The 72,089-nt window shown below is 42.9% G+C and overlaps 2 protein-coding genes across 2 annotated transcripts; one reads left to right on the top strand and one right to left on the bottom strand.

The window, feature by feature from the left end:
- Positions 1-61,036: 61,036 nt before the first annotated feature.
- Positions 61,037-65,131, top strand: LOC123190036 (replication factor C subunit 4). The gene is made up of 7 exons (XM_044602582.1): positions 61,037-61,277; positions 61,371-61,477; positions 61,563-61,664; positions 62,490-62,685; positions 64,165-64,293; positions 64,375-64,569; positions 64,650-65,131. Exons 1-7 carry the CDS (start codon positions 61,113-61,115, stop codon positions 64,755-64,757), a joined length of 1,002 nt encoding a protein of 333 aa, XP_044458517.1. The 5' UTR covers positions 61,037-61,112; the 3' UTR covers positions 64,758-65,131.
- A 298-nt stretch (positions 65,132-65,429) lies between these two features.
- On the bottom strand, positions 65,430-71,788 carry LOC123190035 (homeobox-leucine zipper protein ROC4). The gene is made up of 9 exons (XM_044602581.1): positions 71,387-71,788; positions 71,059-71,252; positions 70,849-70,966; positions 70,061-70,729; positions 69,865-69,966; positions 69,539-69,766; positions 68,123-68,285; positions 67,662-68,032; positions 65,430-66,459 (listed from the first exon to the last, which is right to left on the bottom strand). The coding sequence occupies exons 1-9, from the start codon at positions 71,543-71,545 to the stop codon at positions 66,067-66,069; spliced, it is 2,397 nt and encodes a 798-aa protein (XP_044458516.1). The 5' UTR covers positions 71,546-71,788; the 3' UTR covers positions 65,430-66,066.
- Between the last annotated feature and the right edge of the window lie 301 nt (positions 71,789-72,089).

Here is a 72,089-nt window from a genome sequence, read left to right as displayed (position 1 = left end):
TTTTATCGCTCTCTGGTAAAAAAAATGAAAATTAATTTCGTGAGCGTAAAAGTTTCTGTTTTTTCAGCAAGATCAAACAACTATCACCCAAGAAGGTCCTAAAGGCTTTGCTTGGCACAAACACTAACTAAAACATAAAAACACAATCATAGCGGAAGCTAGATGAATTATTTATTACTAAACAGGGGCAAAAGGCAAATAACAAAAATAAAATTGGGTTGCCTCCCAACAAGCGCTCTCATTTAACGCCCCTAGCTAGGCATTGAGATTTCAATGATGCTCACATGAACAAAGAGAGCATCATAAAACATATGACAAACAAGTTTAAGTCTAACATGCTTCCTATGCATAGGGATTTCATAAGCAAATAAATTATCATGACAAGCAAAAACCACCATATGCAAGGAAGAAGAAAGAAACAATAGCAATCTCAACCTAACGAGAGGTAATTTTGTAACATGAAAATTTCTACAACCATATTTTCCTCTCTCATAATAATTACATGTAGGATCAAAATCAATTTCAACAATATAACTATCACATAAAATTTTCTCTTCATGATCCACATGCATGCAAAGTTGACACTCTTCCGAAATAGTGGGATTATCATAAAATAAAGTCATGACCTCTCCAAACCCACTTTTATCAAAAACTTCATAAGATTGAACATTATCCAAATATGTGGGATCTAAAGTTAACACTCTTCCAAACCCACTTTCAGTATTATTGCAAGCATTATTATAGATCTCATATTCATCATGGGGCTTAAATAAATTTTCAAGATCATAAGAAAAATCACTCCAATCATGATCATTGCAACAAGTAGTAGACATAGCAAAATTAGCATCCCCAAGCTTAGGGTTTTGCATATTATTAGCACAATTGACATTAATAGATTTTATAGTAACATCATTGCAATCATGCTTTTTATTCAAAGATCTATCGTGAATCACTTTATAAAGCACTTCATCACAATTTTCAGATTCACGGATTTCAAGCAAAACTTCATAAAGATAATCTAGTGCACTCAACTCACTAGCAATAGGTTTATCATAATTGGATCCTTTAAAAAGGTTAGCAAGTGGATGGGAATCCATAAACTCTTAGCAAGCAAAGATGCAAGCAAAAAGAAGGCACATGGTAACACAAGATTGAACGGAAAAAGGGCGAAGAAAAGGCACAGGTTTTCGAAAATCATTTTATAAGTGGGGGAGAGGAAAACAAGAGGTGAATGGCAAATAATTTAATGTGAGGGAGAAGAGTTTATGATGGGTACTTGGTATGTCTTGACTTGGCGTAGATCTCCCTGGCAACGGCACCAGAAATCCTTCTTGCTACCTCTTGAGCATGCGTTGGTTTTCCTTGAAGAGGAAAGGGTGATGCAGCGAAGTAGCGTAAGTATTTCCCTCAGTTTTTGAGAACCAAGGTATCAATCCAGTAGGAGACAACGCACAATTCACCTAGTACCTGCACAAACAATCAAGAACCTTGCAACCAACGCGATAAAGTGGTTGTCAATCCCTTCACGGTCACTCGCAAAAGTGAGATCTGATAAAGATAGTAAAGTAAATATTTTTGGTATTTTTGTTGTATAGATTGGAAAGTAAAAATTGCAAAATAGTAAACGAGTTACGATGTAAATAAAAGAGATGCAATATAACAAGAAAGAGACCTGGGGGCCATAGGTTTCACTAGTGGCTTCTCTCAAGGTATCATGTATTACGGTGGGTGAACAAATTAGTGCCGAGCAATTGATAGAAAAGTGCATAGTTATGAGAATATCTAGGCAATGATTATGAATATAGGCATCACGTCCGTGTCAAGTAGATCGAAACGATTCTGCATCTACTCCTATTACTCCACACATCGACCGCTATCCAGCATGCATCTAGAGTATTAAGTTCAAAAGAACAGAGTAACGGATTAAGCAAGATGACATGATGTAGAGGGATAAACTCAAGCATTATGATATAAACCCCATCTTTTTATCCTCGATGGCAACAATACAATACGTGCCTTGATGCCCCTACTGTCACTGGGAAAGGACACCGCAAGATTGAACCCAAAGCTAAGCACTTCTCGCATTGCAAGAAAGATCAATCTAGTAGGCCAAACTAAACTGATAATTCAAAGAGACTTGCAAAGATATCAAATCATGCATATAAGAATTCAGACAAGAACCAAATTTCATAGATGATCTTGTTCATAAACCCACAATTCATCGGATCTCGACAAACACACAGCAAAAGAATATTACATCGAATAGATCTCCAAGAACATCGAGGAGAACTTTGTATTGAGAATCAAAGAGAGAGAAGAAGCCATCTAGCTAATAACTATGGACCTGAAGGTCTGTGGTAAACTACTCACGCTTCATCAGAGAGGTTATGGTGTTGATGTAGAAGTCCTGCATGATCGATTCCCCCTCCGACAGATCGCCGGAAAAGGCCCCAAGATGGGATCTCATGGGTACAGAAGATTGCAGCGGTGGAAAAGTGGTTTCGTGGCTCTCTGCTATCGATCTAGGGTATAAGAGTATATATAGGCGAAAGAAGTACGTCGATGGAGCTACGTGGGGTCCATCAGGGTGGGGGCGCGCCTACCCCTTGGGTGCGCCCTCCTGCCTCATGGCCGCCTCACAGAGTTCCAGACTTCCACTCCAAGTCTCCTGGTTTGCTTTCGGTCGAAGAAAGATCATCGCGAAGGTTTCATTCCGTTTGGATTCCGTTTGGTATTCCTTTTCTGCGAAACTCTAAAATAGGCAAAAAAACAGAAACTGGCACTAGGCCTTCGGTTAATAGGTTAGTCCCAAAAATAATATAAAAAGAGCATATTGAAGCCCATTAAACATCCAAAACAGATAATATAATAGCATGGAACAATCAAAAATTATAGATATGTTGGAGACGTATCATTGTGTTCGACACTCATACTTATCGAAAAGACCTACAATTGATCCACTATACTTGTGGGTCATCAAGGCTATTTCCTGGCGCCGTTGCCGGGAAGTGAAGCGCCTTTAGTAAGTGGAATTCAGTAAGGAAACGTTTATATAGTGTGCTAAAATTTATTGTCACTTGTTACTATGGAAAACAATCCTTTGAGGGGTTTGTTCGGGGTATCTTCACCTCGTCCGGAACCACAATTAGCTACCCCTCAATTTACTGCACCTACTGAAAATATTGAATATGAAATTCCTTTGGGTATGATAGAACAACTGCTGGCTAATCCTTATGCAGGAGATGGAACTGAACATCCTGATATGCACTTGATATATGTGGAACAAATTTGTGGATTGTTTAAACTTGCAGGTTTACCCGAAGATGAGGTGATGAGAAAGGTTTTCCCTTTATCTTTGAAGGGAAAAGCATTGGCATGGTATAGGCTATGCGATGATATTGGGTCATGGAATTGGAATCGTTTGAAATTGGAGTTCCACCAAAAAAATTATCCTATGCATCTAGTTCATCATGATCGGAATTATATATATAATTTTTGGCCTCGTGAAGGAGAAAGTATCGCTCTAGCTTGGGTGAGGCTTAAGTCAATGTTATATTCATGCCCCAATCATGAGCTCTCAAGAGAAATTATTATCCAGAATTTCTATGCTCGACTTTCTCGTAATGATCAAACCATGCTTGATACTTCTTGTGCTGGTTCTTTTATGAAGAAGACTATTGAATTCTGGTGGGATATTTTGGAAAGAATTAAACGCAACTCTGAAGATTGGGAACTCGACGAAGGTACAGAGTCAGGTATTAAACTTAAGTGTGATTGTGTTAAATCTTTTATGGATACCGATGCTTTTCAAAAGTTTTGCACTAAATATGGACTTGACTCTGAGATAGTAGCCTCCTTTTGTGAATCAGTTGCTACTCATGTTGAACTCCCTAAAGATAAGTGGTTTAGGTATCAACCACCTATTAAAGAAGAAATTAAAGAACTAGTACCAGTTAAAGAAGAAACTCTGCTTTATAATGTTGATCCAGTTGTTCCTTCTAGTTATATTGAGAAACCCCTTTTTCCTGTTAGGATAAAGGAGCATGCTAAAGTTTCAACTGTGGTTAACAAAAGCTATGTTAGAACACCTAACCTTGATGAGCAAATTAAAGTAGAACCTAGCATTTCTATGGTTAAAGATCTCTTAGAAGAAGATATGGATGGGCATGTTATTTACTTCTGTGAAGAAGCTGCTAGAATTGCTAAACCTACTGGAAAAGATAAACATAGACTTGTTGTTGGCATGCCTATTATTTTAGTTAAAATAGGAGATCACTATTATCATGGTTTATGTGATATGGGTGCTAGTGTGAGTGCTATTCCTTACACTCTATATCAATAAATTATAAAGGACATAGCACCTGCTGAGTTAGAAGACATAGATGTTACTATTAAACTTGCTAATAGAGACACCATATCACCTTGTGGGATTATTAGAGATATTGAAGTCTTGTGTGGGAAAATAAAATATCCTACTGATTTTCTTGTTATTGGTACCCCGTAAGATGACTTCTTCCCCATTATCTTTGGTAGACCTTTCTTGAACACAATTAATGCTAAGATAGATTGCAAGAAACAAATTGTGGGTGTTAGCTTTGGTGATGAGTCTCATGAGTTTAAATCATCATGAAAAAGAATTGCCTAGTAAGGATGAATTAATTGGTCTTGCTTCTATTCCTATGCCACCTACTAATCCTTCAGAATAATATTTGCTAGACCATGAGAATGATTTTCATATGAATGAAAGAAATGAAATATATAAAGTTCTCTTTGAACAACATCCTCTGCTTAAACACAATTTGCGTATTGAAACTCTGGGTGGTCCTCCTCCACCTAAAGGTGATCCGGTGTTTGAATTAAAACAATTGCCATACACTTTGAAATATGCTTATCTCGATGAAAAGAAAATATATCCTGTTATTATTAGTGCTAACCTTTCAGAACATGAAGAAGAAAGATTATTGAAAGTTCTAAGGAAGCATCGGGCTGCTATTGGATATACTCTTGATGATTTAGAGGGCATTAGTCCCACTCTATGTCAGCACAAAATTAATATGGAACCTGATGCTAAACTAGTTGTTGATCACCAACGTCGGTTAAATCCGAAGATGAAAGAGGTGGTAAGAATGGAAATATTAAAACTTCTGGAAGCAGGTATAATTTATCCTATAGCTGATAGTAGATGGGTAAGTCATGTTCATTGTGTCCCTAAGAAAGGAGGTATTATTGTTGTTCCTAATGATAAGAATGAACTCATTCCACAAAGAATTATTACAGGTTATAGAATGGTAATTGATTTTAGAAAATTAAATAAAGCTACTAGAAAAGATCATTACCCTTAGCCTTTTATTGATCAAATGCTTGAAATATTATCTAAGCACAAGCACTTTTTCTTTATAGATGGATATTCTGGCTTTTCACAAATACCTGTTTCTCAACCTGATCAAGAAAAGACCACTTTTACTTGTCCATTTGGAACCTATGCTTATAGACGCATGCCTTTTGGTTTATGTAATGCACCTGCTACCTTTCAAAGATGTGTGACTGCTATATTCTCTGACTTTTGTGAAAGGATTGTTGAGGTTTTCATGGATGACTTTTCTATTTATGGGAAATCTTTTGATGATTGTTTAAGCAATCTTGAGCGAGTTTTGCAGAGATGTGAACAAACAAATCTTGTCTTGAATTGGGAGAAGTGCCACTTTATAGTTAATGAAGGCATTATCTTGGGTCATAAAATTTCTGAAAGAGGTATTGAATTGGACCAATTAAGCTAAGGTTGATGCAATTGAGAAAATGCCATGTCCTAAGGACATCAAAGGTATTCGTAGTTTCCTAGGCCATGTTGGTTTCTATAGGAGATTTATCAAAGACTTTTCTAAAATTTCTAGGCCTCTTACTAAGATTTTGCAAAGGATATCCCTTTTGTTTTTTATGATGATTGTTTAGAAGCCTTTGAAACACTCAAGAAAGCCTTAATATTTGCACCTATTGTTCAACCACCTGATTGGAACTTGCCTTTTGAAATTATGTGTGATGCTAGTGATTATGTTGTTGGTGTTGTTCTGGGACAAAGAGTTGATAAGAAATTGAATGTTATTCATTATGCTAGTAAAACTCTAGACAGTACTCAAAGAAATTATGCTACTACTAAAAAAATTCTTAGCAGTAGTCTTGTGATAATTTAGACCTTATATTGTTGATTCTGAAGTAACTGTTCACACAGACCATGTTGCTATTAAATATATTATGGAAAAGAAAGATGCTAAACCTAGACTTATTCGTTGGGTTCTCTTGTTACAAGAATTTGATTTACATACCATTGATAGAAAAGGAGTTGAAAACCCCATAGCTGATAATTTGTCTAGGCTTGAAAATGTGCTTGATGACCCACCTCCTATTGATGATAGTTTCCCTGATGAGCAGTTAGCTACAATAAATGTTGCTAATGGTACTCCTTGGTATGCTGACTATGCTAATTACATTGTTGCTAAATATTTACCACCTAGCTTTACATACCAGCAAAATAAAAAAATTCTTCTATGATTTAAGACATTACTTTTGGGATGACCCACATCTTTATAAAGAAGGAGTTGATGGTATTATTAGACGTTGTGTACCTGAGCATGAACAGGGACAAATCTTATGGAAATGTCACTCTGAGGCTTATGGAGGGCATCATGCTGGAGACAGAACTGCTCACAAGGTACTCCAATCGGGATTTTATTGGCCTACTCTCTTCAAGGATGCCCGTAAGTTTGTCTCATCTTGTGATGAATGTCAAAGAATAGGTAATATCTATAAGCGTCAAGAAATGCCTATGAATTATTCACTTGTTGTTGAGCCATTTGATGTTTGGGGATTTGATTACATGGGACCTTTTCCTTCCTCTAATGTCTATACACATATTTTGGTTATTGTTGATTATGTTACTAAATGGGTAGAAGCTATTCCAACTAGTAGTGCTGATCACAACACCTCTATTAAAATGCTTAAGGGAGTTATTTTCCCAAGGTTTGGAGTCCTTATATATTTAATGACCGGTGCTGGTTCACACTTTATTCATGGTGCCTTCCGTAAAATGCTTGCTAAGTATGATGTTAACCATAGAATTGCATCACCCTGTCATCCTCAATCTAGTGGTCAAGTTGAACTTAGCAATAGAGAAATAAAATTAATTTTGCAAAAGACTGTTAATGAAGGAAATATGCCCTAGAGGCAATAATAAAGTTATTATTTATTTCCTTATATCATGATAAATGTTTATTATTCATGCTAGAATTGTATTAACCGGAAACATAATACATGTGTGAATACATAGACAAACAGAGTGTCACTAGTATGCCTCTACTAGACTAGCTCGTTAATCAAAGATGGTTATGTTTCCTAACCATGAACAAAGAGTTGTTGTTTGATTAACAGGATCACATCATTAGGTGAATGATCTTATTGACATGACCCATTCCATTAGCTTAGCACCCGATCATTTAGTATGTTGCTATTGCTTTCTTCATGACTTATACATGTTCCTATGACTATGAGATTATGCAACTCCCGTCTGCCGGAGGAACACTTTGTGTGCTACCAAACGTCACAACGTAACTGGGTGATTATAAAGGTGCTCTACAGGTGTCTCCAAAGGTAGATGTTGGGTTGGCGTATTTCGAGATTAGGATTTGTCACTCCGATTGTCGGAGAGGTATCTCTGGGCCCTCTCGGTAATGCACATCACATAAGCCTTGCAAGCATTGCAACTAATGATTAGTTGTGAGATGATGTATTACGGAACGAGTAAAGAGACTTGCCGGTAACGAGATTGAACTAGGTATTGAGATACCGACGATCGAATCTCGGTCAAGTAACATACCGATGACAAAGGGAACAACGTATGTTGTTATGCGGTCTCACCGATAAAAGATCTTCGTAGAATATGTATGAGCCAATATGAGCATCCAGGTTCCACTATTGGTTATTGACCGGAGACGTGTCTCGGTCATGTCTACATTGTTCTCGAACCCGTAGGGTTCGCACGCTTAAGGTTTCGATGACAGTTATATTATGAGTTTATGAGTTTTGATGTACCGAAGTTTGTTCGGAGTCCTGGATGTGACCACGGACATGACGAGGAGTGTCGAAATGGTCGAGACATAAAGATTGATATATTGGAAGCCTATATTTGGATATCGGAAGTGTTCCGGGTGAAATCGGGATTTTACCGGAGTACCGGGAGGTTACCGGAACCCCCCGGGAGGTATATGGGCCTTAGTGGGCTTTAGTGGAAGAAAGGAGAGGTGGCTAGGGCTGGGCCGCGCGCCCCTCCCCCCTAGTCGGAATAGGACAAGGAGAGGGGGCCGGTGCCCCCCCCCTTCCTTCTCTCTCTCCTCTTTCCCCCCTCCCGAATCCTATTCCAACTAGGAAAGGGGGGAATCCTACTCCCTGAGGGAGTAGGACTCCTCCTGGCGCGCCCTCCCTGGCCGGCCGCACCTCCCCCTTTGATCCTTTATATACGAAGGCAGGGGGCACCCCTAGACACACAAGTTGATCCACGTGATCATATTCTTAGCCGTGTGCGGTGCCCCCCTTCCACCATAGTCCTCGATAATATTGTAGCGGTGCTTAGGCGAAGCCCTGCGACGGTAGTACATCAAGATCGTCACCACGCCATCGTGCTGACGGAACTCTTCCTCGACACTTTGCTAGATCGGAGTTCGGGGATCGTCATCGAGCTGAACGTGTGCTAAAACTCGGAGGTGCCGTAGTTTCGGTGCTTGATAGGTCGGGCCGTGAAGACGTACGACTACATCAACCACATTGTGCTAATGCTTCCGTTGTCGATCTACAAGGGTACATAGATCACACTCTCCCCTCTCGTTTCTATGCATCACCATGATCTTGCGTGTGCATAGGATTTTTTTTGAAATTACTACGAAACCCAACAGTGGCATCCGAGCCTAGGTTTTATATGTTGATGTTATATGCACGAGTAGAACACAAGTGAGTTGTGGGCGATATAAGTCATACTGCTTACCAGCATGTCATACTTTGGTTCGGCGGTATTGTTGGACGAAGCGGGCCGGACCGACATTACGCGTACGCTTACGCGAGACCGGTTCTCCTGACGTGCTTTGCACAAAGGTGGCTAGCGGGTGACAGTTTCTCCAACTTTAGTTGAACCGAGTGTGGCTACGCCCGGTCCTTGTGAAGGCTAAAACAACACCAATTTGACAAACTATCGTTATGGTTTTGATGTGTAGGTAAGATTGGTTCTTGCTTAAGCCCGTAGCAGCCACGTAAAACATGCAACAACAAAGTAGAGGACGTCTAACTTGTTTTTGCAGGGCATGTTGTGATGTGATATGGTCAAGACATGATGCTAAATTTTATTGTATGAGATGATCATGTTTTGTAACCGAGTTATCGGCAACTGGCAGGAGCCATATGGTTGTCGCTTTATTGTATGCAACGCAATCGCGCTGTAATGCTTTACTTTATCACTAAGCGGTAGCAATAGTCGTGGAAGCATAAGATTGGCGAGACGACAACGATGCTACGATGGAGATCAAGGTGTCGCGCCGATGACGATGGTGATCACGACGGTGCTTCGAAGATGGAGATCACAAGCACAAGATGATGATGGCCATATCATATCACTTATATTGATTGCATGTGATGTTTATCTTTTATGCATCTTATCTTGCTTTGATTGACGGTAGCATTATAAGATGATCTCTCACTAATTATCAAGAAGTGTTCTCCCTGAGTATGCACCGTTGCGAAAGTTCTTCGTGCTGAGACACCACGTGATGATCGGGTGTGATAGGCTCTACGTTCAAATACAACGGGTGCAAAACAGTTGCACACGCGGAATACTCAGGTTATACTAGACGAGCCAAGCATATACAGATATGGCCTCGGAACACGGAGACCGAAAGGTCGAGCGTGAATCATATAGTAGATATGATCAACATAGCGATGTTCACCAATGAAACTACTCCATCTCACGTGATGATCGGACATGGTTTAGTTGATTTGGATCACGTAATCACTTAGAGGATTAGAGGGATGTCTATCTAAGTGGGAGTTCCTTAAGTAATATGATTAATTGAACCTAAATTTATCATGAACTTAGTACCTGATAGTATCTTGCTTATTCATGTTTGATTGTAGATAGATGGCCCGTGCTGTTGTTCCGTTGAATTTTAATGTGTTCCTTGAGAAAGCAAAGTTGAAAGATGATGGTAGCAATTACACGGACTGGGTCCGTAACTTGAGGATTATCCTCATTGCTGCACAGAAGAATTACGTCCTGGAAGCACCGCTGGGTGGCAGGCCTGCTGCTGGAGCAACACCAGATGTTATGAACGTCTGGCAGAGCAAAGCTGATGACTACTTGATAGTTTGGTGTGCCATGCTTTACGGCTTAGAATCGGGACTTCAACGACGTTTTGAACGTCATGGAGCATATGAGATGTTCCAGGAGTTGAAGTTAATATTTCAAGCAAATGCCCGGATTGAGAGATATGAAGTCTCCAATAGGTTCTATAGTTGTAAGATGGAGGAGAACAGTTCTGTCAGTGAGCATATACTCAAAATGTCTGGGTATAATAATCACTTGATTCAATTGGGACTTAATCTTCCAGATGATTGCGTCATTGACAGAATTCTCCAATCACTACCACCAAGCTACAAGAGCTTCGTGATGAACTATAATATGCAAGGGATGAATAGACTATTCCCGAGCTCTTCGCAATGCTGAAAGCTGCGGAGGTAGAAATCAAGAAGGAGCATCAAGTGTTGATGGTCAACAAGACCACTAGTTTCAAGAAAAAGGGCAAAGGGAAGAAGAAGGGGAACTTCAAAAAGAACAACAAGCAAGTTGCTGCTCAAGAGAAGAAATCCAAACCTGGACCTAAGCCTGAAACTGGGTGCTTCTACTGCAAGCAGACTGGTCACTGGAAGCGGAACTGCCTCAAGTATTTGGCGGATAAGAAGGATGGCAAGGTGAATAAAGGTATATGTGATATACATGTTATTGATGTGTACCTTACTAATGCTCGCAGTAGCACCTAGGTATTTGATACTGGTTCTGTTGCTAATATTTGCAACTCGAAACAGGGACTACGGATTAAGCAAAGATTGGCTAAGGACGAGGTGACGATGCGCGTGGGAAATGGTTCCAAAGTCGATGTGATCACAGTCGGCACGCTACCTCTACATCTACCTTCGGGATTAATATTAGACCTAAATAATTGTTATTTGGTGCCAGCGTTAAGCATGAACATTATATCTGGATCTTGTTTGATGCGAGACGATTATTCATTTAAATAAGAGAATAATGGTTGTTCTATTTACATGAATAATATCTTTTATGGTCATGCACCCTTAAAGAGTGGTCTATTCTTATTAAATCTCGATAGTAGTGACACACATATTCATAGTGTTGAAACCAAAAGATGCAAAGCTGATAATGATAGTGCAACTTATTTGTGGCACTGCCGTTTAGGTCATATCGGTATAAAGCGCATGAAGAAACTCCATAATGATGGGCTTTTGGAACCACTTGATTATGAATCACTTGGTACTTGTGAACCGTGCCTTATGGGTAAGATGACAAAAACACCGTTCTCCGGTACTATGGAGAGAGCAACAGATTTGTTGGAAATCATATATACAGATGTATGTGGACCGATGAATGTTGAGGCTCGTGGCGGATATCGTTATTTTCTCACCTTCACAGATGACTTAAGCAGATATGGGTATATCTACTTAATGAAACACAAGTCTGAAATGTTTGAAAAGTTTAAAGAATTTCAGAGTGAAATTGAAAATCATCGTAACAAGAAAATAAAATTCCTATGATCTGATCGTGGAGGAGAATATTTGAGTTACGAGTTTGGGGTACATTTGAAACAATGTGGAATAGTTTCGCAACTCACGCCACCCGGAACACCACAGCGTAATGGTGTGTCCGAACGTCGTAATTGTACTTTACTAGATATGGTACGATCTATGATGTCTCTTACTGATTTACCGCTATCGTTTTGGGGATACGCTCTAGAGACGACCGCATTCACGTTAAATAGGGCACCATCAAAATCCGTTGAGACGATGCCTTATGAACTGTGGTTTGGCAAGAAACCAAAGTTGTCATTTCTGAAAGTTTGGGGCTGCGATGCTTATGTGAAAAAGCTTCAACCTGATAAGCTCGAACCCAAATCGGAGAAATGTGTCTTCATAGGATATCCAAAGGAAACTATTGGATACACCTTCTATCGCAGATCCAAAGGCAAGACTTTTGTTGCTAAATTCGGAAACTTTCTGGAGAAGGAGTTTCTCTCGAAAGAAGTGATTGGGAGGAAAGTAGAACTTGATGAGGTAACTATACCTACTCCCTTATTGGAAAGCAGTACATCACAGAAACCTGTTTCTGTGACACCTACACCAATTAGTGAGGAAGATAATGATAATGATCATGAAACTTCAGAACAAGATACTACTGAACCTCGTAGATCAACCAGAGTGAGATCCGCACCAGAGTGGTATGGTAACCCTGTTCTGGAAGTCATGCTACTAGATCATGATGAACCTACGAACTATGAAGAAGCGATGGTGAGGCCAGATTCCGCAAAATGGCTTGAAGCCATGAAATCTGAGATGGGATCCATGTATGAGAACAAAGTATGGACTTTGGTTGACTTGCCCACTGATCGGCAAGCAATTGAGAATAAATGGATCTTCAAGAAGAAGACTGACGCTGACGGTAATATTACTGTCTACAAAGCTCGACTTGTCGCAAAAGGTTTTCGACAAGTTCAAGGGATTGACTATGATGAGACCTTCTCACCCGTAGCGATGCTTAAGTCTGTCGAATCATGTTAGCAATTGCCGCATTTTATGATTATGAAATTTGGCAGATGGATGTCAAAACTGCATTCCTGAATGGATTTCTGGAAGAAGAGTTGTATATGATGCAACCAGAAGGTTTTGTCGATCCTAAGGGAGCTAACAAAGTGTGCAAGCTCCAGCGATCCATATATGGACTGGTGCAAGCCTCTCGGAGTTGGAATGAACGCTTTGATAGTGTGATCAAAGCATTTGGTTTTATACAGACTTTTGGAGAAGCCTGTATTTACAAGAAAGTGAGTGGGAGCTCTGTAGCATTTCTGATATTATATGTGGATGACATATTACTAATTGGAAATGATATAGAATTTCTGGATAGCATAAAGGGATACTTGAATAATAGTTTCTCAATGAAAGACCTCGGTGAAGCTGCTTACATATTAGGCATTAAAATCTATAGAGATAGATCAAGACGCTTAATTGGACTTTCACAAAGCACATACCTTGACAGAGTTTTTGAAGAAGTTAAAAATGGATCAAGCAAAGAAAGGGTTCTTGCCTGTGTTACAAGGTGTGAAGTTGAGTCAGACTCAATGCCCGACCACTGCAGAAGATAGAGAGAAAAATGAAAGATGTTCCCTATGCTTCAGCGATAGGCTCTATCATGTATGCAATGCTGTGTACCAGACCTGATGTGTGCCTTGCTATAAGTCTAGCAGGGAGGTACCAAAGTAATCCAGGAGTGGATCACTGGACAACGGTCAAGAACATCCTGAAATACCTGAAAAGGACTAAGGATATGTTTCTCGTTTATGGAGGTGACAAAGAGCTAATCGTAAATGGTTACGTCGATGCAAGCTTTGACACTGATCCGGACGATTCTAAATCGCAAACCGGATACGTGTTTACATTAAACAGTGGAGCTGTCAGTTGGTGCAGTTCTAAACAAAGCATCGTGGCGGGATCTACGTGTGAAGCAGAATACATAGCTGCTTCGGAAGCAGCAAATGAAGGAGTCTGGATGAAGGAGTTCATATCCGATCTAGGTGTCATACCTAGTGCATCGGGTCCAATGAAAATCTTTTGTGACAATACTGGTGCAATTGCCTTGGCAAAGGAATCCAGATTTCACAAAAGAACCAAGCACATCAAGAGACGCTTCAATTCCATCCGGGATCTAGTCCAGGTGGGAGACATAGAGATTTGCAAGATACATACGGATCTAAATGTAGCAGACCCATTGACTAAGCCTCTTCCACGGGCAAAACATGATCAACACCAAGGCTCCATGGGTGTTAGAATCATTACTGTGTAATCTAGATTATTGACTCTAGTGCAAGTGGGAGATTGAAGGAAATATTGCCCTAGAGGCAATAATAAAGTTATTATTTATTTCCTTATATCATGATAAATGTTTATTATTCATGCTAGAATTGTATTAACCGGAAACATAATACATGTGTGAATACATAGACAAAGAGAGTGTCACTAGTATGCCTCTACTAGACTAGCTCCTTAATCAAAGATGGTTATGTTTCCTAACCATGAACAAAGAGTTGTTGTTTGATTAACAGGATCACATCATCAGGTGAATGATCTGATTGATATGACCCATTCCATTAGCTTAGCACCCGATCGTTTAGTATGTTGCTATTGCTTTCTTCATGACTTATACATGTTCCTATGACTACGAGATTATGCAACTCCCGTCTGCCGGAGTAACACTTTGTGTGCTACCAAATGTCACAACGTAACTGGGTGATTATAAAGGTGCTCTACAGGTGTCTCCAAAGGTAGATGTTGGGTTGGCGTATTTCGAGATTAGGATTTGTCACTCCGATTGTCGGAGAGGTATCTCTGGGCCCTCTCGGTAATGCACATCACATAAGCCTTGCAAGCATTGCAACTAATGAGTTAGTTGTGAGATGATGTATTACAGAACGAGTAAAGAGACTTGCTGGTAATGAGATTGAACTAGGTATTGAGATACCGACGATCGAATCTCGGGCAAGTAACATACCGATGACAAAGGGAACAACATATGTTGTTATGCGGTCTGACCGATAAAAGATCTTCGTAGAATATGTAGGAGCCAATATGAGCATCCAGGTTCCGCTATTGGTTATTGACCGGAGACGTGTCTCGGTCATGTCTACATTGTTCTCGAACCCGTAGGGTCCGCACGCTTAAGATTTCAATGACAGTTGTATTATGAGTTTATGAGTTTTGATGTACCGAAGTTTGTTAGGAGTCCCGGATGTGATCACGGACATGACGAGGAGTCTCGAAATGGTCGAGACATAAAGATTGATATATTGGAAGCCTATATTTGGATATCGGAAGTGTTCCGGGCGAAATCGGGATTTTACCGGAGTACCGGGAGGTTACCGGAACCCCCCGGGAGGTATATGGGCCTTAGTGGGCTTTAGTGGAAGAGAGGAGAGGTGGCCAGGGCTGGGCCACGTGCCCCTCCCCCCCTAGTCCGAATAGGACAAGGAGAGGGGGCCGATGCCCCCCCTTCCTTCTCTCTCTCCTCTTTCCCCCCTCCCGAATCCTATTCCAACTAGGAAAGGGGGGAATCCTACTCCCGGAGGGAGTAGGACTCCTCCTGGCGCGCCCTCCCTGGCCGGCCGCACCTCCCCCTTTGATCCTTTATATACGGAGGTAGGGGGCACCCCTAGACACACAAGTTGATCCACGTGATCATATTCTTAGTTGTGTGCGGTGCCCCCTTCCACCATAGTCCTCGATAATATTGTAGCGGTGCTTAGGCGAAGCCCTGAGACGGTAGTACATCAAGATCGTCACCACGCCGTCGTGCTGATGGAACTCTTCCCCGACACTTTTCTGGATCGGAGTCTGGGGATCGTCATCGAGCTGAATGTGTGCTAAAACTCGGAGGTGCCGTAGTTTCGGTGCTTGATCGGTCGGGCCGTGAAGACGTACGACTACATCAACCACGGTGTGCTAACGCTTCCGTTATTGATCTACAAGGGTACGTAGATCACACTCTCCCCTCTCGTTGCTATGCATCACCATGATCTTGCGTGTGCATAGGAATTTTTTTGAAATTACTACGAAACCCAACAGTTAATAGGTCCAGGAATAATTGGTCTAAGAAATTAGATGATGCACTTTCGGCTTATAGAACAACTTATAAAAAATCTATGGGTATGTCTCCTTATAAAATGGTTTTTGGAAAAGCTTGTCATTTGCCTCTTGAGTTAGAACATAAAGCATATTGCACAGTTAAAGAACTCAATTATGATTTCAAACTTGCTGGTGAAAAGAGGTTATTTGATATCAGCTCCTTAGATGAATGGAGAACCCAAGCAAATGAAAATGCAAAGTTATTCAAAGAAAAAGTTAAAAGATGACATGACAAAAGAATTCAAAAGCGTGACTTTAAAGTTGGAGAATATGTTCTTTTGTAGAAATCTTGTTTTAGATTTTTTGCAGGAAAGCTCCTCTCGAAATGGGAAGGCCCATATGTCATCGAGGAGGTTTACTGGTCCATCAAAATAAATAATTCTGAAGGTACTAACCCGAAGGTTGTCAATGGATACCGAATAAAGCATTATATCTTAGGTACGCATATTAATGTTGAAAGTAATATTATCCAAACTTTGACACCGGAAGAACACATAAAAGAGTCCTTCCGGAACACTCCAGAATCGTGAAAATAAGGAGGTACGTGATACAGTAAGTAAACGGACTCCAAAAAATCTGCAAAAATATTTTTTTTATCAGTTTTGGAATATTTTAGAATTTTGGAAATAAACAAACTTCCAGGAAGTGTCCCCTGGTGGGCACAAGACACCAGGGCGCGCCAGGGTGGGTTGTGCCCACCTCGGACACCTTCCGTACTCCATTTTTCTTCCATATACTTGTCCTTCAAGCTAAAAAAAATCTATATATACTTCCCGAACCTGTTGATCACCTTATCACGAAGAAAACATCTATTCTCTTTTCTCGTTGTTTTCTATTAGATCCGAAATTATGTCCTCCCAAATCTCCGAGGGTGAGAGCTATGTTGCTGATCTCATCGCAAACCCCAAGTCCTATGGGGATGTGGAGCACTATAGCTGGACCTCCGAAGAAGAAGAAGAAGAATCGGTTCCTTCCCGGTTCAAGGATGAGAGCATGGAGGCGTTATGCAAGAGGATAATAAAACTCGAAATAGATAATTGTGAGTTGATGATGGAAAATTTTATTCTCCGTCAGAAGCTGGAGGAAGCAAAAGGGAAACCCCGCACTCTATCACCACCACCATCATCTTCTTCACCACCAAAAGAAAAATGTGTATCAGGTATGGGCACTCCCCTTGGCTTCTGCCAAGCTTGGGGAGGTGCCCCGGTATCATATCATTCCACTATCTTTTTGCTTTTACTTATGTCAGTTCGATCATTTGCTTTTAGATGAAACAAAGTTTAGTTCGATCCTTTCTTCTTTAAAAGTTTGCTTAGTGATCTATCCTTGTAATCGTGTGCGAGTTATATAATAAAGTTAGTTTGAGTTTTTGCTTTCTTTACTTTCATGGTGCAAATAAAAGAAAAGAAATAAAGAAAGAAAAAGAGGAAGGAAATAAATGAGGAAAGGAAATAAATCAATAAGATTATATACTAATCCTATGGTAGGTGATGGCACCACATAAGGAAAAGTATAGGTAGAAAATGTTATTAGAGATTGACAAACATAACATTAGTCAATGATGCAACTCATGAAAGAATTAAAAAGGGAAGAGAAGATTCATATATATATATATATATACTATCCTAGAAATCTTTTGTGATTGTGAGCCCTCATCAAAATATTATATGCCAAAATTGTTGACGCTGGACAAGGAAGACAACTTAATGGCTTATGTTTGTTTATATTCACATAGAAGTCATATTGTCATAGATCCTTTAACATGTGGTGCTTGCCCCCCTATCTTTGCTAGCCAAAAATTCTGTACTAAGTAGAGATACTACTTGTGCATCCAAAAACCCTTAAACCCAAATCTTTTAAAAGAGTCCACCATACCTACCTAGGGGTTGAGCAAGATCCCTCAAGTAAGTTGTCATCGGTGCAAAAAAGGCAATAAAAATTGCTTATAAAAGTGTGAGATCATTTAGTGTAAGAGAAAATTGAGCGTTGTACGAACTTGGATGACAAAGAATAAAAGTGACAGACTGCATAATAAAGGTTGTCATCTTAAGGGGCAATACAACGTGACATTCTCTTGCACTAAGGGATTGAGCATACAAACAAATAAGCGCATGGCAACCTCTACTTCCCTCTGCGAAGGGCCTATCTTTTACTTTTATGCAAAGAGTCAAAGTTTTTCTCTCTGTTCCTTTTATTTTTCTCTTTTGGCAAGCATCATGTGGTGAGGAAAGATCTAGGCACATATGTCCAGTTGAATATAAGTAGCATGAGTTATTATTGTTGACATCACCCTTGAGGTGAGTATGTTGGGAAGCAAAATCATAAGCCCCTATCTTTCTATGTGTCTGGTTGAAACGTTTTGCTCATGGGTACGAGGTGAGTGTTAGCAATCATAGAAGACTATATGATGGTTCGGTATGTGGACTTGCCTAAAGGCTCCGACACGTGACCCTTCCTGAAAAGATGATGACTTGTAGTTGCAAAGTTAACTGAGAACATAGTTTGTTGGTTTCTAATAGAGCTTTTGCTTTATACTTCGATTATGTGGTGAACTGTTACTTATTCATAGGAAGTATATGATGCAAGTTCCATGATAAAACTCCTATGTTAAATGTTGTTGCTGTTATAATAATCAACATGATGCTTCTATGTCCGTATTTTGTTTTTATTGACAACTCTCTCTCAAAGCATGTGGACATGTTTTTCGATTTCGGTTTTCGCTTGAGGACAAGCGAGGTCTAAGCTTGGGGGAGTTGATACGTCCATTTTGCATCATGTTTTCTTACCGTTATTTATAATGTTTTTATCCATAATAATGCTTTTTGAAGTAATTCTAATGCCTTTTCTCTCATAATTTACAAGGAACACACCAAGAGGGAGAATTCCGGCAGCTGGAAATCTGGACCTGGAAAAGCTACGTCAGGCCACCTATTCTGCACAACTCCAAATGATTTGAAACTTTACAGAGATTTTTATGGATTATTTGAGAAATACTGGAGACAATAAACACCAGAGGGGGGCCACCATGTGGGCACAACCCACCTGGGCGCGCCAGGCCCCCCAGGCGCGCCTTGGTGGGTTGTGGCCTCCTCGCCCACCTCCAGTGCCCATCTTCTGGTATATATGTGGTTTTGACCTAGAAAAAATAAGGAGAGGACTTTCGGGATGAAGCGCCGCCGCCTCGAGGCGAAACTTGGGCATGAGCACTTTTGCCCTCCGGGGAAGCGATTCTGCCAGGGAACTTCCCTCCCGGAGGGGGAAATCATTGCCATCATCATCACCAACAACTCTCCCATCTTGGGGAGGGCAATATCCATCAAGATCTTCAACATCACCATCTCCTCTCAAACCCTAGTTCATCTCTTGTGTTCAATCTTGCCACCGGAACTATAGATCGGTACTTGTGGGTGACTAGTAGTGTTGATTACATCTTGTAGTTTATTACTATATGGTTTATTTGGTGGAATATTATATGTTCAGATCCATTATGCTATTTAGTACCCCTCTGATCTTGAGCATGATAATTATTTGTGAGTAGTTACTTTTGTTCTTGAGGTCACGGGAGAAATCATGTTGCAAGTAATCATGTGAACTTGATATGTGTTCGATATTTTGATAGTATGTATGTTGTAATTCCCTTAGCGGTGTCATGTGAACATCGACTACATGACACTTCACCATATTTGGGCCTAAGGGAATGCCTTGTGGAGTAGCAAATAGATGGTGGGTTGCGAGAGTGATAGAAACTTAAACCCCAGTTTATGCGCTATTCCGTAAGGGACCGATTGGATCCTAGAGTTTAATGCTATGGTTAGAATTTATTCTTAATACTTTTCTTGTAGTTGCAGATGCTTGCGGGACGGTTAATCATAAGTAGGAGGTTTGTTCAAGTAAGAACATCACCTAAGCACCAGCCCACCCACATATCAAATTATCAAAGTAGCGAACACAAATCGAACCAACATGATGAAAGTGACTAGATGAAATTCCTGTGTACCCTCAAGAACGCTTTGCTTATTATAAGAGACTGTTTTGGCATGTCCTTTGCCTCAAAAGGATTGGGCTACCTTGCTGCATACTTGTTACAATTATCGTTACTTGCTCGTTACAAATTATCTTGCTATCAAACTACTCGCTACTTATAGTTTCAGCACTTGCAGACATCACCTTACTAAAAACTACTTGGCATTTCCTTCTGCTCCTTGTTGGGTTCGACACTCTTACTAATCGAAAATAGCTACAATTGATCCCCTATACTTGTGGGTCATTAGAGGCGTCGCTATGAGGCTAATGTTCCTCCTCTTTGACTCTAGGGGAAACCCCTAGTCTAGGTCCTCCTAGTTTGGATGATGGCGGTGCAACCTGCGTCGTGTCCCTTGCTGAAGGCATCATCTTAGAGTCATGCTTGGTCAGTGAAAATGATAGTTGCTTGCTGCAGGGGTGTGGGAGGTGGTGGAGTGGGGTGGTGGTTCTCTGTTGACATGATCTAAGCTCGACCTTGCACTGGAATGGGTCTGATTTTTCATTTGAAGTCGGGTTAGCGGGGTCGTTATCCTCCTCTTTGGATCACCTAGCTCTCATATGACACTTGGATCCGTGGGGTGTTGTTGGGTGGCGACCAGGTGGCCAACATTAAAGGTTCTTCTCCTTGCTTGGTCAAATGGAGATGGAAGTTAAATACCCCTCCTTGCCGGTTGTGCTCGTGAGTTCCATGATGGTGGTTAGTGGTCGTGGTGCGTCCAAAATCAGCTTGTTGGTGTCTCATTGGTGGTTGAGCTTCTCGGGGGCTGGCAACTGTTGGGGAACGTAGCAATAATTCAAAAAAATTCCTACGTGTCACCAAGATCAATCTAGGAGATGCTAGCAACGAGAGACAGGGAGTGCATCTTCATACCCTTGAAGATCGCTAAGCAGAAGCGTTGCAAGAACGCGGTTGGTGGAGTCGTACACGCAGCGATTCAGATCACAGTCGATTCTGATCTAAACGCCGAACAACGGCGCCTCCGCGTTCAACACACGTACAGCCCGGGGACGTCTCCTCCTTCTTGATCCATCAAGGGGAGAGGAGTAGTTGAGGGAGAACTCCAACAACACAACGGCGTGGTGGTGATGGAGCTCGTGGTTCTCCGACAGAGCTTCGCCAAGCGTGACGGAGGAGGAGGAGGTGTTGGAGAGAGGGAGGGTTGCGCCATGGGAAGGGTGTGGAAGCCCTCCCACCCCCTCACTATTTATAGGGGAAGGGAAGAGGCCCCCCCCAGATCCCATCTACAAAGGGGGGCAAGGGGGGTAACTTGCCCCCCAAGCATGCGAGAGGCGCCCCCACCCCTAGGGTTTCCAACCCTAGGCGCCTTGGGCCCCTTGGGAGAGCACTAGCCCACCAGGGGCTGGTTCCCTCCCTTGTTCAACCCACTAGGCCCACCGGGGCAGGTGGCCCCACCCGATGGACCCTCGGACACCTTCCGGTGGTCCCGGTACAATACCGATAACCCTCGAAACCATTCTGGTGACTAAAACTGTACTTCCCATACATAAATCTTCACCTCCGGACCATTCCGGAACTCCTCGTGACGTCCGAGATCTCATCAGGGACTCCGAACAACCTTTGGTAACCACATACTATTTCCCATAACAACTCTAGCGTCACCGAACCTTAAGTGTGTAGACCCTACGGGTTTGGGAACCATGCAGACATGACCGAAACATGTCTCCGGCCAATAACCAACAACGGGATCTGGATACCCATGTTGGATCGGACATGTTCCACGATGATCTCATCGGATGAACCATGATGTCGGGGATTCAATCAATCCCGTATACAATTCCCTTTGTCCATCGGTATGTTACTTGGCCGAGATTCGATCGTCTGTATCTCTATACCTCATTCAATCTCGTTACTGGCAAGTCTCTTTACTCATTCCATAACACATGATCCCGTGGCTAACTCCTTAGTCACATTGAGCTCGTTATGAGGATGCATTACCGAGTGGGCCTAGAGATACCTCTATGTCATATGGAGTGACAAATCCCAGTCTCGATTCATGCCAACCCAACAGATACTTTCGGAGATACCTGTAGTGCACCTTTATAGCCACCCAGTTATGTTGTGATGTTTGGTACACCCAAAGCATTCCTACGGTATCTGAGAGTTGCACAATCTCATGGTCTAAGGAAATGATACTTGACATTTGAAAAGCTTTAGCAAACGAACTACATGATCTTGTGCTACGCTTAGGATTGGGTCTTGTCCATCACATCATTCTCCTAATGATGTGATCCCGTTATCAATGACATCCAATGTCCATGGTCAGGAAACCATGACCATCTATTGATCAACAAGCTAGTAAACTAGAGGCTTACTAGGGACATATTACGATCTATGTATTCACACATGTATTACGGTTTCCGGTTAATACAATTATAGCATGAACAATAGACAATTATCATGAACACGGAAATATAATAATAACCACTTTATTATTGCCTCTAGGGCATATTTCCAACAGTCTTCCACTTGCACTAGAGTCAATAATCTAGTTACATTATGATGAATCGAACACCCATAGAGTTCTGGTGTTGATCATGTTTTGCTCACGGAAGAGGTTTAGTCAACGGATCTGGGACATTCAGACCTGTATGCACTTTACAAATATCTATGTCTCCATCCTGAATATATTCACGAATCGAGTTGAAGCGACGCTTGACATGCCTGGTCTTCTTGTGAAACCTGGGCTCCTTGGCAAGGGCAATAGCTCCAGCGTTGTCACAGAAGAGAGTCATCGGACCTGGCGCATTGGGAATAACTCCTAGGTCGGTGATGAACTCCTTCATCCAGACTGCTTCCTGTGCTGCCTCTGAGGCTGCTATGTACTCCGCTTCACATGTAGATCCCGCCGCAATGCTTTGCTTGCAACTGCACCAGCTGACTGCCCCACCATTCAAAATGTACATGTATCCGGTTTGTGACTTGGAGTCATCCAGATCTGTGTCGAAGCTAGCATCGACGTAACCCTTTACGACGAGCTCTTCGTCACCTCCATAAACGAGAAACATATCCTTAGTCCTTTTCAGGTACTTTAGGATATTCTTGACGGCTGTCCAGTGTTCCATGCCGGGATTACTTTGGTACCTCCCTACCAAACTTACGGCAAGGTTCACATCAGGTCTGGTACACGACATGGCTTATATAATAGACCCTATGGCTGAGGCATAGGGGATGACACTCATCTTTTCTCTATCTTCTGTTGAGGTCGGGTATTGTGCCATGCTCAATTTCACACCTTGCAATACAGGCAAGAACCCCTTCTTGGACTGATCCATATTGAACTTCTTCAATATCTTGTCAAGGTATGTGCTTTGTGAAAGACCAATGAGGTGTCTCGATCTATCTCTACAGATCTTGATTCCTAATATGTAAGTAGCTTCTCCAAGGTCCTTCATTGAAAAACACTTATTCAAGTAGGCCTTTATGCTTTCCAAAAGTTCTATATCATTTCCCATCAATAGTATGTCATCCACATATAATATGAGAAATGCTACAGAGCTCCCACTCACTTTCTTGTAAACATAGGCTTCTCCATAAGTCTGTGTAAACCCAAACGCTTTGATCATCTCATCAAAGCGAATTTTCCAACTCCGAGATGCTTGCACCAGCCCATAGATTGAGCGCTGGAGCTTGCATACCTTGTCAGCATTCTTAGGATTGACAAAACCTTCTGGCTGCATCATATACAATTCTTCCTTAAGGAAACCATTAAGGAATGTCGTTTTGACGTCCATTTGCCATATATCATAATCATAGAATGCGGCAATTGCTAACATGATTCGGATGGACTTCAGCTTCGCTACAGGTGAGAAGGTCTCATCATAGTCAACCCCTTGAACTTGTCGATAACCCTTAGCGACAAGCCGAGCCTTATAGATGGTCACATTACCATCTGTGTCGGTCTTCTTCTTAAAGATCCATTTATTGTCTATGGCTTGCCGATCATCGGGCAAGTCTACCAAAGCCCATACTTCGTTTTCATACATGGATCCTATCTCGGATTTCATGGCTTCAAGCCATTTGTTGGAGTATAGGCCCACCATCGCTTCTTCATAGTTTGAAGGTTCGCTGTTGTCTAACAACATGATTTCCAGGACAAGGTTGTCGTACCACTCTGGTGCGGAACGTGTCCTCGTGGACCTACGAAGTTCAATAGCTTGATCCGAAGACTCATGATCAGCATCATTATCTTCCTCTCTAGTCGGTGCAGGCACCACAGAAACATCTTCCTGAGCTGCGCTACTCTCCGGTTCAAGAGGCAGTACCTCATCAAGTTCTACTTTCCTCCCACTTACTTCTTTTGAGAGAAACTCTTTCTCTAGAAAGGATCCATTCTTGGCAACAAAGATCTTGCCTTCAGATCTGAGGTAGAAGGTATACCCGATAGTTTCCTTAGGGTATCCTTTGAAGACGCATTTTTCTGACTTGGGTTTGAGCTTTTCAGGTTGAAGTTTCTTGACATAAGCATCGCATCCCCAAACTTTCAGAAACGATAGCTTAGGTTTCTTTCCAAACCATAATTCATACGGTGTCGTCTCAACGGATTTCGACGGAGCCCTATTTAAAGTGAATGTGGCAGTCTCTAAAGCATAACCCCAAAATGATAGCGGTAGATCGGTAAGAGACATCACAGATCGCACCATATCCAGTAGAGTGCGATTATGACGTTTGAACACACCAATTCGCGTGTTCCAGGCGGCATGAGTTGTGAAACAATTCCACATTTCCTTAAGTGCATGCCAAACTCGTGACTCAAGTATTCTCCTCCATGATCTGATCGTAAGAACTTTATTTTCCTGTCATGTTGATTCTCTACCTCACTCTGAAATTCCTTGAACTTTTCAAAGGTCTCGGACTTGTGTTTCATTAAGTAGACATACCCATATCTACTTAAGCCATCAGTGAGGGTGAGAACATAATGATAGCCACCGCGAGCCTCAACACTCATTGGACCGCACACATCAGTATGTATGATTTCCAATAAGTTAGTTGCTCGCTCCATTGTTCTGGAGAACAGAGTCTTGGTCATTTTTCCCATGAGGCATGGTTCGCACGTGTTAAATGATTCATAATAAAGAGACTCCAAAAGTCCATCTACATGGAGTTTCTTCATGCGTTTGACACCAATGTGACCAAGGCGGCAGTGCCATGATAACCCACAAGTATAGGGGATCGCAACAGCTTTCGAGGGTAGAGTATTCAACCCAAATTTATTGATTCGACACAAGGGGAGCCAAAGAATATTCTCAAGTATTAGCAACTGAGTTGTCAATTCAACCACACCTGGAAACTTAGTATCTGCAGCAAAGTGTTTAGTAGCAAAGTAATATGATAGTGATGGTAACGGTAACAAAGAGTAATCAAAGCAAAGTAATGTTTTTGGTATTTTGTAGTGATTGTAACAATAGCAACGGGAAAGTAAATAATCGTAAACCAGTATATGGAAAGCTCGTAGGCATTGGATCAATGATGGATAATTATGCGAATGCGGTTCATCATGTAACAGTCATAACATAGGGTGACACGGAACTAGCTCCAATTCGTCAATGAAATGTAGGCATGTATTCCGAATATAGTCATACGTGCTTATGGAAAATAACTTGCATGACATCTTTTGTCCTACCCTCCCGTGGCAGCGGGGTCCTAATGGAAACTAAGGGATATTGAAGTCTCCTTTTAATAGAGAACCGGAACAAAGCATTAGCACATAGTGAATACATGAACTCCTCAAACTACGGTCATCACCGGTAAGTATCCCGATTATTGTCACTTCGGGGTTAACGGATCATAACACATAATAGGTGACTATAGACTTGCAAGATAGGATCTAGAACTCTCATATATTGATGAAAACATAATAGGTTCAGATCTGAAATCATGGCACTCGGGCCCCAGTGACAAGCATTAAGCATAGCAAAGTCATAGCAACATTAATCTCAGAACATAGTGGATACTAGGGATCAAACCCTAACAAAACTAACTCGATTACATGGTGAATCTCATCCAACCCATCACCGTCCAGCAAGCCTATGATGGAATTACTCACGCACGGCGGTGAGCATCATGAAATTGGTGATGGAGGATGGTTGATGACGACGACGGCGATGAATCCCCCTCTCCGGATCCCCAAACGGACTCAAGATCAGCCCTCCCGAGAGGTTTTAGGGCTTGGCGGCGGCTCCGTATCGTAAAACGCGATGATTTCTTCTCCCTTATTTTTTTCTCCCCGAAAGCAGTTATATAGAGTTGGAGTTGAGTCGGGAGATCTCCAGGGGGCCCACGAGGTAGGGGGGCCCGCCCTAGGGGGCGCCCCCCACCCTCGTGAGAAGGGTGTGGGCCCCCTTGTCTTCATCTTTGGCGAGGATTTTTTATTGTTTATTGTAAGATATTCCATTTTCAGGTCATTCCGAGAACTTTTGTTTTCTGCACATAAAACAACATCATGGCAATTCTGCTGAAAATAGCGTCAGTCCGGGTTAGTTCCATTCAAATCATACAAGTTAGAGTCCAAAATAAGGGCAAAAGTGTTTGGAAAAGTAGATACGACGGAGACGTATCAACTCCCCCAAGCTTAAACCCTTGCTTGTCCTCAAGCAATTCAGTTGACAAACTGAAAGAAATAAAGAAAAACTTTTACAAACTTTGTTTGCTCTTGTTGTTGTAAATATGTCAAGCTAGCATTCAAGTTTTCAGCAAAGATTATAACTAACCATATTTGCAATAATCCTCAGGTCTCATGTTTACTCATATCAATAGCATAATCAACTAGCAAGCCATAATAATAAATCTCGGATGACAACACTTTCTCAAAACAATCATAATATGATATAACAAGATGGTATCTCGCTAGCCCTTTCTGAGACCGCAAAACATAAATGCAGAGCATCTTTAAAGATCAAGGATTGACTAGACATTGTAATTCATGGTAAAAGAGATCCAATCATAGTCATACCCAATATAAATTAACAGTAATGAATGCAAATGACAGCTGCGCTCTCCAGCTAGTGCTTTTTAATAAGAGGGTGATGACTCAACATAACAGTAAATAGATAGGCCCTTCGCAGAGGGAAGCAGGGATTTGTAGAGGTGCCAGAGCTCGGTTTTGAAATAGAGGTGAATAACATTTTGAGTGGTATACTTTCATTGTCAACATAACAACCAAGAGATGGTGATATCTTCCATGCTACACACATTATAGGTGGTTCCCAAACAAAATGGTAAAGTTTATACTCCCCCTCCACCAACAAACATCAATCCATGACTTGCTCGAAACAACGAGTGCCTCCAACATACATCAGGTCCCAGGGGGAGTTTTGTTTGCAATTATTTTGATTTAGTTTACATAAAGCATGGGACTGGGCATCCCGGTGACCAGCCCTTTATCTCGTGAGTGAGGAGCGGAGTCCACTCCTCTTGAGAATAACCCGCCTAACATGGAAGATACAAACAACCCTAGTTGATACCTGAGCTATTCGAGCATACAAAACAGGATAATTATTTGAAGGTTTAGATTTTGGCACATATAAATTTACTTGGAACGGTAGGTAGATACCGCATATAGGAAGGTATAGTGGACTCATCTGAAATAACTTTGGGGTTTAAGGAGTTTGGATGCACAAGCAGCATTCCCGCTTAGTACAAGTGAAGGCTAGCAAAAGACTGGGAAGCGACCAACTAGAGAACGACAACAGTCATGTACATGCATTAAAATTAATAAACATTGGATGCAAGCATGAGTAGGATATAATCCACCATGAACATAAATATCGTGAAGGCTATGTTGATTTGTTTCAACTACATGCGTGAACATGTGCCAAGTCAAGTCACTTAAATCATTTAGAGGAGGATACCACCCTATCATACCACATTATAACCACTTTAATAGCATGTTGGCATGAAAGGTAAACCATTATAACTCATAGCTAATCAAGCATGGCACAAGCAACTATGATCTCTAATTGTCATTGCAAACATGTTTATTCATGACAAGCTGAATCAAGAATGATGAACTCATCATATTTACAAAAACAAAAGAGGTCGAGTTCGTACCAGCTTTTCTCATCTCAGTCAGTCCATCATATATCATCATAATTGCCTTTCACTTGCACGACCGAACGATGTGAATAATAATAAGAGTGCACGTGCATTGGACTAAGTTGGAATCTGTGAGCATTCAATAAACAGGAGAAGACAAGGCAATATGGGCTCTTGGTTAAATCAACAATAATGCATATAAGAGCCATTTCAACAATTTAATTATGGTCTTCTCCTACTGACCCCCAAAGAAAAGAAAAGAAATAAAACTATTTACACGGGAAAGCTCCCAACAAGCAAAAGAAGAACAGGAAATATTTTTGGGTTTTCTTTTTTAATTACTACTACAAGCATGGAAAGTAAATTAATTAAAATCTACAACTAATTTTATTAAACACACAAGAAGAAAGCATAAAAGGAAATAAACTAGCATGGATGATACAATGAAAAAGTATGAGCACCGACATTTAGCAATGAGTGTGTGTGAACATAAATGTAATGTCGGTGAGAAATACATACTCCCCCAAGCTTAGGCTTTTGGCCTAAGTTGGCCTATGGCCACGGCTGGCCTGGCTGATATTCATAATAATAGTTGTTGGGGTCGTACTATGATGAGGAAGAAGAAGGCTTCGATTGCCACTGGCTGGCAATCATCTCCGGATCCCACTGATAGTTAGACTATTGTGAAGGATCAAATTGTGGTTCCGATTCTAGCTCCTCGGCTGGTGCAGGGTTCTGGTAGGCGTGGATAGTCGTTAACGGAACAAGGTACTTGCCTACAGTCAAATCAAACAAAGCAGGAGCAGGCAAGGTAATTGTATCAGGATGATGTTTATTAAAGAATAATTGATATTTAAGCTCTCCTGCCCTATTCTTAACAATAAATCATGTGCCACCATACTTTTATAATCTAAATAAACATGAGGCAGCACTTTTTCTTCCTTCTCAGCATGCCTAATAGGTATGTTAAAATGTGCAGCTAGGCGTGTAGCATAGATGCCTCCAAAGATGGGACCCTTAGTATGGTTCATACTTAACCGTCTAGCAATAATGCCGCCCATACTAAAAGTGTTATCACTGTATAAACCTTGGAGCAGAATAATTATATCAGGGATACTAAGGTTTACTCAGTTTCCGCGTCCAATTAAGCAACAACTAGCAAATAATGCAAAGTAACGTAAAACAGAAAAATGTATGTTAGTGATTCGTGCATCGGGAACCTTCATAGTTTCCCCTACAGTGATATTATTAATAAAACACTCCACATCATCATGATGTGGTTCTTCTGTCTTGCCCCCAAAAGGGATCAAACAAATCCGATAGAAATCATAAAGTGACATCTCCTTATGCTCATCATATAAATGAAACTCCACCGTAGCTCGCGAGTTCCTAGAATGAAAATGAAAGTTTTGCATAAAGGTATTTGTGAGTAAGAGATACTGATCGCATTGGTCGTGGAGGAAAGCGGTGAGGCCTGCATTATGAGCCAATTCATGAAAATCTTCATAAATCCCGGCTGCTCTCAAGAAATCCTCGGAAGGCCATTCACACGCCTGAACCTTCGCGGTGCGCGGCAAATTATTGTAACATCCCAAATTTCCAATTTGGAATGTTATACACTAGATCATCATTGCATATCATGTTTTATTGCATTTTGGTTGATCCTAGAAATTCTACGCAACTCAAGGACCCTCGGAGAGAGTTGGGGATTTTGTTATTTTCATATTTGAGTTTTCTCAAATTTTGAAAATAGGATCATTTGATTTTATTTACTTTATCTTCAATTATTTCTATTATCAAAATATGAGAGAGGGAATAAAATGACTTTCCCAAAATAAAGAAATATTGAGGATTTAATAAAAAATCAAATAAGATTTTATTTTGGATTTTTTTTGCTATTTTATTTGAATTTAGGAAAAATGCGCGTTTTTTCAAAATTGCATTTAGGCCCCAAATAAATGTTCATCATGTGCGGCTTGATTTTAGAAGCCGGGAAAAATTTATTTCAGTATTTTTGGTGTCCGTTTAGTATTCCTTTTGTTCTTTTTTCTGAGCGTAATTATTTTAGAAAAAATCCGAACCGACCTTGGGCCGTGTCCGGCCACGACTCCGCCTCGTCGGGGGCTTTATATAGCGCCACCCGGGCCGCCCCAGCCCATAGCCGCCGCCCGCCCTAGCCGCCGATGACGAGGTTGACCCGCCACCGGTTTTTTTAGAAAACCGTTGGTTTTCACCGGGTTTTTTTTGGTTTTTTATTTGTTTTTTTAGATAGATCGGCTTTTCTTTTCTCGATTTAGTTAATTAGCGAGCGTTCGCTCGTTCGTTCGTTTTAACAAACGCGTTCATCGTTTAGATCCAGATAACGAATGTTCGTTCGTTAATCTGTTCGTCGTTTTTCTTTTTCTCGGATTAAATCCGTGATTTTTCTGATCGCGATTCCTGATCCGATTTTCGTTCTAGTATAACTTTTCGCTCGTTTATCGGAATCAGGCGATTCAAGCGCCTGGAGTTTCGTCTTGAAACCCTCTTTCCGTTTAACCAACTCAAACAAGTTTTTGCCTCTGTAAAATTTGACCTAGATCCAGAATAGTAAACGAAGCCTGTTTCTTTTGCCGTTTGTCTTTCGTTGCTTCGTTCGATTTGATTCTTTTTGCCAACCGAAGTTCTTAAGTTGAACTTTCTGGTTAGATATCTTATTTGAGTTTTACCTGTGCATTAGTTGAGTACTTATTGTATGCTTGTTTGTTTGTGATAGAGTACCCGGAGTGCGTCGCTTGCTACTTTGAATCGCTAGGTTTTGCGGATCATCAGCAAGGCAAGTAACACTTTGATCATACCTCCTACTACCCAGTTTTTATTGCATTAAATCAATCCTCACACATTGCATGGTTAGGATCTAATTAAATTGTGGGTTTGGGAAGTAGATGAGGTAGTACCTATCACTTGTTATTATCAAACCTTTGGGAGTTACTTCTATGTTTGCTTATTATGCCATGATATGCTAGTAGACGTGGATTGGGTGAGTGAAATCCATGACAGATGTGAGTTTGTTAAATTAATGGTTTATCTAAGGTGGCAACTTAAATACACATCTGGGTGGATTGAGGCACCTGGGTATTCCAGCGATTGCCTGTTTTTCTTTTGGACCGCCACCCAGGCTCAAAGGGATCATGAGATTATTCATACTAGAAACTTCCGTGTGCAGCCACAAGCTACTATGGGCTCTAGCATAGTTGACTAAGTTGTGCGAACTCTTACAGTGGTAGACTAGCAGATGTAGGGGAAAGTAGGTGTAACGGTCTACCCGATCGTAAGGTGCTAGCGCTTCTGAAAGACTATGTCTCGGTCATCCGTTTCTCAAACACCATGTAGTACAAGAATCCCAACGGAGGAGATCGGGTCTTGTGGGGAAAGTGCGCAAACATGTGCAGAGTGTATAAACTAATCATGGTTAGCCGTGTCCCCGGTCATGGACATCTTGAGTATCTAGTACTTGTATTATCATGTGAATCTCATCATGATACTCTAATTAATTTGTTGGGTTTTTAATGATGATGTTTAATTGGGATTGAGAGGGTGTCTACACTCTCAATGTTTAACAACCACCATGATATTTAAATAAAATTTATTCCTTTGCAGTAGGGAAAAACTGGCTTTATGCAAAACTGTAACCATAGAGCTTTCCACCAGCCAAATATGCATGTAGTATAGTCTTATTCCTTCATTACTCTCTATGTGTTACATTGCCAGCATATTCCATGTGCTGACCCGTTTTGGGCTCCAACGTTCATGTTGCAGACTTTTCAGACGACGAGTAAGGTGCCTTAGGTCGTGGTTCTATACTCAGTGATGCCGTTGGAGTTGATGGACTCACTTATCTTCCAAGCCTTCCGCTGTTATCGTTATTAGATGGCCTTAAGCCATATTTATTGTAATAAGTTCTCTTTTGAGACACTCGATGTAATAAGTGTGTGATTGCTACTCTGTTATAAATCCTTCAAGTACTGTGTGGTGTCAGCATTACTGATCCAGGGATGACACCGGAGCACAGAGATTGGACCATTTGAGGTCTGGTCGCTACAAGATGGTATCAAAGCACACGCTGACTGTAGGACACGACCACTAAGCTAAAGCCCTAGATCACTACTCACTCTTCTCATTCTGACTCCTCATCTTTTCTACTCTTTTAGGATGGCGGATGCAAGGAACAAGTTCACGCAACCGGATGAAGATACACCCTTTGGACGTCACTTGAAGGAAGTCACTAGATATCTGAACATAGGAGTACCAAGCTTCACCGGGACTTACAATGCCACTTTACCTAAAGAAGAGCGCTAGATGATTCAAGTTCAAGTTCTAGGAAGGACGTTCATGCCAGCCACTGAGCCCATAGAGTTTTCCTTTGATGCACCAACCTGGAGTCTAGGAAAGAGCACGGCAGCTCACATCGCCATGGGACATATTGGAGAAGTTTACCGCAATGATCTCAAGGATACAATCTACCAGATTTGTGGGCGCCGAGATGAGCACTGGGAGATGATCAGCACCAGGAAGGATAGATCAATTGCAGCTTTTATCCAGGAGTTAAACCAGCACATTCGACGTCAGGAGAACCAGATGTGTGCCGACATGATAGATCTGAAGAAGGCGAGGACAAGAATCAAGGAATTGGAGGAAGAACTCAAGGCTACACGTGAAGATTATGAAGAGGAAATCGAAGTATTAGTGGAGAAGAATGATGATCTGATCAAGATCAGAATATTTATGGGAGGCCCTACACCAGTAGAAGAAGACGAAGAACCCAAGGAGATTCGCCCGGAAGACAACATCATCATCGACGACACCGACTCGGATCCAGATGATAGCGATGATGACTATGTTGATGAAGCTGGAGCAGATATCATGGAGTCTGCAACCGAAGAATATTTCTAGTAGACCACCCCACCAGTAGTAGTAGTCCACCATGCAAATATAGTAGTCCGAGCACTTTTGCGATAGTTAGATCAATTGTATGCCCTTGTTTGATTGAATGAAGTGAATTGTTTGCTTTTGCCTCATGTGCATATGGGTAGTATTTTCTCTCTAGACCCCTCTCTATTCTTAAATCTCATCTTTTCTAAACCCTCATATGCCTCTGATACGTGACCCTGGATTTACCTTCCCACCGGAGCTCACTCAGTTGATCCAGCAGCAGAACACATTGATGCAGTTGCTAGTCCAGAATCAGAATCAGGGGAACAACAACAACCCACCACCACCACCACCACCACCTGTTGATCACTTAGCCCGTTTTTTTAGGCTGAATTCGTCGGTGTTTTCCAGTAGCACCGAGCCGATAGTAGCAGATGATTGGCTCTGCAAGACAGCAAGGGAGTTGACCACGGCAGGATGCACAGATGCGGAAAAGGTGAAGTTTGCCGCACATCAGCTTGAAGGACCCGCGGCATCATGGTGGGAGAATTTCACCGCCACTTTCCCTATCGACACTGTCACATGGGACCAGTTCCAGCAGGCTTTCCGTACTGCCCATGTTTCAGCAGGAGCTATGGCCATGAAGAAGCGGGAGTTTCGCAACTTGCGCCAAGGAGGACGGACAGTTGGCCAGTATGTGGAGGACTTTAGTAAGCTAGCATGTTATGCCCCAGATGACGTTGCTACAGATGCAGCTAAGCAGGAGAAGTTTCTGGAAGGACTGAATGATGAGTTGCGCATGCAATTGATGGTAGCAACCTTCAACAACTACCAGGAGTTGGTAGATCGTGCTCTCGTGATTGAAGGGAAGCAGCAGCAGATTGAGAATCACAAGAGGAAGTATGGCCAAGGAAAGTACAATTCAGGAGCTCAGCAGAAGCCACGTTTTACCCCTAGACCGGGAGGACATTTTTAGCATACCCATGGAGGAGGTAGCTCGCACAATCATAACAGCACCAAGAATGGTAATGGGAATGGAGGAAGCAACGGCCAGAACCGTACCAACCCATCAACCCCAGCCAAGAGAGACCTGAGCCAAGTCACTTGCTTTAAGTGCCATAAGACCAGACATTATGCCAATGAATGTCCTGAATCCCAGAATGGAAATGGCAATGGAAGCTCTGGGAAGAAGCCGAACCCTTTCAACAGGGGACAGGTGAACCACGTTAATGTGGAGGAGCTTGAAGAGCAGCCGGATGTAGTAATCGGTAAGTTTTTGGTTAAGTCATTTACTGCACTCGTTCTTTTCAATACTGGTGCATCGCATTCATACATATCAAGGGGATTTGTGGATAAGTATAACCTGCCCACTAAGGTTCTTAGAACACCTATGCTAGTAAGCTCACCAGGAGTGGAGTATATGGCTAGTAAGGGATGTTTTCAAGTGCCGTTGAGTATAGGTAGGCATGTTTTTCCCTCGGATTTAATCATTTTGGAATCACAAGGTTTGGATGTAATTCTGGGTATGGATTGGCTATCGATGTATGGAGGGAACATCGATTGCGCCAGTAAGTCAATTTTGCTTACCACCGCAGAAGGGAGAAGGATCAAGTATGTATCCCGGCATGTGCCTAAAAGGACTCAAGTGAATTCATTAACAGGGGTTGCGCAGGAGGAAGTACCAGTAGTGAAGGATTTCCCTGATGTATTTCTAGAGGAGTTGCCAGGCATGCCACCAGATAGAGATATTGAGTTTTTGATTGAGCTTTTGCCAGGCACAGGGCCAATATCTAAGAGACCATATAGGATGCCCGCAAAGGATTTGGAAGAGATTAAAAAGCAGATTAAGGAGTTACTGGATAAAGGTTATATTCGCCCAAGTTCTTCGCCTTGGGGATCGCCGGTACTTCTAGTGGAGAAGAAGGATGGATCGTTAAGGATGGTTGTTGATTAGCGAGGATTGAATGAAGTAACCATCAAGAACAAGTACCCACTACGATGATCAATGATCTGTTTGATCGATTGCAAGGAGCTAAGGTATTTTCCAAGATCGATCTGCGATCAGGATACCATCAGTTAAAGATTCGAGAACAGGATATACCTAAGACGGCTTTTACCACCAGTTATGGGCTGTGCGAGTATACGGTTATGTCATTTGGTCTGACTGAAGGAAATATGCCCTAGAGGCAATAATAAAGTTATTATTTATTTCCTTATATCATGATAAATGTTTCTTATTCATGCTAGAATTGTATTAACCGGAAACATAATACATGTGTGAATACATAGACAAACAAAGTGTCACTAGTATGCCTCTACTTGACTAGCTCGTTAATCAAAGATGGTTATGTTTCCCAACCATGAACAATGAGTTGTTATTTGATTAACGGGATCACATCATTAAGTGAATGATCTGATTGACATGACCCATTCCATTAGCTTAGCACCCGATCGTTTAGTATGTTGCTATTGCTTTCTTCATGACTTATACATGTTCCTATGACTATGAGATTATGCAACTCCCGTTTGCCGGAGGAACACTTTGTGTGCTACCAAACATCACAACGTAACTGGGTGATTATAAAGGAGCTCTACAGGTGTCTCCAAAGGTGCATGTTGGGTTAGCGTATTTCGAGATTAGGATTTGTCACTCCGATTGTCGGAGAGGTATCTCTGGGCCCTCTCGGTAATGCACATCACTTAAGCCTTGCAAGCATTGCAACTAATGAGTTAGTTGCGGGATGATGTATTACATAACGAGTAAAGAGACTTGCTAGTAACGAGATTGAACTAGGTATTGGAATACCGACGATCGAATCTCGGGCAAGTAACATACCGATGACAAAGGGAACAACGTATGTTGTTATGCGGTCTGACCGATAAAGATCTTCATAGAATACGTAGGAGCCAATATGAGCATCCAGGTTCCGCTATTGGTTATTGACCGGAGACATGTCTCGGTCATGTCTACATAGTTCTCGAACCCGTAGGGTCCGCACGCTTAAGGTTATGATGACAGTTATATTATGAGTTTATGCATTTTGATGTACCGAAGTTTGTTCGGAGTCCCGGATGTGATCACGGACATGACGAGGAGTCTCGAAATGGTCGAGACATAAATATTGATATATTGGAAGCCTATGTTTGGATATCGGAAGTGTTCCGGGTGAAATCGGGATTTTACCGGAGTACCGGGAGGTTACCGAAACCCCCCGGGAGCTATATGGGCCATAGTGGGCCTTAGTGGAAAAGAGAAGAGGCAGCCCTACATGGGTCGCGCGCCCCTCCCCTTCCTTGGTCCGAATAGGACAAGGAGAGGGGGCCGGCCCCTCTCTCTCCTCCCCCCCCCTCCGTGAATCCTATTCCAACTAGGATTGGGGGGGAATCCTACTCCCAGAGGGAGTAGGACTCTCCTGGCGCGCCTCTACATGGCCGGCCGCACCCCCTCCCTTAGTCCTTTACATACGGAGGCAGGGGCACCCCAGAAACACACAAGTTGATCCACGTGATCATATTCTTAGCCGTGTGCGGTGCCCCCTTCCACCATAGTCCTCGATAATATTGTAGCGGAGTTTAGGCGAAGCCCTGCTGCAATAGTACATCAAGATCATCACCACGCCGTCGTGCTGACGGAACTCTTCCCTGACACTTTGCTGGATCGGAGTCTGGGTATCATCATCGAGCTGAACGTGTGCTAAAACTCGGAGGTGCCGTAGTTTCGGTGCTTGATCGGTCGGGCCGTGAAGACGTACGACTACATCAACCAAACGCTTCCATTGTCGACCTACTAGGTATGTAGATCACACTCTCCCCTCTTGTTGCTATGCATCACCATGATCTTGCGTGTGCATAGGAATTTTTTTGAAATTACTACGTTCCCCAGCAGTGGTATCAGAGCCTAGGTTTTATATGTTGATGTTATATGCACGAGTAGAACACAAGTGAGTTGTGGGCGATATAAGTCATACTGCTCACCATGATGTCATACTTTGGTTCGGCGGTATTGTTGGACAAAGCGGCCCGGACCGACATTACGCGTACGCTTACGCGAGACCGGTTCTCCCGACGTGCTTTGCACATAGGTGGCTTGCGGGTGACAGTTTCTCCAACTTTAGTTGAATTGAGTGTGGCTACGCCCGGTCCTTGCGAAGGTTAAAACAGCACCAACTTGACAAACTATCATTGTGGTTTTGATGCGTAGGTAAGATTAGTTCTTGCTTAAGCCCGTAGCAGCCACGTAAAACTTGCAACAACAAAGTAGAGGACGTCTAACTTGTTTTTGCAGGGCATGTTGTGATGTGATATGGTCAAGACATGACGCTGATTTTTGTTGTATGAGATGATCATGTTTTGTAACCAAGTTATCGGCAACTGGCAGGAGCCATATGGTTGTCGCTTTATTGTATGCAATGCAATCGCGATGTAATGCTTTACTTTATCACTAAACGGTAGCGATAGTCGTGGAAGCACAAACTTGGCGAGACGACAATGATGCTATGATGGAGATCAAGGTGTCGCGCCGGTGAGAATGGTGATCACGACGGTGCTTCGGAGATGGAGATCACAAGCACAAGATGATGATGGCCATATCATATCACTTATATTGATTGCATGTGATGTTTATCTTTTATGCATCTTATCTTGCTTTGATTGACGGTAGCATTATAAGATGATCTCTCACTAATTATCAAGAAGTGTTCTCCCTGAGTATGCACCGTTGCGAAAGTTCTTCATGCTGATACACCACGTGATGATCGGGTGTGATAGGCTCTACATTCAAATACAACGGGTGCAAAACAGTTGCACACGCGGAATACTCAGGTTATACTTGACAAGCCAAGCATATACAGATATGGCCTCGGAACACGTAGGCCGAAAGGTCGAGCATGAATCATATAGTAGATATGATCAACATAATGATGTTCACCAATGAAACTACTCCATCTCACGTGATGATCGGACATGGTTTAGTTGATTTGGATCACGTAATCACTTAGAGGATTAGAGGGATGTCTATCTAAGTGGGAGTTCTTTAAGTAAATTAACTGAACTTAAATTTATCATGAAACTTAGTACCTGATAAGTATCTTGCTTGTTTATGCTTGTTTGTAGATAGATGGCTCGTGATGTTGTTCCGTTGAATTTTAATGCATTCCTTGAGAAAGCAAAGTTGAAAGATGATGGTAGCAATTACACGGACTGGGTCCGTAACTTGAGGATTATCCTCATTGCTGCACAGAAGAATTACATCCTGGAAGCACCGCTGGGTGCCAGGCCTGCTGCAGGAGCAACGCTGGATGTTATGAACGTCTGGCAGAGCAAAGCTGATGACTACTCAATAGTTCAGTGTGCCATGCTTTACGGCTTAGAATCGGGACTTCAACGACATTTTGAACGTCATGGAGCATATGAGATGTTCCAGGAGTTGAAGTTAATATTTCAAGCAAATGCCCGGATTGAGAGATATGAAGTCTCCAATAAGTTCTATAGCTGCAAGATGGAGGAGAACAGTTCTGTCAGTGAGCATATACTCAAAATGTTTGGGTATAATAATCACTTGATTCAATTGGGAGTTAATCTTCCAGATGATTGCGTCATTGACAGAATTCTCCAATCACTGCCACCAAGCTACAAGAGCTTCGTGATGAACTATAATATGCAAGGGATGAATAAGACTATTCCCGAGCTCTTCGCAATGCTGAAAGCTGCGGAGGTAGAAATCAAGAAGGAGCATCAAGTGTTGATTGTCAACAAGACCACTAGTTTCAAGAAAAAGGGCAAAGGGAAGAAGAAGGGTAACTTCAAAAAGAACGGCAAGCAAGTTGCTACTCAAGAGAAGAAATCCAAACCTGGACCTAAGCCTGAAACTGAGTGCTTCTATTGCAAGCAGACTGGTCACTGGAAGCGGAACTGCCCCAAGTATTTGGCGGATAAGAAGGATGGCAAGGTGAACAAAGGTATATGTGATATACATGTTATTGATGTGTACCTTACTAATGCTCGCAGTAGCACCTGGGTATTTAATACTGGTTCTATTGCTAATATTTGCAACTCGAAATAGGGACTACGGATTAAGCGAAGATTGGCTAAGGACGAGGTGACGATGCGCGTGGGAAACGGTTCCAAAGTCGATGTGATCGCAGTCGGCACGCTACCTCTACATCTACCTTCGGGATTAATATTAGACCTAAATAATTGTTATTTGGTGCCAGCGTTAAGCATGAACATTATATCTGGATCTTGTTTGATGCGAGATGGTTATTCATTTAAATCAGAGAATAATGGTTCTTCTATTTATATGAGTAATATCTTTTATGGTCATGCACCCTTGAAGAATGGTCTATTCTTGTTGAATCTCGATAGTAGTAACACACATATTCATAATGTTGAAGCCAAAAGATGCAGAGTTGATAATGATAGTGCAACATATTTGTGGCACTGCCATTTAGGTCATATCGGTGTAAAGCGCATGAAGAAACTCCATACTAATGGACTTTTGGAACCACTTGATTATGAATCACTTGGTACTTGCGAACCGTGCCTCATGGGAAAGATGACCAAAACACCGTTCTCTGGTACTATGGAGAGAGCAACAGATTTGTTGGAAATCATACATACAGATGTATGTGGTCCGATGAATATTGAGGCTCGTGGCGGATATTGTTATTTTCTCACCTTCACAGATGATTTAAGCAGATATGGGTATATCTACTTAATGAAACATAAGTCTGAAACGTTTGAAAAGTTCAAAGAATTTCAGAGTGAAGTTGAAAATCATCGTAACAAGAAAAGAAAGTTTCTACGATCTGATCATGGAGGAGAATATTTGAGTTACGAGTTTGGTGTACATTTGAAAAATTGTGGAATAGTTTCGCAACTCACGCCACCCGGAACACCACAGCGTAATGGTGTGTCCGAACATCGTAATCGTACTTTACTAGATATGGTGCGATCTATGATGTCTCTTACTGATTTACCGCTATCGTTTTGGGGATACGCTCTAGAGACGGCCGCATTCACGTTAAATAGGGCACCATCAAAATCCGTTGAGACGACGCCTTATGAACTGTGGTTTGGCAAGAAACCAAAGTTGTCGTTTCTGAAAGTTTGGGGCTGCAATGCTTATGTGAAAAAGCTTCAACCTGATAAGCTCGAACCCAAATCGGAGAAATGTGTCTTCATAGGATATCCAAAGGAGACTATTGGATACACCTTTTATCACAGATCCGAAGGCAAGACTTTTGTTGCTAAGTTCGGAAACTTTCTAGAGAAGGAGTTTCTCTCGAAAGAAGTGAGTGGGAGGAAAGTAGAACTTGACGAGGTAACTGTACCTGCTCCCTTATTGGAAAGTAGTACATCACAGAAAACTGTTTCTGTGACACCTACACCAGTTAGTGAGGAAGCTAATTATGATGATCATGAAACTTCAGAACAAGATACTACTGAACCTCATAGATCAACCAGAGTAAGATCCGCGCCAGAGTGGTACAGTAATCCTGTTCTGGAAGTCATGCTACTAGATCATGATGAACCTACGAACTATGAAGAAGCGATGGTGAGCCCACATTCCGCAAAGTGGCTTGAAGCCATGAAATCTGAGATGGGATCCATGTATGAGAACAAAGTATGGACTTTGGTTGACTTGCCCGATGATCGGCAAGCAATTGAGAATAAATGGATCTTCAAGAAGAAGACTGACGCTGACGGTAATATTACTGTCTACAAAGCTCGACTTGTCGCAAAAGGTTTTCGGCAAGTTCAAGGGATTGACTACGATGAGACCTTCTCACCCGTAGCGATGCTTAAGTCTGTCCGAATCATGTTAGCAATTGCCGCATTTTATGATTATGAAATTTGGTAGATGGATGTCAAAACTGCATTTCTGAATGGATTTCTGGAAGAAGAGTTGTATATGATGCAACCAGAAGGTTTTGTCAATCCAAAGGGAGCTAACAAAGTGTGCAAGCTCCAGCGATCCATTTATGGACTGGTGCAAGCCTCTCGGAGTTGGAATAAACGTTTTGATAGTGTGATCAAAGCATTTGGTTTTATACAGACTTTTGGAGAAGCCTGTATTTATAAGAAAGTGAGTGGGAGCTCTATAGCATTTCTGATATTATATGTAGATGACATATTACTAATTGGAAATGATATAGAATTTCTGGATAGCGTAAAGGGATACTTGAATAAGAGTTTTTCAATGAAAGACCTCGGTGAAGCTGCTTACATATTAGGCATTAAGATCTATAGAGATAGATGAAGACGCTTAATTGGACTTTCACAAAGCACATACCTTGACAAAGTTTTGAAGAAGTTCAAGATGGATCAAGCAAAGAAAGGGTTCTTGCCTGTGTTACAAGGTGTGAAGTTGAGTAAGACTCAATGCCCGACCACTGCAGAAGATAGAGAGAAAATGAAAGATGTTCCCTATTCTTCAACCATAGGATCTATCATGTATGCAATGCTGTGTACCAGACCTGATGTGTGCCTTGCTATAAGTCTAGCAGGGAGGTACCAAAGTAATCCAGGAGTGGATCACTGGACAGCGGTCAAGAACATCCTGAAATACCTGAAAAGGACTAAAGATATGTTTCTCATATATGGAGGTGACAAAGAGCTCATCGTAAAAGGTTACGTTGATGTAAGCTTTGACATTGATCCGGACGATTCTAAATCGCAAACCGGATACGTGTTTACATTAAACGGTGGAGCTGTCAATTGGTGCAGTTCTAAACAAAGCGTTATAGCGGGATCTACATGTGAAGCGGAGTACATGGCTGCTTCGGAAGTAGCAAATGAAGGAGTCTGGATGAAGGAGTTCATATCCGATCTAGGTGTCATACCTAGTGCATCGGGTCCAATGAAAATCTTTTGTGACAATACTGGTGCAATTGCCTTGGCAAAGGAATCCAGATTTCACAAGAGAACCAAGCACACCAAGAGACGCTTCAATTCCATCCGGGATCTATTCCAGGTGGGAGACATAGAGATTTGCAAGATACATACGGATCTGAATGTTGCAGACCCGTTGACTAAGCCTCTTCCACGAGCAAAACATGATCAGCACCAAGGCTCCATGGGTGTTAGAATCATTACTGTGTAATCTAGATTATTGACTCTAGTGCAAGTGGGAGACTGAAGGAAATATGCCCTAGAGGCAATAATAAAGTTATTATTTATTTCCTTATATCATGATAAATGTTTATTATTCATGCTAGAATTGTATTAACCAGAAACATAATACATGTGCGAATACATAGACAAACAAAGTGTCACTAGTATGCCTCTACTTGACTAGCTCGTTAATCAAAGATGGTTATATTTCTTAACCATGAACAATGAGTTTTTATTTGATTAACGGGATCACATCATTAAGTGAATGATCTGATTGACATGACCCATTCTATTAGCTTAGCACCCGATCGTTTAGTATGTTGCTATTGCTTTCTTCATGACTTATACATGTTCCTATGACTATGATATTATGCAACTCCCGTTTGCCGGAGGAACACTTTGTGTGCTACCAAACGTCACAACGTAACTGGGTGATTATAAAGGAGCTCTACAGGTGTCTCCAAAGGTGCATGTTGGGTTAGCGTATTTCGAGATTAGGATTTGTCACTCCGATTGTCGAAGAGGTATCTCTGGGCCCTCTCGGTAATGCACATCACTTAAGCCTTGCAAGCATTGCAACTAATGAGTTAGTTGCGGGATGATGTATTACAGAACGAGTAAAGAGACTTGCCGGTAACGAGATTGAACTAGGTATTGGAATATCGACGATCGAATCTCGGGCAAGTAACATACCGATGACAAAGGGAACAACGTATGTTGTTATGCGGTCTGACTGATAAAGATCTTCGTAGAATATGTAGGAGCCAATATGAGCATCCAGGTTCCGCTATTGGTTATTGACCGGAGACATGTCTCGGTCATGTCTACATAGTTCTCGAACCCGTAGGGTCCGCACGCTTAAGGTTACGATGACAGTTATATTATGAGTTTATGCATTTTGATGTACCGAAGTTTGTTCGGAGTCCCGGATGTGATCACGGACATGACGAGGAGTCTCGAAATTTTCGAGACATAAAGATTGATATATTGGAAGCCTATGTTTGGATATCGGAAGTGTTCCGGGTGAAATCGGGATTTTACCGGAGTACCGGGAGGTTACCGGACCCCCCCCCCCGGGAGCTATATGGGCCATAGTGGGCCTTAGTGGAAAAGAGAAGAGGCAGCCCTACATGGGCCGCGCGCCCCTCCCCTCCCTTGGTCCGAATAGGACAAGGAGAGGGGGCCGGCCCCTCTCTCTCCTCCCCCCCCCTCCGCGAATCCTATTCCAACTAGGATTGGGGGGAATCCTACTCCCAGAGGGAGTAGGACTCTCCTGGCGCGCCTCTACATGTCTGGCCGCACCCCCCTCCCTTAGTCCTTTATATACGGAGGCAGGGGCACCCCAGAAACACACAAGTTGATCCACGTGATCATATTCTTAGCCGTGTACGGTGCCCCCTTCCACCATAGTCCTCGATAATATTATAGCGGAGTTTAGGTGAAGCCCTGCTGCAGTAGTACATCAAGATCGTCACCATGCTGTCGTGCTGACGGAACTCTTCCCCGACACTTTGCTGGATCGGAGTCCGGGGATCGTCATCGAGCTGAACGTGTGCTAAAACTTGGAGGTGCCGTAGTTTCGGTGCTTGATCGGTCGGGCCGTGAAGACGTACGACTACATCAACCAAACGCTTCCGTTGTCGATCTACTAGGTATGTAGATCACACTCTCCCCTCTCGTTGCTATGCATCACCATGATCTTGCGTGTGCGTAGGAATTTTTTTGAAATTACTACGTTCCCCAACACTGACTAATGCACCTGCATATTTTATGAACATGATGAACAAAGTGTTTATGGAGTTTTGGATAAGTTCGTCGTAGTGTTCATTGATGATATTCTGGTTTACTCGAAAAATGAAGAGGAGCATAAGGAGCATTTGCGTTTGGTACTTGGTAAGCTCAGAGAACATCAGTTATATGCCAAGTTTAGCAAATGTGAATTTTGGTTGAAGGAAGTTGGATTTCTCGGACACGTTATATCCGGAGAAGGTATAGCAGTAGATCCCACCAAGGTTGACACTGTAACAAATTGGGAAGCGCCAACAACCGTTGGAGAGATCCGGAGTTTTCTTGGACTTGCAGGATACTACCGAAGATTCATTGAAAATTTCTCGAAGATTGCAAAGCCTATGACGGAGTTGTTGAAGAAGGATACCAAGTTCATATGGACCGAGGAATGTGAGGCCAGTTTCCAGGAGTTGAAGAAACGTTTGGTTACATCACCAGTGTTGATTTTGCCAGATCAAACCAAGGATTATGAGGTGTATTGTGACGCTTCACGTCGAGGACTTGGAGCAGTGCTTATACAGGAAGGAAGAGTTGTTTCATATGCCTCACGACAGCTTAAGCCTCATGAGTTAAATTATGCCACACATGATTTGGAGTTAGCAGCCGTAGTGCATGCATTGAAGACTTGGAGACATTTTCTCATTGGAAACCATTGTGAGGTATACACGGATCACAAGAGTTTGAAGTATATTTTCACGCAGAAGGAGTTGAATCTCAGGCAAAGGAGATGGTTGGAGCTCATCAAGGATTATGATATGAGATTGCATTATCACCCCAGAAAGGCTAACATAGTAGCCGATGCGTTGAGCCGTAAAAGTCATGTCAACACCCTAATGATGGGAGATTTACCAAGGGAGTTAGCCGAAAATCTTTGTGAGCTATGTTTGGAGATAGTCCCGAGAGGCTATGTAGCAGCATAAGATTCAGTCTACTTTGATGGATAAGATCAAAGAAGCTCAAAGGACTGACAAGGAGATTGCTTCTATTAAGGAGAACATGAGCAAAGGAAAAGCTAAAGGATTTCGTGAGGATGAGCATGATACCTTATGGTTTGAAGACCGTGTTTATGTGCCTAATGATTCGGAGATCAGGAAATTAATTCTGCAAGAGGCCCATGATTCACCATATTTGATTCACCCAGGAAATACCAAGATGTATTTGGATTTGAAGGATACTTTCTGGTGGACCGGAATGAAGAAGGATATTGTGAAGTATGTAGCAGTTTGTGATGTATGTCAGAGAGTAAAGGCAGAGCATTAGAAGCCAGCGGGATTGCTACAGCCATTGCCGATACCCGAATGGAAGTGGGATAAGTTAGGCATGGATTTTATCACAGGATTGCCCAGAACACGTTCAGGCTATGACTCGATATGGGTTGTAGTCGATCGTTTGACAAAGGTAGCTCATTTCATCCCAGTGAAGACTACCTATACCAGTGCTAAGTTAGCAAAGATATACATGACCAGGATCATATGTCTGCATGGAGTTCCAAGGAGCATTGTATCAGATAGAGGAACCCGGTTTACCTCAAAGTTCTGGAATCAGTTTCATGAAACTTTGGGTACCAGGTTAGAGTTCAGTACAACTTTCCATCCGCAAACAGATGGACAGACCGAGAGAGTCAATCAGATTTTGGAGGATATGCTGAGAGCTTGTGCGCTAGATTACGGATCTAGTTGGGACAAGAATTTGCCATACGCAGAGTTCTCTTACAACAACAGTTATCAATCCAGTTTGAAGATGGCCTATTTCGAAGCCTTGTACGGAAGGAGGTGCAGGACCCCATTGTCGTGGGATGAAGTTGGAGACCATCAGTTGTTTGGACCGGATCTGATTAAGGAGTCTGAACAGAAAGTAAAATTGATTCGCGATAGGCTCAAGGTAGCCCAATCCAGGCAGAAGGGCTACGCAGATTCTAAACGCAAGGAGACAGTTTACGAAGTCGGAGACCGAGTTTATCTTCGAGTATCTCCACTTCGAGGAGTTAAGCGCTTTGGAGATAAGGAAAAGTTAGCGCCACGTTTTGTAGGAACATACAAGGTTTTGGAGCGTATGGGAGAAGTATCTTATAAGTTGGAATTGCCCGAAGGATTGTCAGGAGTTCACGACGTGTTCCATGTTTCCCAGTTGAGAAAGTGCCACACAGAGATGGCTGATATACCGCTGAGAGATACAGTGCCGCTGGAAGCGATTCAGTTGGACAGTGATTTGACCTATGAGGATAATCCAGTTAAGATTCTTGAGTATGCTAGCCGAGTCACCCGCAGCAAGGTTATTAAGTTTTGTAAAGTTCAGTGGAGCCACCACACAGAGGATGAAGCCACCTGGGAACGAGAGGAAGATCTGTTGAAGGACCACATTCACCTATTTTCTAGCCAACCCGAATCTCGAGGGCGAGATTCATCTTAAGGGGGGTAGGTTTGTAACATCCCAAATTTTCAATTTGGAATGTTATACACTAGATCATCATTGCATATCATATTTTATTGCATTTTGGTTGATCCTAGAAATTCTACGCAACTCAAGGACCCTCGGAGAGAGTTGGGGATTTCGTTATTTTCATATTTGAGTTTTCTCAAATTTTGTCGTCAATTATTTCTATTATCAAAATATGAGAGAGGGAATAAAATGACTTTCCCAAAATAAAGAAATATTGAGGATTTAATAAAAAATCAAATACGATTTTATTTTGGATTTATTTGCTATTTGATTTGAATTTAGGAAAAATGTGTGTTTTTTCAAAATTGCATTTAGGCCCCAAATAAATGTTCATCCAGTGCGGCTTGATTTTAGAAGCCGGGGAAAATTTATTTCGGGATTTTTGGAGTCCATTTAGTATTCCTTTTTTTCTGAGCGTAATTATTTTAAAAAAATCCAAACCGACCTTGGGCCGTGTCCGGCCAGGACTCCGCCTGGCCGTGGGCTTTATATAGCGCCACCCAGGCCGCCCCAGCCCATAGCCGCCGCCCGCCCTAGCCGTCGCCGCCCCGCCGCCGCCGGAGCTCGCCGCCGACGAGGTTGACCCGCCGCCATTTTTTTAGAAATCCGTTGGTTTTCACCGGTTTTTTTTGGTTTTTTATTCATTTTTAGATAGATCGGTTTTTCTTTTCTCGGTTTAGTTAATTAGTAAGCGTTCGCTCGTTCGTTCGTTTTAACGAACGCGTTCATTGTTTAGATCCAGATAACGAACGTTCGTTCGTTAATCTGTTCGTCGTTTTTCTTTTTCTCGAATTAAATCCGCGATTTTTGTGATCACGATTCCTGATCCGATTTCTGTTCTAGTATAACTTTTCGCTCGTTTATCGAAATCAGGTGATTCAAGCGCCTGGAGTTTCATCTCGAAACCCTCTTTTCGTTTAACCAACTCACATAAGTTTTTGCCTCTGTAGAATTTGACATAGATTCATAATAGTAAATGAAGCCTGTTTCTTTTGTCGTTTGTCTTTCGTTGCTTCGTTCGATTTGATTCTTTTTGCCAACCGGAGTTCTTAAGTTGAACTTTCTGGTTAGATATCTTATTTGAGTTTTACCTATGCATTAGTTGAGTACTTATTGTATGCTTGTTTGTTTGTGATAGAGTACCCGGAGTGCGCCGCTAGCTACTTCGAATCGCTAGGTTTTGCGGATCATCAGCAAGGCAAGTAACACTTTGATCATACCTCCTACTACCCAGTTTTTATTGCATTAGATCAGTCCTCACACATTGCATGATTAGGATCTAATTAAATTGTGGGTTTGGGAAGTAGATGAGGTAGTACCTATCACCTGTTATTATCAAACCTTTGGGAATTACTTCTATGTTTGCTTATTATGCCATGCTATGCTAGTAGACGTGGATTGGGTGAGTGAAATCCATGACAGATGTGAGTTTGTTAAATTAATGGTTTATCTAAGGTGGCAACTTAAATACACATCTGGGTGGATTGAGGCACCTGGGTATTCCAGCGATTGCCTGTTTTTCTTTTGGACCGCCACCCAGGCTCAAGGGATCATGAGATTATTCATACTAGAAACTTCCGTGTGCAGCCACAAGCTACTATGGGCTCTAGCATAGTTGACTAAGTTGTGCGAACTCTTACAATGGTAGACTAGAAGATGTAGGGGAAAGTAGGTGTAACGGTCTACCCGATCGTAAGGTGCTAGCGCTTCTGAAAGACTATGTCTCGGTCATCCGTTTCTCAAACACCATGTAGTGCGAGAATTCCAATGAAGGAGATCGGGTCTTGTGGGGAAAAGTGCGCAAACCTGTGCAGAGTGTATAAACTAATCATGGTTAGCCGTGTCCCCGGTCATGGACATCTTGCGTATCTAGTACTTGGATTATCATGTGAATCTCATCATGTTACTCTAATTAATTTGTTGGGTTTTAATGATGATGTTTAATTGGGATTGAGAGGGTGTCTACACTCTCAATGTTTAACAACCACCATGATAGTTAATTAAAATTTATTCCTTTGCAGTAGGGAAAAATTGGCTTTACGCAAAACTGTAACCATAGAGCTTTCCACCAGCCAAATATGCATGTAGTATAGTCTTATTCCTTCATTACTCTCTATGTGTTACATTGCCAGCATATTCCATGTGCTGACCCATTTCGGGCTGCAACGTTCATGTTGCAGACTTTTCAGACGACGAGTAAGGTGCCTTTAGGTCGTGGTTCTATACTCAGTGATGCTGTTGGATTTGATGGACTCACTTATCTTCCAAGCCTTCCGATGTTATCATTATTAGATGGCCTTAAGCCATATTTATTGTAATAAGTTCTCTTTTGAGACACTCGATGTAATAAGTGTGTGATTGCTACTTTGTTATAAATCCTTCAAGTATTGTGTGGTGTCAGCATTACTGAGCCAAGGATGACACCGGAGCACAGAGATTGGACCATTTGAGGTCTGGTCGCTACAATTATACTTAGGCTTCGGTGCCTTTTCCTTCGAGCTTTGGCTCGATGAGCCCCTCAATAATCTCCTCATCATTTTCTGAAAAATTCTGAAATTCTTAGTAACTTCAAAATAAAAGTAAACCAAACTCAATAATATTGATAGCAACTACTCCTACAAGTGCCTAGGGCCTATATCATGCATCAAAACTACTTTTGACCATATAAATTTGACATGCAAGCTCAAGAACAGGGTTACCTAAGCAGCAAAAAATTGCAATGAATAAAGCACTAGAACAAAAACTAATTGGACCAATGGAGGAGTCACATACCAAGGAACAATCTCCCCAAGCAGTTTTGTGAGAGGTGCTTTGAGCAAGGAGATAAAAAATATCAGCAAAACGAGCTTGGACTCGGGTTTGAGCTGGTTTTCCGTGTTTGGGGAGGAAGATGAAGTGTGTGGCTGAAAGAATAAGTGGAGGAGGGCCACCGTGGGCCCACGAGGCAGGGGGGCGCGCCCCCACTCTCGTGGCAAGGTGGTTGCCCCCCCTGTTGTGTTCTTTGTTCCGTAATTCCTCAAATATTCTATAAAAATCATATTTAATTTTGAGGGCATTTGGAGAACTTTTATTTTCGAGGTATTTTTATATTGCACGGATAATCAGATAACAGACAGGAAATTATTTATTTTTATTTTATTTCAACTAAATAACAGAAAGTAAAAGTGGGGTACAGAAGGTTGTGCTTCTAGTTTCATCCATCTCATGCTCATCAAAAAGAATCTAACAGGGTTGATCAAGTCTTGTTAACAAACTCATTCCAATTAACATGAAACCGGAGAAATTTCGAATAACAGTAGGTTACCTCAACGGGGATATGCACATCCCCAATAATAAGTATATCATATTTCTTCTTGACAGTAGGAAGAGGAAATTCAAAACCTCCAAATATAATCGATGGAATTTTTCCGATAGAATTGATACTATGAACTTGAGGTTGTTTCCTCGGAAAGTGTACCGTATGCTCATTACCATTAACATGAAAAGTGACATTGCCTTTGTTGCAATCAATAATAGCCCCTGCAGTATTAAGAAAAGGTATTTCGAGAATAATAGACATACTATCATCCTCGGGAATATCAAGAATAACAAAGTCTGTTAAAATAGTAACATTTGCAACCACAACAGGCACATCCTCACAAATACCGACAGGTATAGCAGTTGATTTATCAGCCATTTGCAAAGATATTTCAGTAGGTGTCAACTTATTCAAGTCAAGTCTACGATATAAAGAGAGAGGCATAACACTAACACCGGCTCCAAGATCACATAAAGCAGTTTTAACATAGTTTCTTTTAATGGATCATGGTATAGTAGGTACTCCTGGATCTCCAAGTTTCTTTGGTATTCCACCCTTAAAAGTATAATTAGCAAGCATTATGGAAATTTCAGCTTCCGATATCTTTCTTTTATTTGTAATAATATCTTTCATGTACTTAGCATAAGGATTTGTTTTGAGTATATCAGTTAATCGCATACGTAAAAAGATAGGTCTAATCATTTCAGCAAAGCGCTCAAAATCCTCATCATCCTTTTTCTTGGATGGTTTGGGAGGAAAAGACATGGGTTTCTGAACCCATGGTTCTCTTTCTTTACCATGTTTCCTAGCAACAAAGTCTTTCTTATCATAATGTTGATTCTTTGATTGTGGGTTATCAAGATCAACGACATGTTCAATTTCTACATCATTATCATTACTAGGTTGAGCATCATTATGAACATCATCATTAACATTTTCATTAGGTTCATGTTCATTACCAGATTGTGTTTCAGCATCAAACATAGAGATATCATTTGGATTATCAGGTGGTTCAGCAATAGGTTCACTAGAAGTTTGCACAGTTCTATCATTTTTCTTTTTCTTCTTTTTAGAAGAACTAGATGCATCAATATTATTTCTCTAAGAATCTTTCTCAATTCTCTTAGGGTGGCCTTCAGGATACAAAGGTTCCTGAGTCATTCTACCAGTTCTAGTAGCCACTTTAACAGCATAATCATTTTTCTTACCATTCATCTCATTGAGCAATTCTTTTTACTTGTTCTACTTGAGTGGTAACCATAGAAGCATGTTTGCTAACAAGTTTAAGTTCACCTCTAATATTAGCCATATAATCACCCAAGTATTTAATCATATCAGCATCTTGTTTTAATTGTCTACCAAAATAAGCATTGAAGTCTTCTTTCTTAAACATAAAATTATCAAATTCATCCACGCATTGATTAGCAATTTTAGCAGGGGGGATTTTAGCTTTATCATATATGTAGAGAGAATTTACCTTTACTACCTGTGTTGGGTTATCGGGGTCTGGAGGTTCTTCAATAAATAAAGGATTAAGATCATATGTTTCTTCGATAGGCGGTAAATTAAGACCATGTATTTCTTCAATAGGAGGTAAATTCTTAACATCTTCAGCTTTAATACCTTTTTCTTTCATAGATTTCTTTGCCTCTTGCATATCTTCGGGACTGAGAAATAGAATACCCCTCTTCTTCGGAGTTGGTTTAGGAATAGGATCATTAATTGGAGTAGGAGCTCGCTCAGGAGGTGCCCAATTATTTTCATTTGTCAACATATTATTCAATAAGATTTCAGCTTCATCTGGTGTTCTTTCCTTGAAAAGAGAACCAGCACAACTATCCAGGTAATCTCTCCCCTCGTAGTTGAGGGATAGATCTTGGTTTTTGGATCTCTCAAGTTCTTCATAGTGTCCAGTAGATATAAATCCCAAGTGACTCAAAGAATAGAGCTATGCTCCCCGGCAACAGCGCCAGAAATTAGTCTTGATAACCCACAAGTATAGGGCATCGCAACAGCTTTCGAGGGTAGAGTATTCAACCCAAATTTATTGATTCGACACAAGGGGAGCCAAAGAATATTCTCAAGTATTAGCAGCTGAGTTATCAATTCAACCACACCTGGAAACTTAGTATCTGCAGCAAAGTGTTCAGTAGCAAAGTAATATGATAGTGATGGTAACGGTAACAAAAGAGTAATGAAAGCAAAGTAATGTTTTTGGTATTTTGTAGTGATTGTAACAATAGCAACGGGAAAGTAAATAAGCGTAAACCAGTATATGGAAAGCTCGTAGGAATTGGATCAATGATGGATAATTATGCTGGATGCGGTTCATCATGTAACAGTCATAACATAAGGTGACACAGAACTAGCTCCAATTCGTCAATATAATGTAGGCATGTATTCCGAATATAGTCATACGTGCTTATGGAAAAGAACTTGCATGACATCTTTTGCCTACCCTCTCGTGGCAGCGGGGTCCTAATGGAAACTAAGGGATATTAAGGCCTCCTTTTAATATAGAACCGGAACAAAGCATTAGCACATAGTGAATACATGAACTCCTCAAACTACGGTCATCATCGGTAAGTATCCCGATTATTGTCACTCCGGGGTTAACGGATCATAACACATAATAGGTGAGTATAGACTTGCAAGATAGGATCTAGAACTCTCATATATTGATGAAAACATAATAGGTTCAGATCTGAAATCAGGGCACTCGGGCTCTAGTGACAAGCATTAAGCATAGCAAAGTCATAGCAACATTAATCTCAGAACATAGTGGATACTAGGGATCAAACCCTAACAAAACTAACTCGGTTACATGGTGAATCTCATCCAACCCATCACCGTCCAGCAAGCCTATGATGGAATTACTCACGCACGGCAGTGAGCATCATGAAATTGGTGATGGAGGATGGTTGATGATGACGACGGCGACGAATCCCCCTCTCCGGAGCCCCGAACGGACTCCAGATCAGCCATCCCGAGAGGTTTCAGGGCTTGACGGCGGCTCCGTATCGTAAAACGCGATGATTTCTTCTCCCTTATTTTTTTCTCCCCGAAAGCAGTTATATAGAGTTGGAGTTGGAGTCGGGAGGTCTCCAGGGGGCCCACGAGGTAGGGAGGCGCGCCCTAGGGGGGGCGCCCCCACCCTCGTGAGAAGGGTGTGGGCCCCCTGGTCTTCATCTTTGGCGAGGATTTTTTATTATTTATTGTAAGATATTCCGTAGAGTTTCAGGTCATTCCGAGAACTTTTGTTTTCTACACATAAAACAACATCATGGCAATTCTGCTGAAAACAGTGTCAGTCCGGGTTAGTTCCATTCAAATCATACAAGTTAGAGTCCAAAACAAGGGCAAAAGTGTTTGGAAAAGTAGATACGACGGAGACGTGTCATGCCACAAGTATGTGGGACTATCATTATCAACTTTACATCTTTTGGCATTCACACTATGAATATGTGTAACATCACGTTCGAGATTAAACAAAAATAAACCATTGACCAGCGGGGCATGACCATAAAAATATCTCTCATATAAATGGAACAACCATTATTCTCGGATTTAAATGAGTAGCCATCTCGCATTAAATGAGATCTAGATACAATGTTCATGCTCAAAGCTGGTACTAAATAACAATTATTGGGGTTTAAAACTAATCCCATAGGTAGTTGTAGAGGGAGCGTGCCAATGGTGATCACATCAACCTTGGAACCATTCCCGACGCGCATTGTCACCTCGTCCTTCGCCAGTCTCCGCTTATTCCGCAGCTCCTGTTTTGAGTTACAAATATGAGCAACCGCGCTGGTATCAAATACCCAGGAGCTAATACGAGCGCTGGTAAGGTACACATCAATAACATGTATATCACATATACCTTTGGCGTTTCTGGCCTTCTTATTTGCCAAGTACTTGGGGCAGTTCCGCTTCCAGTGACCATTTCCCTTACAATAAAAGCATTGAGTCTCGGGCTTGGGGTCCATACTTTGGCTTGTTCCTGGCAACTGATTTACCGGGCGCGGCAACTCCCTTTCCGTCCTTCTTGAAGTTCTTCTTACCCTTGCCTTTCTTGAAACTAGTGGTTTTATTCACCATCAACACTTGATGTTCCTTTTTGATTTCCACCTCCGCTGATTTCAACATTGAATATAACTCAGGAATGGACTTCTCCATACATTGCATATTGTAGTTCATCACAAAGCTCTTATAGCTAGGTGGAAGTGACTGGAGGATCCTGTAAATGACCGAGTCATCTGGAAGATTAACTCCCAGCCGAGACAAGCGGTTGTGCAGCCCAGACATTTTGAGTATATGCTCGCTGACAGAATTATTTTCCTCCATCTTACAACTATAGAACTTGTCGGAGACTTCATATCTCTCGACCCGGGCATGAGCTTGGAAAACCATTTTCAGCTCTTGGAACATCTCATGTGCTTTGTGCTGCTCAAAACGCTTTTGGAGCCCCGGTTCTAAGCTGTAAAGCATGCCGCACTGAACCAGGGAGTAATCATCACTATGCGACTTTCAGGCGCTTTTAACGTCTTGAGTTGCTGGGAGAATAGGTGCGTCACCTAGCGGTGCTTCAAGGACATATGCTTTCTTGGCAGCTATGAGGATGATCCTCAAATTACAGACCCAATCCGTATAGTTGCTACCATCCTCTTTCAGCTTGGTTTTCTCTAGGAACGCGTTGAAGTTGGGGGCAACATTAGTGTGGGCCATTTGATACATATTATAAAGACATTTTAGACTAAGTTCATGATAATTAAGTTCATCTAATAAAATTATTTAATGAACTCCCACTCAGATAGACATCCCTCTAGTCATCTAAGTGATACATGATCTGAATCGACTAGGCCGTGTCCGATCATCACGTGAGACGGACTAGTCATCAACGGCGAACATCTCCATGTTGATCGTATCTACTATACGACTCATGTTCGACCTTTCGGTCTCTCATGTTCCGAGGCCATGTCTGTACATGCTAGGATCGTCAAGTCAACCTAAGTGTTTTGCATGTGTAAATCTGGCTTACACCCGTTGTATGTGAACGTTAGAATCTGTCACATCCGATCATCACGTGGTGCTCCGAACAATGAACCTTCGCAATGGTGCACAATTAGGGGGAACACTTTTCTTGAAATTTAAGTGAGGGATCATCTTATTTATGCTACCGTCGTTCTAAGCAAATAAGATGTAAACATGACAAACATCACATGCAAATCATAAAATGACATGATATGGCCAATATCATCTTGCGCCTTTAATCTCCATTTTCGAGGCGCGGCATGAACACCATCATCACCGGCATGACACCATGATCTCCATCATCGTGTCTTCATGAAGTTGTCTCACCAACTATTACTTCTACTGCTATGGCTAACAGTTAGCAATAAAGTAAAGAAATTACATGGCGTTTTCATTGACACACAGGTCATACAATAAATTAAGGCAACTCCTATGGCTCATGCCGGTTGTCATACTCATCGACATGCAAGTCGTGATTCCTATTACAAGAACATGATCAATCTCATGCATCACATATATCATTCATCACATCCTTTTGGCCATATCACATCACATAGCATACCCTGCAAAAACAAGTTAGACGTCCTCTAATTGTTGTTGCATGTTTTACGTGGCTACTATGGGTTTCTAGCAAGAACGTTTCTTACCTACGCAACACCACAACAGTGATATGCCAATTGCTATTTACCCTTCATAAGGACCCTTTTCATCGAATCCGTTCCGACTAAAGTGGGAGAAACAGACACCCGCTAGCCACCTTATGCATCAAGTGCATGTCAATCGGTGGAACCAGTCTCACGTAAGCATACGTGTAAGGTCGGTCTGGGCCGCTTCATCCCACAATGTCGCCGAATCAAGATAAGACTAGTAACGGTAAGTAATTTGAACAAATCATCGCCCACAACTGCTTTGTGTTATACTCATGCATAGAGTCTACGCATAGACCTAGCTCATGATGCCACTATTGGGGAACGTAGCAATAATTCAGAAAAATTCCTACGTGTCACCAAGATCAATCTAGGAGATGCTAGCAATGAGAGAGAGGGAGTGCATCTTCATACCCCTGAAGATCGCTAAGTGGAAGCGTTGCAAGAACACGGTTGGTGGAGCCGTACACGCAGCGATTCAGATCGCGGTCGATTCCAATCTAAACGCCGAACAACGGCGCCTCCGCGTTCAACACACGTGCAGCCCGGCGACGTCTCCTCCTTCTTGATCCAGCAAGGGGAGAGGAGAAGTTGATGGAGAACTCTGACAGCACAACGGCGTGGTGGTGATGGAGCTCGTGGTTCTCCGGCAGAGCTTCGCCAAGCGTGACGGAGGAGGAGGGGTGTTGGAGAGGGGGAGGGCTGCGCCAGGGGAAGGGTGTGGCAGCCCTCCCACCCCCTCACTATTTATAGGGGAAGGGGAGAGGGGGGCCGCCCCCCAGATCCCATCTACAAGGGGGGCGGCGGCCAAGGGGGGTAACTTGCCCCCCAAGCATGTGGGAGGCGCCCCTACCCCTAGGATTTCCAACCCTAGGCACCTTGGGCCCCTTGGGGGGCGCACCAGCCCACCAGGGGCTGGTTCCCTCCCTTGTTCAGCCCACTAGGCCCACCGGGGTAGGTGGCCCCACCCGATGGACCCTCGGACACCTTCCGGTGGTCCCGGTACAATACCGATAACCCCCGAAACCATTCCAGCGACTGAAACATGACTTCCCATATATAAATCTTCATCTCCGGACCATTCCGGAACTCCTTGTGACATCCGGGATCTCATCCGAGACTCTGAAAAACCTTCGGTAGCCACATACTATTTCCCATAACAACTCTAGCGTCACCGAACCTTAAGTGTGTAGACCCTATGGGTTCGGGAACCATGCAGACATGACCGAGACATCTCTTCGGTCAATAACCAATAGCGAGATCTGGATACCATGTTGGCTCCCACATGTTCCACGATGATCTCATCGAATGAACCACGATGTCGGGGATTCAATCAATCCCGTATACAATTCCCTATGTCCATCGGTATGTTACTTGCCCGATATTCGATCCTCGGTATCTCTATACCTCGTTCAATCTCGTTACCGGCAAGTCTCTTTACTTGTTCTGTAACACATGATCCCATGGCTAACTCCTTAGTCACACTGAGCTCGTTATGATGATGCATTACCGAGTGGGCCCAGAGATACCTCTCCGTCATACAGAGTGACAAATCCCAGTCTCGATTTGTGCCAACCCAACAGATATTTCCGGAGATACCTGTAGTGCACCTTTATAGCCACCGAGTTACGTTGTGACGTTTGGTACACCCAAAGCATTCCTACGGTATCCAGAAGTTGCACAATCTCATGGTCTAAGGAAATGATACTTGATATATAAACGCTTTAGCAAACGAACTACACGATCTTGTGCTACGCTTAGGACTGGGTCTTGTCCATCACATCATTCTCCTAATGATGTGACCCCGTTATCAATGACATCCAATGTCCATGGTCAGGAAACCATGACCATCTATTGATCAACGAGCTAGTCAACTAGAGGCTTACTAGGGACATATTACGATCTATGTATTCACACATGTATTACGGTTTCCGGTTAATACAATTATAGCATGAACAATAGACAATTATCATGAACACATAAATATAATAATAACCACTTTATTATTGCCTCTAGGGCATATTTCCAACAGCAACAACACCGCTTGGTGTTGTTGAGCGGCCTTCTTCCCCCCGTGTGCTCTTCTTTGGCGGTCCTTCCGGGGTTTGGCTGTCTGTATGGTTTTGTTGTTGTTGTGTTTCTTCTTTGTTGTTCTTCCCTGTGCACTCCGGTTCACTTGAACCCATCTGTATGGAGCCGCAAGGCTTCTAGGCAAATTCAATTGAATATATTCAGGTGGGGATTTACCCCCCACCCCCGGCGGCCATTCAAAAAAACAGTGGCAATGTGATTTTACAAGGTAAATCAAGCATTGCTTGAGCCCCCCCTCCTTGTGTCGCCCTCCCCTGCTGACTCAAAGGCGAAAAACCTAGCGCGCCACCCTTCAACCCAACCCCTCCCTCCTCGCATCGCAACCATAGGCTCCGGCAGGCAAAGTTCGCCTAGATCCAAGGATGACAGTAGCGGGGCAACTCACTGGCTGGCGCGAGGTGGCAAGATGTGGTTCTCGTGCGTGTGCATGTGTGTGTGGCGGCAGTGCGGGTCGCTGACGAGGGCGGCACACACGGGTTGTCGGGGCATGGGGCATTCGAGCGTCATGCTGCTTTTGTGCAGTTGCTTGAGGGTCGACAGCGACATTGGTGGCGGAGGTTGCAGGGCTGCAGGAAGATGGTGAGCGAAAGGTGTGGTCAGTAGCGAGAGGTTATCTCTACCAGCAGCTGCCGGGGGGCATATCTTACTCTTGGTGTTGCCCCTCTTATCAGCAGCGTGGAGCACGGGGGATGGTGCAGGTGGTGGTGCCAGTGCAATGGCTTGGATCGGTCCCCCTTCGTTAGTGTCAATGCTCAAGGTGAGCAATGATGTCTCGGGGAGGCTCCTTTTTGGATCCTATGAGGAAGCTTCTGTTGTCTAGCAGGGGATGAGGTCTTTCTGGCATGCAAGGTTACTGTTTGTAGGGTTTATCGGCATGCCGGTGATGACTACCCTCTGTAGTTTGGTCCTACGAACTCCTCTATGCCAATTTGGCGCAACCTTGTTTTCCATGTAAACTTATGAGACTTTTGGAGGTTGGGATCTGATGCGGCTTGAAGCTACGTCGGTATTTCCCCAAAGAGGAAAGGGATGATGCAGCACAATGACGGTAGGTATTTTCCTCAGATATGAAACCAAGGTTATCGAACCAGTAGGAGAACCAAGCAACAACACGTAAACGACACCTGCACACAAATAACAAATACTCGCGACTCGGGTATTAAAAGGGTTGTCAATCCCTTTCGGGTAACGACGCCAGAAATTGGCAGACGGACGTGAATAAATTGTAATAGATTGATAGATCGAACGCCAAATAAAATAAATTACAATAAGGTATTTTTGTATTTTTGGTTTAATAGATCTGAAAATAAAAGGCAAATAAAATAGATCGCAAAGGCAAATAATATGAGAAAGAGACACGGGGCCGTAGGTTTCACTAGTGGTTTCTCTTGAGAAAAATAGCAAACGGTGGGTAAATGAATTACTGTTGGGCAATTGATAGAACTTCAAATAATCATGACGATATCCAGGCAATGATCATTATATAGGTATCGCGTCCAAGATTAGTAGACCGACTCCTGCCTGCATCTACTACTATTACACCACACATCAACCGCTATCCAACATACATCTAGTGTATTACGTTCACGGAGAAACAAAGTAATGCAATAAGAACGATGATATGATGTAGACAAGATCTATTTATGTAGGAATAGACCCCATCATTTTACCCTTAGTAGCAACGATACATAAGTGTCGGTTCCTCTTCTATCATTGGGATCAAGCACCGTAAGATCGAACCCACTACAAAGCACCTCTTCCCATTGCAAGATAAATAGATCAAGTTGGCCAAACAAAACCCAAATATCGGAGAAGAAATACGAGGTTATAATCAACCATGCTTATAAGAGATCAAAGAAACTCAAAAAAGTTTTATGGATAAAAAGAGATTGATCTGATCATAAACTCAAAGTTCATCGGATCCCAACAAACACACCGCAAAAAGAGTTACATCATATGGATCTCCAAGATACCATTGTATTGAGAATCAAACGAGAAAGAGGAAGCCATCCAGCTACTAACTACAGACCCGAAGGTCTAAAAGAACTACTCACGCATCATCGGAGAGGCACCAATGAAAGTGGTGAACCCCTCTGTAATGGTGTCTAGATTGGATTTGGTGGTTCTGGACTTTGCGGCGGCTGGAATTGTTTTTCGTCGACTCCCCTAGGGTTTCTGGAATATTGGGGTATTTATAGAGTAAAGATGCGGTCCGGGGGGCACCCGAGGTGGGCCCAGGCGCGCCCTGGTGGGTTGTGCTCCCCTTGGAGCAGCCCGCAAGTGCTTCTTCAGCCCATTGGTTGTCTTCTGGTCCAAAAGAAATCCACAAAAAGTTTCGCTGCGTTTGGACTCCGTTTGGTATTGATTATCTGCAATGTAAAAAACATGCAAAGAACAACAACTGGCACTTGGCACTATGTCAATAGGTTAGTACCAAAAATGATATAAAATGACTATAAAATAATTATAAAACATCCACGATTGATAATATAATAGCATGGAACACTCAAAAATTATAGATACATTGGAAACCAGGATCTTGAATATGTGGATCTCTCAAGGCAACAACTCTCGGTTGGTTCCTGTACAGGGCGTTGGTTTGGAAGGACTATTGCTCTGATGAACCCTTCCACGATCAATGACGGCCGGTTGGCTACATCGACAAAGAGAGCGCGACGCTCTATCGGGTTGGTGGGGTGGAAGAAGATGATCATCCCTAGAGACCACGATGTATTTCATTTTTATATTAGTGTTGGTGCAGATGGTTTGATTAACGTATTTGAGGCATTTTAATGTAGGCGTGAAAAAAATATGCAAAATGACTTAACCTGTGCGTTTAACTTAGAGAGTGGCTAGAGGTGCTTCTTGATTTTTTTTGGACAATCTTTAGTAGTTTAGACACAGTCCATAAAAATCGTCATGGCTTTTGCTACATCATCCATATGATGCAATGTTTTATGGAGTGGAAAGTAAACTCGAAGTCACGTCGGTCTTCTAAGATGGAGTGAAACATCAAAAGAACAGACAACGGCGAAAAACATGTGACTCATCCAGACCCAATTATTAATAATTTGATTTCTAATGGACCCAAAGGTTGTTAACTTCTTCCCCGCACGACAATGTAAGTTTAGACAATGTCATAGAAGTTTAATACCTCTACCCAATGAGATTTCCAACACAAAATAGTTTCTTGACAGTTTAAATTCCGCAAGGACCTATAATCCAATGAGCTTTCAATTTGCAAGATTAAAAAAACTAATAGATGATAAGTTGCCTTAAATGACCATGTTTATTCACACATAGGTATAGAGTTCGTCGTCTTCATCGTACCCACGTGGATCTTCAACAAACTACTGATTGTCTTGTCAACTTCAAGCGGTTAGCTGACACCATCATTAGCAGTGTGTTATTCGTAACCCGTGAGCGGAGATGAGTATCCTTATGTTCTTTTCTTCTAAATCTTTGTGTATTGCATTTCCACAAGCATTTCCCGTGCCGCACAAGCCAAACCGAATTTGGCTCCACAATAAGGGTGGGAAAGAGATGTAAAAATGAAAGAGACAGCAGAAAGACCCACCTCCAGATTCGTGTGGTCGATCGCAGCCGTCCACCCGGGCCGTCGCCTTGAGAGCGACCGAGGGCCGAAATGAAAACCCTCCCGCCGCTGGCCCGGCAATTTCCCCACTTTTCCCTCCCTCCCTCCGCTCAACCCCACCCCAGCGCCATGGCCGCCTCCTCCTCCGCCGCCGCCCCCGCCGACACGTACGACATCCCGTGGGTGGAGAAGTACCGCCCCAGCCGCGTCGCCGATGTCGTCGGCAACGCCGACGCCGTCAGCCGCCTCGAGGTCATCGCCCGCGACGGCAACATGCCCAACCTCATCCTCTCCGTAAGCGCCATTTCCCCGAACACCTTGCGCGCGCACTCTCGCAACATGGAAAACTCACCCCGTCTCCTCTCCTCCCATGCCTTTTTTCGCCAGGGGCCTCCGGGGACCGGGAAGACGACGAGCATCCTGGCGCTGGCCCACGAGATGCTCGGGCCCAGCTACCGCGAGGGAGTGCTCGAGCTCAACGCCTCGGACGACAGGTTGCTGCCGCCTTGACTTGATTTTGTACTGGCGTCTCGTGGCTGTATGGATTGGTTGTCTGATGGTCGATCCGTGCTTTTGCAGGGGGCTTGATGTGGTGAGGAACAAGATCAAGATGTTCGCGCAGAAGAAGGTCACACTGCCGCCCGGACGGCACAAGATCGTCATACTGGACGAGGCTGACAGGTAATGCCATCCCCAGAGTGGGATTCAGACCTGTGTGATGTCGGTGATAAGCTGATAGCCCGAGAAACAAAAAGACATGTTAGTTACCTTGTTTCTAGCTCATCATCGTTTGGTTTCACACTCAGAATGTCATGATTTGTTCTAGATTATGCACCAATGACAGGTCATCATTATAATGAACTAGATAGGGGTTATCATATTTTTCTATGAAAATATGCAGGGGAAACCCTACATGTATATATTAAAACATAATAATGAATTACTTAGAACCACAACTGCAGCAGAAATTTTAACAATTTATCACACCTTTTGAGTCTTTTTTCATGGAACCAGAACTTCAGCAGAGATTTTAACAATTCCTCACACCTTTTGAGCATTTTTTCATGGAACAACAAGTCTCGCTCTAACTATTCACACAGCACCCAAACCTCACATTTGATAGCAAAATCTGACATGGCGGGCCCACTCATCAGAGCTTACTGAATAAACACGGACCTGTCAATTGCCCCTAAACAGAATACAAATGGACATGTCAATGGGCATTGCTCTAAAAACCAGACACTCTGCCATGAATATCGCACCAGAATGTTTATCATCATAGTGACACATGGTATGGATGGCAACTCAATCTGCAAGTGTAGTATTACAATATTTTGAAGAGCTTGAATTATGGCTCGAAATGTTGTTCAGTGATATAGGTAGCTACTCCCTCCGTAAAGAAATATAAGAGCGTTTAGATCACTAGTGATCTAAACCCTCTTATATTTCTTTACAGAGGGAGTATGTTTTTAGTTTCTGTTTGTGCCTCACACTTGCTACGTGCAGCATGACAACAGGGGCACAGCAAGCACTGAGAAGAACCATGGAGATTTATTCCAACACCACAAGATTTGCTCTTGCCTGCAATACTTCATCTAAAATCATTGAACCCATCCAAAGTCGCTGCGCTATTGTCCGGTTCTCGAGGCTTTCAGATCAGGAGATCCTTGGCCGCCTTATGATCGTGGTTGCTGCTGAGAAGGTAATGTTTAGTAGCTCTGGTAGTTGCCTACTTTGCAAGGACTTAGCTGTTGGAGGGTAGTGTCTTTGTTGTCTTAGCTAGAAGATAAAGCTGGTACTTAACTGTTCATTCATACAGCCATAACTGTCCAAAATATTTACCCAATGTGGACTCCTGGATGTTTTATGCATGAGAACTGCTGAAACCCTTACTCATACGCATAATTTTCCAACCACCTTGAATTATTATCAATTTAAGGTGCTTTGTCACTAATTGAAGATTAAGAGAACCCCTTTCTGATACATGATCCTACATATGTTTTGTTATTTTTTAAAACATTGAGGATATGTTTGCATGTATTAATTGTTCTTATTTATTTATAATATCGTCTGCCGTTTACTTTTGACCTTTCACCCTGCTTGTCATCTGAGCATAATGATTGTAATACATATATTAATATTACTAATAATTATATAAGAGCACCCAGATGACAGTCCTGTTCTGCAGTTAAGGAAAATGAAATTAGCCTTTCTCTTTACCAGCGGGAAAGGCAGAACTGCAACTGTATAAGAATTACAGGGTACCTTAATAAATAACCAAGAAGCTTAATTTGGTATTATGAAGAAGTATCTCCTACTTGGAGAGCTAATTTGGAGTGCTGATAAGTAGCTGTAATTCAGGGTACTGATTCCAACCACCATGAGCAGCAATTGAGATATGCGTCTTGCTGGTGTCATTACACAATTTGGTTGCTTGACTACTGGTCTTAATTCTTACCTAAACATGTAGATGCTTTGCTGCCGATATGGTATTTAACCGTGAATGCTTCCGATCCTAATATCACAAGTAATGGGGTCAGATAAATATTTTAATGCTACTTTAGTGTTCTTGCTGAAGAGGTTGTTATTTTCTGAACCAATTAATTAAGATTGTATGGCAACTACTGCATGTGGAGTGGATGTTACTTTGAACTGATAATAATCCTGTAATTATATAGTTAAAAAAAAGCATGCACTTTGCCTATCCCATGAGGATAAGTCAGTTTGGCCTTAGCAAGTACCTGCGCAACTACTTTACTGAATGTACTTCAAGGCTCACTGGTCTGAGTCAAGAGGTGCATATCCTATTGGTCATCCTAAACTGTTGAACAGACTGAGTTGTTGGATCTAGAAACTTATTACTCCCTCCGTCCCACAACATAAGATGTTTTCGCAAGTTAAGAGGGAGTATTTTGCATTTTGGTAACAAGGATGGCTAATATGAAACCTCCAGGAGCTTACCTACCCGCAAAACTGCAAACAGGCAACTTCCAGTTGTTTTTATTTTTATTTTGTAGTGTTGAAATCCATTTGATCATGTAGATACCACTATATTGTTCTTATTGCCTGTATGTTGGTTAATCCTTGAATTAGGGTGTGATCCTAACACCCCTATATGTTCTGTTTGTTAGTTCTGGGGTGCCCTTTTTTAACCGTATCTTTCTATTCTTGTTCAATGAAGGTCCCTTATGTGCCAGAAGGTCTTGAAGCCATCATTTTTACTGCTGATGGTGACATGAGACAAGCTTTGAACAATTTGCAAGCTACAGTCAGTGGGTTCCGTTTTGTTAATCAAGAAAATGTGTTCAAGGTTGGCACGAGTTATCTCATTTTGCATCATCTGAATTCTCCAATACTTTTTCAATTAACAGTAACGATGAACTTGTTCTAGGTTTGCGATCAACCACATCCCTTGCATGTCAAGAGTATGGTGAAAAATGTACTAGATGGGAAGTTTGATGAGGCCTGCTCTGGCCTAAAGCAACTCTATGATTTGGGCTACTCTCCTACTGACATAATCACTACTCTCTTCCGTGTCATCAAGAACTATGACATGGCTGAATTTCTGAAGCTGGAGTTGCTGAAGGTAAACCCTGTCTTGTTTATGCTCTCGTGTCTTGTGATTTATCCCGTCAACTAAAATTTCATGTTTGTATGTTCGCACAGGAAACCGGATTTGCGCACATGAGGATCTGTGACGGCGTCGGGTCATTCCTTCAGCTTTCTGGCCTTCTGGCCAAGTTTGCTCTGGTGAGAGAAACAGCAAAGGCCTAACGCTGTGCAGCTGCTCTGACATCAGTTAACAGTGTTGTCATGCATAGCCTGTTTTATCGCTACTCTGTCGTGGTATCTCAGTGTGTAAGATAGTTCTTCGCTGAAGTGAACTATTTATGCTTGTTTAGCATCGGAGATATAGTTGTAGCCTGTAGTGACTAGTGAGGAGACTGAGTCCTCTTAGTTCGAGTGCTTTTAGCCCAGCCATCCGTGGTTCACGCGCTGCTGTATTTCGGAACTAATCTGGGTATTTTTCGGGTCATTTTGTAGTCTATTGAGCTGTCGTGCCAGCATCATGAAGGAACCGTCAGTTATCCAAGTCAACTGCATATCAATTATGGATTGGCAGAAAATGGATTCATCATTTCCTTGCATTTTTATTTTTGGTCTGAATCTTACAGTCCCAACTGTCTGAACTTATGAGCAGAGTTTACGAAAGTGGTCTTCTAATCCTGAGCTCAAATGCTCTTGATATGGATAGTGAAATCTGAAAGAAAACAGATTTTTTTTTTCAAAATTTACTGTTTTTTTACAACAAACATTGCATGGGCTTCTCTGCCTGCGCGCAAATTTCTGTGATGAAATCGCATTTGTGGAGGTCTGGTAAAAAATTAACAAAATCAACACTTGAAAATGCTTTCAAAAACAGTTCTTTTAGCATTGATTTTGTTTCTTTTAGCCAGAGCATTCAGGATGTTTTTTCTTCATGAAAATTTGCATGTGTGCGGAAAATTAAGTGTAGAAACTCCATGTCCCAGAGTTTGCAGCTACTTTGTGTTCACATTTCAGTGCCCATGCACCATGACGTTGAATGTTACTCCCTACGTTCCAAAATGAATGTTGTGCAACTAAAACCATGACACTTATTTTGAAACAGAGGGAGTACAAATACTCCTAACATAACAATTAACAAAGTTCATTCTTTCTAGATGACTGATTGCTTGCTGGATACCATTCTTGGAACCCAAGGCTGCCTCAAAAGAACCGAACATCTGGCCAACGGAACATTGCCATTCAGAGCGAGTTCCTACAGAAAGCATCACATCTTGCTGTCACCAACGCTACCAAGTCCGGGCCAAAATGCAAACAAAAGCTTAAGAAGACTAGCCTCCAACTGTCTGTCCAAAATGCAAATGTCACGAGAGAGAACAGCCGGGAGAAGGCCGAGTCAATACCCGAACCACCACCATTGCTCTGTGCTAAGGACCTGCCCAGCCCAGCCCGGTCCTTACCACCCAGCAAAGGCCACACTCCTATTTTCGCGGTTCGTTCTTGACTCCAAGACCCTTCACCGTCTGCTCGCTCGCTCCTAGGCCAAAAGGGTTCCCCCGTCCCCAAGCTCGCTCAGGCGTCGCAGCGCCGTCTTGATCCTGTTGATGGTGCAGGAGATGAGGCTGTCCACGGTCTGCACCGACTCCACGGTGAGCTTCCCGGTGGGCTGCCTGTTCCCGAGTATCTGGAACGCCACGGTGAGCAGCGAGCCGCATGTCTTGTGCCCGTCGTCGCCAGATATGCTCGGCCAGCCGGGCAGAATGGCGAAACCGGATGGCAAGAGCATGATCGATGCCGGGTCGCCTTCCCCGCCCATGACACGGCGCATTGCTGGGATGTCCACTGGGGTGTACACCACCATTGAGCTGGATGCATCTGTGCACGTCTCCTGTAGGATCAGGATGCTGCTGTCCTGCTGGGTGTTTGGGGCCTGTACCATGTGATGTGAGACAATATTTAGGGTCGAGGTAAATAAAAGAAAGGGAGGACAGGAAGAATAGATAGTCACACAAATCATGCATGATTAACATCCTGAAGCCAGAAACAATCAAACAACACGATGACATTTTCTGCCAAAATGGCACAGTACATGTTCACAGAAACTAGATGGAAGTTCACACAGATTTAGAACAAAAAAGCTTGCTGTTTTCATATATGTGTCCACTTGACTGCATGCAACAACAACAACAACAACAACAACAAAGCCTTTAGTCCCAAACAAGTTGGGGTAGGCTTATTAAAAAAAACATGTCCGAGCATCATCATTTAGACGTTTGATTTCGAGCACTTCCATTGATAACATACTAGTAAATTTCATGATTTTGTGTACAACTGCAGTAATTCAAGCTTTGACTGCATGAATCGTAAAAGTACATCTAATTTGGTTTAACTTCGATACAACACACATCCTAATTTACTTCCAACCTTCAGTCTCTTGCTGTTTTCTTCTATTACAAAATGACACATTTGGATGCGTGCCCAAGAAAATAATAATTGCTGTTTCATATTTCTCCTCCAGTAAATACATCTGACCATTACCTTTTCAAGTTCTATGCTAGTTAACACTATAAAAGACACTTATGTGTGTACTTCCATTGATAAACATACTAGTAAATTTCATGATTTTGTGTACAACTGTAGTAATTCAAGCTTGACTGCATGAATCCTAAAAGTACCGTCTAATTTAGTTTTGGAATAGAAGTGGTACAAGGCTGGTGAAAACATCTTTATGTTCTTCCTCAAGAATATAACTCCCAATTTCACACGCTTCATTCGTCATCATGCTCAGTATTAACTTTTTTTTTTTGAAAAGGAGGATCGTGCCCAGCCTCTACGTCATTGCGATGCACACAGCCAATGCTCAGTACTATTAACTATGCCTGACCCATATCTACACATGTTACACCTTCTGAACAAACATTCAGAGCACAGAAACAAGTTTTAGGTATATGTGTTTTTTCTTCTTCCGAAAAGCTTAAAAGTGATGATTGTTCCCAAGACTAAAGCACCGAATGAGCTCAGCTTCTAGATCACTGAAAAGCCTCCCGACTACTAGTCAGTTAAACATGCAATGTTTCTAGTAAGCATAGAAGGAGCAACAACTAACTAGGCAAAGCTATAGATAATACTCACAGTGGCCTTCAGTAGAGATACGGCGTTGCCATTCTGTTGCCCCTTGTAGATTTTTGTCACCTCCTGCATAGGGCCACCCTTGCTTAGGATGTCCCATTCAGCCCGCGTTCTCTCATTGCACAGGAAGTTGAAAAGCCGTTTGGGTGTTACAAGCATCCACACCGATGTGGCAGCACACAGCACCACACCAGCTGGCACCCCAGGTTCATCCACACTCCTACATGCCATGATACGCACATCCTCCCCAATGCTCCCCGTGACGTCCTCCAGTTTGCTCCATTCAGCAGAAGATGCGCTCACCCCCGCACAGAAGTTGTCCATCATCCTCTCTGCCAACCTCAGCAAGCTCCGTGATCCTTCCAACATGGCATCTGTGAAAAATGTGGTACATTGCCATTTTAATTCCAAGGAAGTATGCAAAGCATGCCACATAGATGTTGCACATTATCATATTTCTGTACCTGACGAGTCTTGCTTCGGCATGAGAACGTCCAAGCAGTCATACTGGCGCTGTAGCGTCGCAAGCCACCGCCCTGCACCAAGGGCAAGGCCAGACCGCAGGAGAGGCCGGTAGAGCTGGTGCACGGAGGATTCATCATATACTGTATGTTCAACCCATGTAACCTGCAGTGCAAATTCAAGTGCATCTGTTAGCACGTAAGTGCATGAATGCATGCCCAAAACGCAATCTCAAGCTCTGCAGTGCAATTCTACTAGTGTCAGGTACACAGTGTAAGTGTATAGTGCTAGCAAATCATATTTTTACATTTTGCTGAAATATTTTGACCAAGTTTTTTAATATGAAGAAGAGCAGAGAATAATTTAGACTAATCCTATCTCAAGATACTAACCTATTATGAACTCCTACATTGTACTCCCTCCGTAAAGAAATATAAGAGTGTTTAGATCACTACTTTAGTGATCTAAACACTCTTATATTTCTTTAGAGGGAGTAACATGTACTGAATGATTACATTCCAATAAAACTATAATTTGACACATTTTCCCACACTGTTGATTGCATCTAATCAACAAACGATGAGTTGATGAAGAGAAGATAAACAGGAAACCAACTAAATAGCACGGCCTTTTTCACATGACTGATATACAAACAGCTGATCGTTTTGCACACGCACGGCCTTTGTGACAAGCCACACAAACGGCAGACATAACCCCTTGTCAACTTATGGACAGATAGCACCAAAAAAAGCTGATAGTACGTGAATTAGATGTGCAAAAAATAACTGAACCTTCCTCTTTCAAAGACTAAAAGTACTTTCCATGAAGACAAACAATAGACTTAGTGGTCAAGATCTTTAATTCTCGACAATGAGACAAATTGATGATATTGTGGGCAGTTAGTATAGAATTTTTGCTTCAAGAATTCGACTCGAGATTAAACTAAGAAAAGGCACATGCTTTGGAAGAAATACTGGATTATAAATCCAGTTAATTATTCACAAATCACTTGTTTACCCTCTCTCTGCTGACAAGTGATTACCTAACTCGCGGTGGAGGGCTTGCAACCACAGATACTTAATCTATTGAAAAACTGAGCCTACCCTTTTGGCTTTGTGAATACTATATAGCACGGTGATCAGTCAATAACACACTAAACCAACTAAAAACACTCTGAAAAGAACATTCTCATGTGGTCATTGAGAACCGGAACAAACTTGCATTTCGCAACAAGCCAGCTGATGATCATCATATGCATAGAGCAGCAAACCAGTGGAACTAGCACGGTTGATTTTGGTGGTAGCCAAATAAGTAACATAGCTATTACTAATCAATGGATACAGAGGCAGACGAGTTTCAGGCGTGCTAACATTGCTGTCTATTGTCAATCTAAGAACAATGTAGAGAGGATGGTGTACCTTGCAGAAGCCATTGGGGGTATCTTGCACCACACAGCCAGAAGGCAGCCTCCGGCACTTCATATTTGCAGTGGTGGATGCCACGGCAAGGCCTTGCTCCATCACCAACTCATCCATGGAAACATCCACTACAGCCCAGAAACCCTCACCCAACTTTTTGCAGAATCTGAGAAAGGTCACCTCCCTAATAGGGACAAGAGGCGAAAGAACCTGCAGCTTTGCCTGCATCTGTTGCAATGATAGACGAAACACTTAGATGCTAGTACAATTAAGTGCCTATAAGGCGTGCTTATGGACACTGGATACTGATCAACACGAACACTCACAAGCAGCAATGCACCATCTCTACTTCCTGCAGCTCCAGTAGAGATCTCCTCGATCGTCGATGATTCGGCAATTATGCACGAGAAAAAACGGGACCAACGTCTCTGCAGCAAGATTTCAAAACAGGCAATGTAAGTTCAGACATACAAGGAGTAGCAACGAGAAGGCAGGGGGCACAGTGAGACGACGATGGGCAACCTCATCCAACAGAGTCTCCACAAGCTCGACGCTGCCATCACTGCTTACAATGCCGGACTCCCTAGAGGCCTCGGATACAAACCCCGGAGGCTTCACCCCTATGGCTGGCGAGAAGGTCCTCAAGTACACTTCATGGTTGAGCGTCTCCTTGGCAAGGGAACCAGGCAAGGGAACATTTGGAATCCACAACGGCTCGTCCATCTGCGCCATCTTGACGAGCTCATCCATTGCACTCGTCGCAAGCTCCAAGAACACGGACCTGTCGATGCCAGCCTTCGCCATGGCCGTGATCGCCATTCCCGCTGTTTGGCTGGAGGGACTGCCCGTGAACTCGGTGACCGTCGAGTTGGCCACGGTGGTCGCCGGCACTGAACCAATGCGCTCCGCTGGCGAGCCTGGCGTTGGTGGCGCCGCCACGTAGGAAATGGACCTGCCAAGGAACACGGAAGCGAGAGCGCAGAGTCGGCTGAGCTCGTTCTTGAGCGTGGCGTTCTGGACGCGCAGGTCCTCCTCCTCCAGGGACGGCGACTCGTCAAGCATCGCTGGGACCGGGCCGCCACAGCCGCCACACACTGGATGCGCCATTGCCACCCTGAGGGACAGGTTCTCGGCGCGCAGCTTGCCGTTCTCCGCCATCAACTGCTGGTTCTCGTGCAGCAGAGATTCCCTCTTGCAAGATGAACCACCACAGAGAGGAATCAGCCGAGCCGTGTCAAGAAGTGCACCAGTGAAGAAGGATCGAGAATGTTGGAGCGGTCGATAAGACTAGATTGGTTAAGAATCACTACCTTCAACTGCGTGCGCCGGTTCTGGAACCAGAACTTGACCTGACTCGGCTGGAGGCGGACCCTCTTGCCCAGCGCCGCCCGCTGCTTCTCGTCCGGGTGGGGGCATTGCTCGAACAACCTGCGCCGATGAACAGCGGCATGCATGATCAAAGAAGTGGACACGACATGAGCGGAATTTCCTTTTTTTAATGTATGGGTGCGTGCGCGTACGCTTGGAGCTCATGGATCTGCCGAGGGGTGTGGCGCGCGTTGGCGGGCCTCTTGCGCTTGCCGCGGTGGTCGAGCTCTGGCGCGGCCTCGCCGTCCTCGCCGCCGCCGGCATCGCCTCCGGAGACGGCGTGGAGGTGGTCTGTCATCGACCGGCTGCCGTCCTCCACCTTCACGAAGCCGCGGCCGTCGCCGGCCTGCGGTTAGCCACGGGAAAGGGATTAAAGAAAAGAAAAAGGCACGCCTTTCGCGATCGCCGGACCGGACCACGCAAAGAAGAAGAAACCCCGAGTAGTTGCTACTACAGCACGTGGAGTAAGAGTGCGCGTACCGGCGCGAGGGAGGACGGCGGCGAGAGGGAGGAGGAGGCGAGGGCGCCCGGGCCGGCGGCGGCGTAGTAGGGGAACTCGTTCATGCCGGGCGCAGGTCCGCCGTCGTCGCCGTCGCCGTCGAAGAAACCCCAAAAGGCCATTCCCTTTTCCCTCGGCATCTGGTGGGAGGAGAAGCGAGAGAGAGAGGCAAGAAGGCAGGGCAAAGCCTGCGGCAGCGCAGTGAAGCGCGTGCTTCTCGGGCGCGACGCTGCGTCTGGCGTCAACCAGTTTTCTTCAACCACTCCCTCACGCCTTCCGTTAAAATATAGGACCAGACCAGGCCGGGGCCGAAAGAAAGCTTGGCCGCGAAGACAAGACGATGCGCGATGCGCCGCGATGGGACTGATCGGCAGGCGGAGCACCCCGTGGACCGGAGCAGTGCCCGCCTCGTCGCGTGCGTGCGTGCGTGGGAGAGCAGGGGAAGAAAGAAAGAAGGTGGAGCGGCGTGGACGGACGGGGCGGTGAAACGGAAGTGGGTCGGGGTTTTGTTCGCTTCTGGGGTTTCTCTCTCTCTCTCTCTCTCTCTCTCTCTCTCTGAGCTCTCTTGCATGGCAATGGCAAAACCTTCTGCTTTGAGCGCCGAGGCTTTTCCTTGCTGCTTTGTCCGCTTGTTACCGCATCGTATCCCCGCCTTTCTGCCGTTGTCTCTCTTGCTCGCTCGTC

The sequence above is a fragment of the Triticum aestivum genome, chromosome 2A (assembly GCF_018294505.1).
Source record: "Triticum aestivum cultivar Chinese Spring chromosome 2A, IWGSC CS RefSeq v2.1, whole genome shotgun sequence".
In the NCBI taxonomy this organism is placed as follows: Eukaryota; Viridiplantae; Streptophyta; class Magnoliopsida; order Poales; family Poaceae; genus Triticum; species Triticum aestivum.
Note: the sequence above shows the minus strand (reverse complement) of the source record. Positions and strands in the feature narration are given on the sequence as shown.

Bases quoted from the DNA above. Each gene is read 5' to 3' on its own strand.
- LOC123190036 (XM_044602582.1), top strand. From the start codon at position 61,113: ATGGCCGCCTCCTCCTCCGCCGCCGCCCCCGCCGACACGTACGACATC. The intron at 61,478-61,562 runs GTTGCTGCCGCC...GTGCTTTTGCAG, and splicing joins CTCAACGCCTCGGACGACAG to GGGGCTTGATGTGGTGAGGA. The intron at 64,294-64,374 runs GTTGGCACGAGT...AACTTGTTCTAG, and splicing joins ATCAAGAAAATGTGTTCAAG to GTTTGCGATCAACCACATCC.
- LOC123190035 (XM_044602581.1), bottom strand. From the start codon at position 71,545: ATGCCGAGGGAAAAGGGAATGGCCTTTTGGGGTTTCTTCGACGGCGAC. The intron at 71,253-71,386 runs GTACGCGCACTC...GGCTAACCGCAG, and splicing joins CGCCGTCCTCCCTCGCGCCG to GCCGGCGACGGCCGCGGCTT. The intron at 70,967-71,058 runs GTACGCGCACGC...TCATCGGCGCAG, and splicing joins CAGATCCATGAGCTCCAAGC to GTTGTTCGAGCAATGCCCCC.